Here is a 72,089-nt window from a genome sequence, read left to right on the forward strand (position 1 = left end):
ATACTCCACATTTTTAAATATGTCCAAATGCTCTCTAAATCCATCAAAATCTACAAAATCTACCAAATACTGTATAGTCTTGTTTTCCGGTCTTAAAATAAAAATCTGATTATGTAACGAAATTCTGATAACTTTACTGCTACATTCTAGCTAATCATAAATGGACATCGTTATTTGATTTGTTAGAAAATTGTCAACAAAATTTTCCAGGTTTAATCTTGATAAACACTATGTTTATAAACCCGGAAACATAGTTCTGTAAATTCATTTCTGTGGGACGCTAGTGTGGATAATAATAATAATAATAATAATAATAATAATAATAATAATAATAATAATAATAATAATAATAATAATAATAATAATAATAATAATAATAATTATTATTATTATTATTATTATTATTATTATTATTATTATTATTATTATTATTATTATTATTATTATTATTATTATTATTATTATTATTTATAGAGATTTCAGAGAATGGTCCCTGGAGAAGTCCCTCCCTGAGCTACGAAATTACTCCCGAACCATATCTCCCGTCGTGTTCAACATAAATTACAGGTAGTTTTGTAATACTTTTTTCACCTTTTCCATTGAAAATATGTCTAGTATTTCGAAATCTCCTTAAACCACCACTGACAATAAATATTTACGTTATTAATATTTTAATTATGCTACAAAGCTCTCTCGTGGCTATAGGACTAACGTACATGCCTTTGACATGAATGACCTGGGTCCTATTTCCGATAGAAGGTTATGGGACTCGGAAGGTTACGTTGTAAGTCAATATTTTGTATATCTTGGTGCCGAAGAGATTCTAAAGTCCAATCCAACGAACTAACCAACTAAGTTGTACTCCTACCAGAAATAAGATTTAGAAAACATATGGTGTAACGTCGGCTTTAATGCAGAGTCCATTTTAATAATTATTAATAATATATAATAATTATTATATATTATTAATAATATATAAACATAATATATAATAATAGTAATCGTGATAAAGGGAACAGTTGTTTTCTTTATCCGAAAAGGTGTTAGTCAAAGTACAAAATACGGCTTATTGTAACTTTCACTCGTCTAAGTATGCGTAAGAAGGAAATATAAATCTTCATTACAGTCTGAAACTGAAATACGGAGTTCATAGGTTGATGATCTATCGTGACGTTTAGCTCAACATTTCACTTGGTTAATTCCAATTCCAGACAATTTACGAGTGTACATCGTATAGTGTATATCGTACGAGTCTACATATAGTGTACATCGTACATACACTATATGTAGAACAAAGGTATAATAAGAAATTAGCCTTAGTCCTATTCTTAATTCGGAAATGTTAAATCTTTAAATCAACTGCGAGCAAAATATTTGCAAGGATTTGATAAAATAAAATTAAAATTCCTGGTCCATTCAATTAGGAATTGTTTTCTGGGTATTCGACATCTACTAACATTTAAGCATATGAGGAATGACGTCCTTTGCCGATCAGACTACCCAGGGAAGCGGGGAAGGAAAAAAGGAACGGGCAAGGAAGAAAGCAGTTTAGGACCTTTCTTAGGTACCATCTCAACATTTGCCTGGTGTAAATGAGGAAATCCAGGAAAAATCTCATTCAGGATTGCTGGTCCAAAAAAACATTCTGACCTAGTCCACACACAGAGAATCGAATTTAGGACCTCTCGTAGTCGAGTCAAGATTGTCCAACTTGTTAATCCTGAAAAATATTTCACTCAAAATAGAAATCGCTGCCGCAGTGGCTCAGTGGTAGAGCGTTCATGTCTGGTGCCTGGGGTCCTTGGTTCGATTCCAGCTCGTGTAAAATGAAATTTATGATTAACAAACACCCTGTACATGGGTTTTATGGTTCTCTAGTTTCTTCCCAGTTCCTTCATTCCACCATTTCATTCATTATTTCATCATCACCGTCTCCTTTAGCCTATCCGGCATAACCGTGGGACGTTAAATATTTCATTTTATTTCATTTTCAAAATAGAAATCAGAGATTGAGACATCAAAATATTATTTAAAATAAAAAGTGTATCACATTTTAAAATAATAACACTGAACTAAACTTGGTTATATTTTTATTTACAATATTTGTTAATCTTTGACAGCATAACTGACGATGATACAGAGAATCGAATATTGAGCAATTTATTATAAACAATGAGTATGACTCTCCTATAATATATTTTTTATTTACTTTTCACATGGATTTTTCGTTTTATTTTTTTATAAAAGGATTTCGTATGAATTCTCCAAAAATGACTTAGGATATGTGACGTAAGTTTCAGGCTCTAGTAAAAATATAATAATGTATGTTAATAAGTGAAGTATTTTAAATGTAATTTTATATAAACGTTACGACATTCATATATTCTAATACAAATTGTATGTGGAAAATTTTACAAATGATACGAAATATACACCGTGTATAAATTTTGTTATAATACTGTACAAATAAGTAACTAGCAAAGACATCAAGTAACAAGTAAAACTAATTAATTTCTTTTTAAGGAAAGCAAATTAATTTGTGAAGTTCTTTCTTACATACCAATTTTTCCATTATTTATACAATCCAACTGTAAAAATTCATTATCTGTATAGGAATGTAAAAATTAGCGTATGATATACATATTTTAAAACACATTTAAAGAACACTCTGTAGGCATTAGTAACTTTAAACTTCTAATGTCGTAAACCGTATTTCTTGCTATAAACTAAAAATGTGGTCTTCCGATTCATAAATATTTAGTAATTAGATTTCCACACATAATCGGAAAGTCAATTTTAAAATAATAGTCTGTGTAATAATAATAATAATAATAATAATAATAATAATAATAATAATAATAATAATAATAATAATAATAATAATAATAATAATAATAATAATAGTAATATAAATACTAGGAAAAATATATTCAGGACTTTTAAAACGAAATTTGGATTGGGAAAGGCAAAAGTTTGTGACCTCGTGATTTTCTTTCCATAAATATTGATTGTCAAGTTGAATTTGATTTTCTGCATTATGTGTTTCATTTTGTCTTTAAAGTTTTAAAAAGTGGTGGAAAAATGTTCCCAATAAACAGTGACGAAGGACAAATTGTCATCCTACCCCCAATTCTGGAGTCACCGAATGTGTTACTAACGAAAACTATATTTCAACAAGTAAAAGAAAAAAATTCCTTTTACTTAGCGGACAATTTATAAATCATTGTATAAACTGTCGTTAGACGATATAATGAATAAATTACTTTAATGCGTAATACATATTATCTTTTGTATTTTTTAATTACTGATAATAATTATATTTTGATTGGAAATCTATTTACTATTTATTTTGCATATTGTTCACAGTTTATGTTTGTTTGATTATTATTATTTATTTTCTCCATACCAAATTATTTAATTTATATATACTTTACTATTTCTTATACATTTCCAAAGAAACCACACTAGAACATACGGTAATGGCAACTTGAGACTCAAAGACATCAAAGAATAAAGATACAAAATGAATCCCTCAACAACACAAACATGCTACATAATACATGATTTTTTTCTTCATATATAGATAATACTTCATTATGAGATCAAAATAAGTAATTATTCCATTAAGATACACAACCAACTTTATTTTAGTACCTAAAAAATTAAACTTTATCTCTTCTTATAGTTTTCAATTTATTAACCTGCGCATATACGTAATACACAAACATATCTAGTTATTAATATATTTCATTCTGTAACACTTACACTCAAAAATACTTTTAAATCTATTCATACATGTTCACACATACGTATACATGACATCCATCAATTGAACAGTTTCTTACAAAATAGTTCATAAGGAATCCGGGTAGCTAGTTGTAACATAGAATTCAAAAGATGAATCACTGTAAATGATTTCTTTTTCTTTAAAGTTCAGTACAGGATAAAATCACAGTCCTGATCAAAAAGAAAATAATAGGTATTATATATTAAAGGACTATAATGAAGGATACCATCTGAGGTTATACGATGTTTTTTTTCTTCATACAAAAAAAGAAATGATCTATTTGTAAAGTAAAGATTTTGTAGAGTTAAAAGTTGCGTTTTGTACTTCGAAATGACAAAACAAGTAGAGGTTATGTATGATATAACCGTTGGGAGCCCATAAGAAGTGAATAGCCTGTCTTGGAATTTACTCAGTTGGTAGAGGTACTAAGCATTAGTAACAAGATGCCCTACAAACTCATGGAAAGTTTGAAGAATAACTGGACAAAATCCATCATGGAAGCAAAAAAGTAATATAGCTATGATAGATAACCATTAAGTGAATGGAATATCTGTACGAAGTCTTACATTAATATGTACCCGCCAAAAATAATTTGGTCTAAATTCTTAAACACGAATCCTTAATTGAAAGCTACTTAAATATTTGTAGATTAACTAACTACCCCCTTCTCCACATCTGATTGCATTTACATTCCTATAAAGTAATAAGTACAGTTATTTTTTCTTACATCCAACACTATCAATTTTAGTATGTAACATACTTTCTTATAAACATAACTCTTTGACTAATTTATGCACATTCGTACATTACATTCGCACACAAAACACACACTGCTTTCATAGAGATGTTCTCATAAACGATGCTTCATATACAACACATTTAATTCATACATAACAATATACACACAAGTACAAACCAATGTTGTGTGTAGTTAGTGTTATTCAAATATATAAATATCATCGCTATTATGTTGTTAAAACTTGATTTAACACCGTTTTTGTTACATACAGCATTTGCGTTGCAGATCTTGCAAAGTCATATTGTATCATTTGTATGATGACGATTATTTTAATCTAAAATGGTAAGCTCAGTAATTATTGTCAACACTACATTGTGGCAGGAATTTTGAAAATAAATATATCACACATTGGTTGTTCGATTTCTACTTTTCAAAGTAATGCTTTACACCACAGTATAAGTACAAATTAGACGTTTTTCAGAACATTTATAATTCTCTTCAAAATTATATTTTTCTCAAATGATAAATAGACTAATGATAGTACAGTATTCCTTATCTTAGAACAAATAACTTTTTCTTTATGTAACATTTCAAACCTCGAAGTAACATAAAGTAACTGTAACATGTTTGAACATGACACAGAAATAACCAAATTACAAGTTACCTTTAACAGTTACCCAGAAATGCGTGTTTGAGTTTAGTGTACTTGAATAAACATCAGCATTGAAGAATATCATGTTTCTATAGATGAGAAACTACAAAGTTTCTCAATAAGTATACTTGCAAATACAAAACTATGTTTTGTATAATGATATTATATTTTTATACTATATAAGCACTAAGGAAATATATGTATTGTACCTATAAACTGTGTTTTCCTTCACTAGGATTTTAGAAAAACGAAGTATGTCTTCCTTTATCGGTGTTACCTTACCGTCAGAAGGTACGTTATTTTAAAGACAAGTTATGTGGTGTTACATTTACATGATTAGGATAGATGTCAATGACACTAACCATCTTCTCTAGCGACAACCGTGAATATATTTTCATTTAAAAAGAATTAAAATAAAACAACAGACATATAAATGTTACATATGACTTCATACAAGCTCATATGAATATCAAGAACCTTTGGATATTAACGAACTTTGTCAACACAATATTTTTTTTCTAAATTATGATATATTTGGTTAAGGCTACAACGTTAATTGAATCTCGTTCACCCAAGTAGGCAATCACAAAATAGATTGGAACAATCATAGTGAACATGCTCCATCATATCCTGAAGGAGAATGGTAAATAAACGTGACAGAAATGGGTTTTAATGTCACTTGTGGATAACAAATGTCCAAAAGTATAATAACTTCAACGACAACACATCATTTCCCTCAATTTCGGATATATATTAATATTTGTTCAATGCTATGCGAAAATATTTTTCACATTCTAGAACCACACCAGCACCCACTTGGTGATAATTTTAAAATACTTTAGGTAGAACATAACATAGCTTTTCATGTTAAGGAAGTACTTAAGTTATATCCACATTTCTTTCAATGTACAATACCTCTGATAAAGGTATCAAAATTGTATAGCATTGTATTACCCCTGTTGATCGTTGGAAAATCTTTAGAGGACACTCCCTTTACAACTGAGCAGGCTATCAGGAAGACTGCCCACTGTCACTGTATGAGGAATCGAAACCATCTCCAAGTCTCATACTTCGCCCGAGTAATTGGCTTCACACGACAGGATCCAATCCCATATCCTCTTTGTCATTACTTTTTGGTCAATGGTTGTTTCCAGTCCATAGCTGCTGAGCAACTTCTTCAACTTCTTTTTGCTTTCATCCATTAGGTCTTCTTGGTTCAGGTACACCATGGAGTCCTTCCTTTCCATCGGGTACAGCCTCAACATATTTTTATCTAGCCATGAGTCCTTCATGTATTTGAAAACCTCAGTCACAGCAGGTCGCTTGTCGGGTTTTGGATCCAACAATCTTCGGAACATTCTCTGTAGCCTTTGGGTGAAATTCCTGAAAACAGGCGGCACTTTGGTCGTCTTCCGCTTCTGCCAACTGTTAAACTGAGAGTACGAAGGGTCAGAAATATCAGCCGACTGCCAAGGAGGACAACCAGTTAAGCACACGAAGATTATAATTCCAAGCTGCCAAACATCCGCGTACTTGTGACAATAATATCTCTCATTTCGAACGATTTCACACACTTCAGGAGGTAAGAATGGGTGCCACGTGGCCACTTTGCTCACCAAACAGCCTTCTTTGCGTGTTGACCCGAAATCACACAATTTAATTCGAGAAAAGTCTTCAGCAAACACAAGTATGTTCTCGAGTTTTAGGTCCCTATGCACGAGCTCTTTGCTATGCATGAACTCTAAGGCGGAAGCTAGTTGATTGGCTATTAATTTGACATCTTCCTCCAATAGTCCACCGGCTTTTACATTGCCTGCAAGATCGCCAAATGGCGCGTATTCTTGGGCAAAAACAAAACAGTCGTCGGCTTTGAAGGCCACTTCATAGGAAGAGAGAATATTGGGGTGGGGGCTCAGGTGGTAACTGTAATGGTACTCCCTATAAAAGTCTTTCAGAGACGTCACTTCGGTGTGAATACATTTTAGAACAACGGTTGTTGACGTCTTGCGATGTTCAGCTAGAAGGACCTTTGCGAAACATCCCTCACCTAGCGTCCTCAGGATATCATACTCGTCCTCTATTTCAATCTCTGACAGAGGAAATTCCTGAATTTTGTGGATCCCAGCCTCTTTTTTGTCTGACTTCATTTTAGAGCTGGGTCTCTGAAAAAATACAAAGGAAAAAATCGAATTTATTACTTTGATAAACCAAACAAAAATTATTTTCATAAGTTAACACTTTTCTTACTCATGAAATTAAATCAAAAATAAGATTTTGCTTCGTATCATAAGAAAAACTTAAGTACAAAGAAACGTATTTTTTGCTTCTAAAATATGCTTTTTTAAACTTAGTAAGACAAGTGTTGTGTACTAGTTGCATAAATGTAAAAATGTGAAGAAGAAAAGAATGCTAATCATATTTTTAAGTTCACTGCAGCCGGTATTCTTTCAGCTTAAGTGTCCTTTAATTCACCTCAATTTTAAATTCTACATAACAATCAACCTAACAGGGACACGAACACAGGAACTTCGAGTCTACTTAGAACTCCCTGCTTTTCAGAGGGGCTCGAATCCTCGATTGGTTGAGTTGAGTTGATTTTAATGTACTTTTCAGCAGCTAGGCTATATGAGACGTAATCTACTGATTAACGTGGAGTTGAGTTGAATTCAGTTTAGCGTCCCTTTCAGCAGCGAGGCTATATGAGACGTGGACCTACTGATTAACGTGGAGTCCGAACCACATGAGCTCCCGCCAGGAATAGAATCCGGGTCTCCCGCGCTAAAGGCGCGTACGCTAACCGCTGATTAACGTGAAATCCGAACCACATGAGCTCCCGCCAACAATCGAACTCGGGTCTCCCACGTCAAAGGCGCGTACGCTAACCGCTTAGCCACGAAGGAGGTCGAATCCTCGATTGGTCTCACTTTTTGATTATTGACCTAATGCCTCACACCGGTACCATTAGCTTACACCTGTCGATAAAGTCTCTTACTTGTAAATGTACGTACTTTCCTAATAATAGTACTTGTCTTGAGCAGGAAAAGAAGAGTTAACTCTAATATACGGTGGTGGAACGAAAGATATTACACCGTGAAAAAGAATGAAAAAGTTGTTAAACAAGACCTGCTTCTGAATTGATTTTCTCATAAATCTTGTGAGAGGGAAATAAAATGTTATAGTTTTGAATTCTCATTTTAAAAAAAAAAGTATCGCCATAAAAGAGGAACCCCATTTTAAAATGTCAGAGGGCAGCCTCTTGCATATTAAAGCCCAAAAAAGAAAGATATTTTATGAAAATGAAAGGGAAAAAAGGTAGGAGAGAAAGTCTCGTTACAATTATGATAGAACACATCTTGTATGAAGTTTACTTTTTAACAGCTCCCGGTATTAACCTTTGACCTTTCAAATGGTGGAAGTCCCTGATAGCCACGCCGCAAAGACAAGTCAATACAAGAGGAAGACGGAATAGGAGAATATTCTTCTGCTGAGAAAACGAAAATGAAGCGAGGAATATCGGATATTACATCTACGCTCGTTTCTCCTTTTTCTGTTAACGAGTTTCTTTCGTGTTACTACCACCAGTCCTATTACGCGGACTTATCTCGCCTGAGAAACGTGACTCAGTGAACAAAAGAGGAATCAGACAAAGGAAGTCAGCGACACCTGTTTGCGTTAATTGATTACACACTGTGAGACAACGAAAAGTCAAAAGTCAGAGCCAAAGGGAACTGGGAAATCAATGTGAATTTAGAAAGTAGCAAGTGTTACACGGATAACCTTAAGAATAATTATTACGGAATTTTCAAGTCTTAAAATGACAAAATCAATAGAATATGTAGTTTTAAATAAATATAAAATGTTTTTGGACGCCTAATCTTTCGGGATGTCTGGAGAAACTCCATGCTAATCAAAATGTAAGTATAAGGTATAACAAATAGAAAAAGCCACTTTCAAGAGCGTGCCCAATGGAGGGCTATATTAGGACAGTAGTCTTAATCCCTCTTCAAGTTTCCCAAATGGAAATGAAATGAAATCTTTAAGTTTCACGTCCCACGGTTATGTCGGCTAGGCTAAAGGAGGCGGCGATGATGAGAAATAAATGAAATGGTAGAATGGAGAAAGCGAGAAGAAACGAGAGAACTCCGAGGAAACCGACACAGACGGTGTTTGTCCATCACAAAGCTCATTTGGTGCGAGCTGAATCGAACCAAAGACCTCATGCGCCAGAAGCGAACGTTCTCCCACTGAGTCACCACGGCTCCACTTCGTTTCCCAACTAGCTTTTTTTTCATATACGTATAAGTAAAGGATATCCCCTTTGTGACAGGTCATGAAATGAAAGAAAATTAAATGTAGTTTGACGCCCCACTAGTATGTTTTTTTTTATTTAGACTAAAGAAGGTCGGTGATTTTAGACAGTTATAAAAGACTTGGTGGAATGAGAGTGTGGGAAAAATGGGAGATACTTAAGAAAAACTCAGCAGAAACCCTTTGCACCAAAGGTGAACGTTTTATTACTGAACCACCATACTCTCGGCAGGCCGTGAAGACCCAAGAGCTGTATGTAAAGAAAGGCTATAAATTTCCTGACTTGAGCACTTATTAAAGTAAAGTAGTGAGTACCCGCTCCGGCTTTCTTTTCTTGCCCAGGTTTCCCTTTAAGAGGCCTAATCACTGCGAAATTAAAATACCGCTAATTTTACAGTAATTATGTGATATCTTCAAATAGATAAAAGATAATCGAAAAGTGTAACAAGAGCTCCCTAGACAATATTATTTTGCATGAGGTACCGTTATCACCTAGTAGCTTTCAGTTTGCAGCCATTTAAAAACGCGAAAATAAATGCTGATTTTCCTAAATGGCCGGAAATCGAAAGCAGATAAGTGAGTCGTGATAACGGTATCTCATGTAAAATAATGTTTTCTAGCGAGCTCTTGTTCCACTTTTCGATTATCTTTTATCAATTTGAAGATATCACATAATTACTGTAAAATTAGCGGTATTTTAATTTCGTCGTGATGGGACCTCTTAAAGAGCCTGAGTGAACTTCAGCCGGAACGAGAGAAGAACGACAGGACTTCGCACAGTTGCCAGATAGATACTGCCGCGGCTTCATATGTCGTATTATTATTCCCAACATTTTCCTCTATTATTCCCAGCATGTTTTCGTTTGTTTTCTGTTTTACTTAGTCAATACTCTCCATTTTTCTCCACATTCACATTTCATCTCGAAGATGAAACTTTCCTTATTTCGCCGCTTTTTCGTAGTGTTCACGTTTCTATCCTAAGAGTAGAATACTCCACAAGAAACGTTTTATGAATCTCTTTTCTCTTTATTCAAAAACGTAAAAAAATAAATTCACAGATTTGAAGTATAGAGAATGTATTTGTGGAAAATTAATAAACCAAATTTCATTTGGAAGCTTTTAGCATAGAAATGTAAGGAAAAGCTAATCCTCCAACAAGCAATGCATTCTAATCAGTGAGAGTTGCAACCACGCCGCTGGTTATCTTCCTCTGCGAGAGACCTAAAATCAATGAAATGACGTCATCAACTAACGTCACATTTAACGAAGCACCGTCGGGTTTAATACAAAACGAGAATCACATGTAACAATGTCCCCGTAAAAATCCCATTTTCGCTCGCAATAAGGTTAAAAATAAATATACGATTTTAAAGGCTTCCATTTCACTGTCGGTCATTCCCAGTATAACCTCTGTTTCCAAACAAAGAAAGAGCGTTCTGAAACATTTTGTACCAAATAAAAATATGTTTGTTTTACTATGTTGCCTGCAATATTTTAAATAAATGACAGTCTAGTGTGACACAAAGGTTAAAGCTTTAAGTTGTGTCTCAGGTAGGTTATGATATAGCATTTCCTCCGGACTCCCAATGGATATGTTTGGGTTTCAATTTAGGCTTGCAACCCGGAAAGCGAGCCAGGAAAAAGTCATATAATTACGCTTCTCACCACTGTTTTGCAAATGAAATGAAATAAAATGTTTAAGTTTTAATTTCCATTGTTATGGCGTGTAGGCTAAAGGAGACGGTAATATTGAGAATGAATGAAATGATGGAATGAAGAAAGTAGGAGAAAACGGGAGAACCCCGAGAAAAAACATGCACTTGGTGTTTCTGCACCACAAAACCTACTTGGCACAAGCTGTGATCGAAGTAGAGACCCCACACACCAAAGGTGAACGTTCTACCAATAAGCCGCCGAGGCCTCATTACTGTTCTGCATAGTAAAGTTTAGGCTGTATTCTAATTGTGATAGTCTATAGAACCCAGAGAACTGAATCGAGGTAAGAGTGCACACTTTCTAACTTTTGGCACGTACACGAAGAGATCCTTTAAACTTTATTTTAATGTTCCATGATTATGTTCTCTGATTAACGAAGATGGTGATTGTCATTATGAGGAAGAAAATGGTGAAATGAAAGAAGTAAGAGAAAACGCAAGAAACTTGAGAAATCCCACAACCGGTGTTTATTCAGCACAAAGTCCGCTTGGCGCGAGCTGGGCTCGAACCAAGTACGCCAAACATCAGAGGTGAGGTACCGCGTTAGGCAGCATTAACCCTCTGGGTTTATATAGGTACTAATTTCACACAGATTGGGTCTCTCATTGGAACAAGAGTACAACGAGCAAATATTCCCACCAGAGATTGAACCCGTTGAGTTCATGAGCATACGCCTTACCGATCACGCTACTGAGGCTTATTTTCTGGATTTTTTATGCCAAAGTGAAAATTATCTAATTTGCCCACTAAAGATTGGCCAACTTAGGTAGTGGTCAGCTTACAGAAAATGGGACAAAATGAGTATTGTGAAATAGAAAAACAATTTCTACCTGTCTTGTTAAATAGATATAAAAGTTGCATTAATAATTTTCGCAGAAGGAGTGATTTCTTTGACATTTTGGGGCCGCGGTGGCTCAGTGGTAGAGCGTTTACCTCTGGTGCTTGGGGTCGCGGGTTCGATCCCAGCTCCCGCCAAGTGAACTTTGTGGTGAACAAACACCGTGTGCGTGGGTTTTCTCGGGGTTCTCCCGTTTCCTCCCACTTTCTTCATTCCACCATTTTCACTCATCTCTCATTATCACCGTCTCCTTTAGCCTCTTCGGTATAACCGTGGGACGTAAAACTCAAAGATTTCATTTCTTCGACATTTTCTAATTAGTTTTATTGGTCGATTTACCCCAATTTATATATAACCTTCCTAAATAGTAGCCAATTTTCATGAAACATGGGGTGAAATTTATTTTGAAGTTCGCCGCTGGAGTCTATTATTCTATACTCAAATCAGTTAAGAGTTAAGTTATAAAATATCCCAAGTAAAAAAAAAAAAAAAAAAAAAAAAAAATCAGTAGCTTCATGTTTACGAGGTACCATTAGCTTTCGACTATTTCAATTAGCCCTGCCTCCATTTTTCAGAGTATCTACTTTGATTTGCATTTATGAAGCTGTTTAGCAATATGGATGTCTTAAGTGATTCCTAGTTTTTCCTCATCTTCGTTCTAAGAATCGTTAGAGCATTGGCTGAGTTTTGTATGTTTCAAGACAAAGATGTTTATTGTGTTAACTCAAAGGAAAAGAAAAGTGTGTAACTCAGCGTTAAGAAGAAAAGCAAACAAGTGTCAAAGGAACATAAGAAGCAGCTGATCAAAAATAACATCACACAATAAATTCTCAGACTCAATTATTAAGGCCCAGTGACATCTTGGTTTACCTTTATTTTTAAGTAACTCCATTTCAGCTGTAAGATTAAATAAGAATTGTTTCAGATAAGCACCTAGAATGTGGTCACCTGCTCTTTAGGCTAAACGAAAAGATGGGAAGTGAGCTAATCACTGCGAAATTAAAACACCGTTAATTTTACAGTAATTATGCGATATCTTCAAATAGATTAAAGATAATCAAAATGTGGAACAAGAGCGCGCTAGACAATATTATTTTGCTTGAGGTACCGTTATCACGAGTCACCTAGTAGCTTTCCGTTTGGAGCCATTTAGAAAAACGAAAATAAATGCCGATTTTCTAAATGGCTGGAAATCGAAAACCGATAAGTGAGTCGTGATAACGGTATCACATGTAAAATAATATTGTCTAGCGAGCTCTTGTTCCACATTTCGATTAGCTTTTATCCATTTGAAAATATCACATAATTACTGTAAAATTAGTGGCATTTTAATTTAGCCGTGACGGGACCTTAAAATTGAGTGATGATAATGAAATGAACGCTCAAATGACTATTCCTACGCTGACCGGGATTCTAATCCTAGACCATTTAACCTGAACCCTAAGAGAGACCGATGCTTGAAGAAAGTGAATGATTATTAAAGAATTATCCGTCTTATTTGGAAGGAATAAGTTTATGAAGAAATGTGAATGAGAGAGGAAACGTAAGAACACGGAAGAACTCACGGATTTCCTCCACAAGCTCGCCTGGCCGGAGATCGAAGAGGAGACCCCTTGCATTAGAGATGAATGCTCTACCATTGAGCCACCGTGGCCCCTTAATCAAGAGAGAACGACCTCGGTGCTACAGAGATAGAAATTACAACAAAATAAGATAATGTGCTTACCATATATCAGCCAACTGAAAGTCATATGACCCGCCATAGGCTGAACTGAGAAAATAATTTGTGGCGTACACAAAAACGTAGGTTACATTTGTAAATCCTGTAGTGTTTGGACTTAACGTGCAGCAAACGTATAACTAAATAAGTATATTTTATAGTACTTTCCGTACAAGTGTTTCGAATAAACGTACTTTCAGTACGAACGAAAGAACAGTATATAGGTGGTCAGGATCTCTCATACAGATAGACGTATGTAACATATAGCTGACATATGTAACATACATATACATATGTAATATACGGAAGACATGCTGCAATGGCATGGTGCAATATCTCATCGGGAAAAATGGCAGTACGCATATAACACGTGGATAACGTATGCTTTGTACTGATTTCTGTAGCAAATATCAGGATTCCATATATTTGTAGAATATACCGCTGCCCGGATAACGGATTTTTCTCAGTGTAACGCAAATGAGAAATTGTTTAGTTTTAGTTGTTAAGCGAATGTAAATTAGCCCAACCTGTTTCTTTGTATGACTGTCTGCGTGCTCAACAATAAATTTTCGTAAAGTTTGTCAGATTTTAATGAAACTCCGATTGTGATTTCTTTTGGACATAGAAAGTAAGCTTACCTTGGGCAAGGACGTAAAATCAATCCCAAGTTAGAAGTTCGTACATATAAGTAGTGTAATAACAAACCAATCTAACACAATATATTTTGTCAAATTATTAGATTTTGATTTAATTGGATGATGGTATTTTCTTTAAATTTCTGATAAGACTCTCACTGTTTGCAATTGAAACTAATCAACGATGCGGAAGATTAAAGGAATAAATTGGGATCCAACTTTCCGCACATATACGTACAATATAATTAGTTGTGCCGTGTATTCTAGAAAGAACCGAAACGTTTTATTCGATCATGTATTCTAGAAGGAAGCGATTTCAAATTTTATGTAGATTGTTCAGTTCTAATTGAGTATTTTTAAAATGGCAGTTTTCTCTTTATTGCATTTTTAGTGGTACACTGAAAGTGTTGATTTTTTTTTAAAAAAAGTAAAGCTTTATATCCTATGAGTTATACATTTCAACATCACACATTTGTATACGGGGCTAGTATATGTCTCCGGCGTTTGTTTCACGGCCAAATGATAATGAAAAATGAAGGACAACAATTTCTTCAGTTAAAATGAATATTTACTGTTTAGAGTGTTTTGCAAATGAACACCATATATCACTGACATTATAATTAATTCTGTGTGTAATGTATCTGCTTATTACATACTGCATGCATGAAGAAAGAAAATACTGATCATACATGAATTAGAAAATTTAATCGGACGTAGGCACAAATCTTGCAAACGGTGTGAAATATTGAAAAAATAATCGAAAAAATCTCTCCTTTATGGTACTCTTTGCCGATTTTTATAAAGACGTCTTTTATCTGTGTCTGTAAAGGGAGTAAGGGATACGTACAGACGTTGTGAGTAATGACAAGGAGATTCATGCTTATATGTGAATGATACGCTGTGTAGAGAGTGCAGGTTCAGCTAGTATTCATTGATAATTTAAAGTTTGAAATACATTGGTACTTTATTCCCCGATATAAAGTTGTTCTTTCCGAATCCACTCCAAACTAACTTAATTATATGTTCGTTTCTTCTTGAATGTTGCCATTGACGAACATCATCTCTTCCAGACAGACGTAGGTATTCACATCCTTTAATGGAGTATTTTTGACGTTAAGCATTACATTTGCCTTTTTTATATTTATAGTTTTAAACACAATTATTTTTTTTGTTCTCTTCAGTGTAATTACATTAATGTGAGCGCAGTTCAATTTGAACTTTAACTGTTGTATGTTTCCAATTTTTAATTCGTTTGTTAGAGCAGTGTAATGTGTGCGTAGAATGGTTTCATTAATCATAGAAATCACTGGTAGCCATCACATCAACTGCTTTGCGCTCCCGAGGGAAATGATTGCTATCTGCTAATGGCAATCAATGCGAGCAAATAACTGTGTGAGAACTTCATCTGTGGTTTTCTCATCATGTAACCAATGCAAAGTTACTTTTAAAAGGTACAAACAGGCTTTTAAGGTGTATTAAAATGGAAGCCATGTTTAAAAAAAAGAACGTATATGGTAATTACGATATATCGATATTGTGCGAGAAAAATGGTCTCTGTTTATTCTACGTGGATCGAATGAAAAAAAAAAGTGCACAATCTCACTTCACTTGAGATTAAAACAGCGCATAGCCTCATTTAACGTGTAAATAAAATAACGTACAGTCTCATTTAAGTAAAAATAAAATAACATACAATAACATATAAAGCGAGAATAAAACAGAGCCAGTCTCGTGTGACATGAGAATAAATCTTTCAGTTTAACGTCCCACGGTTATGTCCCTTAGGCTAAGGGACAACATGAGGACAAAGAAAAGAAATGAAATGAAATCTTTTAGCTTTACGTCCCACGATTATGCCGCTAGATGGTGATGATGAGAAATGAATTAAGTTGGAGAAAACGGGAGAACCCCGAGAAAACTCACAAAACATGGTGTTTGTCCACCACAAAGTCCACTTGGCGCGAGGTGGCATCGAACCAGGGACCATATGCAACAGCAGTGAACGCTCAACTACTGAGCCACTACGGCCCCATATGAAAATAAAGCAACACACCTATAAATGAGAGTAATAGAGCGCAAATCTTAAGTATCGTTAGAATAAAAGAGTGATATCCATTGCCATAAATTATCTGAATAGTGGTATCATCTGGAGTTGAAAATACGTCAGATAGTGGGTTGACAACGGACAGGCGGCGTCTCCAAGCCCGAGATGTTGGTGCTTGTGTGTTAGGACAAACTCTGTACTACGTGAAAAGTAGTAGAACTATAAAGTGCAGTAAACTGAGCAGACTGTTATACTGTAAAATGGGTTACCTATCTGATTTTCAAATTGTTGGCGTTTGGTCATGTGGTGTGATCGTGGCGAAAGTGGCAAGTGTGTCGGGAAAGATAGTGTCCAATATGATGACAGCCTTTAAAACCTACGGCAAAACAATATCAGCGAAGAGGAACACTAGTTGCAAGAAACCACTTAGTGAGAGGTTTCGCCGAATGTTAAAGCGGATTGTCACTTAGAACCGTTGTGCGACTGCGTAATCATGCTGAAAAATTCTTAACCCTCTTTCTCTCCCGTAAAGACCTAATTTCACAACACTAAATTCTTCCGAGTAGTATGAAATACCAATTAAAAATATTTATATAAAGCTTTCGGAGATCTGATGATGGTTGAGAAATTTTTAACCTGCTCCTTTTTCCTTACATCTTGAACTTTCCAAAACCCAGTCTTAGTCACTGTAGGTTTCAAGGATACATATCTATGTACGAAATATCAAGTATCTAGACAGAATGGCTTTGGACATCTGATGATCAATAAATGAGTAGTTTAGTGTCGGTCAGAAATAGGTTTCTTGTTTCGTGGATTTTATTACTACTATTTCATTTAACGTATTACGCCCATTCTCTTTGAACTAAAGGAGGTGGAGGATTAATAACAGTAAATATTTATAAAATAATTGGTGGAACGGGAGTGTGGGAGGAATCGCAAGAACCCTAGAAGGACCCATGAACACGATGCTGTCCATCACAAACTGACATGGTCTCGGACCGAACCATGGCTCCTCGCACTAGAGGTGAGAGTTGTACCACTGGCGACCGTGTTGTCACTATTATTATTATTATTATTATTATTATTATTATTATTATTATTATTATTATTATTATTATTATTATTATTATTATTATTATTAGCTTTTTGATGAAAGTCAATTTAATACAAACAGTATGCTATCAATGGAGCTATCAATAACGACTAGACAAGAAGCATTAGTCCATTGATAGCATACTGTTTGTATTAAATTGACTTTCATCAAAAAGCTTATAATAATAATAATAATAATAATAATAATAATAATAATAATAATAATAATAATAATAATAATAATAATAATAATAATAATAATAATAATAATAATAATAGATAGCTGGAGTGTTTTAATATCACGGCTTTCTTATTCATTTAATTAATTTCTAGAAGCAAATTTATACTGGAATCATTAAAACCTGAATTGGAACAAAAAAATGGAAGGAATTCACATGTATCAATATATAAAGGTATCACTTCAACATTCGCCCGGCGAAACCAAGGAAAATTCATAAGAATGATAGCCGGTAACTTGATTCGAACCAAGACTTCTCGATTTAGAAACAAAGAGCATCAACTAATAGAATATAGTTGTGATAATCCTATCTACAAAACAATAAGAAGTGGTTTAGTGTTTTTATTTTGCTTCTCTGAAGAAGGTTTTTCGCAATTCAAAGAAGTGAATAAATCTACTTAGAACATTTCTGATTTATGTTCTAAACTTAACAAACCATGAACGAGTGAAATTTTAAGAAGAGGTCTGGTCTCGAGCACTCTCAGTCCACCAAGAAGAAATTATTTAAAACATATGTTCCGGGTTAACCACATGTTCTATTTGGTTGTTAATCTTTTATACGCGAAGGGAATTTTGTGTTTATTTTTTATTTATCAAGTATGTCTATCTATATTTCAAATAATATTAATGGATTCAAATAAATTCAAATAAAATTTTATCGGATTATTAGGGTTTAAGAGAAAATGTCTAAATATTACATATATAAATTTTTACATCGATAAACCTTATACAGATTAAATTTCTAATAGACTAGCGGTAGAAAATACTTTATACTATTAGATAATAAAAGCATTGACATTCTTCTTGCATATTTAGAGTTTAGCGCGCGCGCGCCTTCGGTGCATATGCTCCCGAGTTCGATTCCCACTACGAGAGCATTGAACGCATTACGGTGATTCAGATTCCATCTTAAAGTGTAGTCCTGTGTCTCGTTTAGCCTCCGTGTTGGAAAGGAACGCTAAACTTTGATAAACAACAAGTGTTTGCTATCAAGAAAGTAAAGACATTAAAGGAATTTGAACGTAGCTCTCGATTTCCTAAATAGAATAAAATGTTTTTTTTTTTCACATCATGTAAACGAATGATTTATCTAACAATGTATGAAAATAATTGAATTCTGCCTAATGAATCTAAAGTTAAATTGCAAAGTAGATTATGTCTGCACAATGCACAATTTTAATGACATGATTCTACAGTCAGCAACAAAGTCTAAATCAGGACATACAGTATTCTCCTCCGAGGCACGTATTCGAGCTAATTCACCTAACCTAATTAGGAGAGGTCATTAAAAGTCTTGACCAGGTATAGGATTACTAGTTTCTTTCCCATCAGATTCAGAAAACTATGTGTGGAAATTAGTGGATTTCATTTGGTTTTATTCAGAGTTTGGTGTCCCTTTCAGCAGCGAAGCTAAACATGAGAGATCGACCTATAGCTTAAGGTCGGATCCTAACCACATGAGCTCCCAGCAGGAAAAGTGGAAATTAGAAATTGTAATGCAAAAATGAAATCTTTAAGTTTTACGTCCCATGTTTATGCCAGCTAGGCTAAAGTAGAGGATGATGATGAGAAATTAATGAAATGGTGGAATGAAGAAAGTGCTAGGAAACGGAGGTACACCAAGAAAACCCACGAACACGTTGTTTGTCCACCACAAAACCTACTTGGCGCGAGAGAATTGTAATGAAAGAATAGATCAGAATTTAGAATTAGGAAGTCACGCTTATAGTACAAGAAATAAGTAATAATGCTACCTCTAACAAATATTCCATTCCACGCGTCAATTAATATTCCTCCAATCTGACTTGTCTTCCGTATTCTGTGTTAAGAAGCAAGATTTTTAAAATAATCTTATTGAATAACTTAAGGAGGCAATAATGAATACAAAAACAGAACTTAGAAAAAAGCCAAATATCCATGAAATGCTACAATAAAATAAACTAATTGCTGGTTTTAAGACTTTTCTTTTAATTGAATACCATTAATTCTAGCTTTGGAATTTCTTGTATGAAAAACAAATTCTGACCAAAGCGTATGTTATCTAATAAATAATAGAGCTACAGTTTCGGCAAAATATCTTTGCCTTCGTTAGACACATTACGAAGTACAATTTCTAAGATTACAGCTTATATATCTCAGAAAACAGGAGATAATTTTTCTCCTAGATATGATTCCTAGATATAATCTCCTTTCATTTTCTGAGATATATGTAGTCTTAGAAATTGTATTTCATAAAGAGCCTGATGAAGGCAAAGATACTTTGCCGAAACTGTAACGTTATTTTTATTAGATAATATATGGTTTGGTCAGAATTTATCTGCTATTTTCTTGTAAGTCGGAAATGTGGTTGAGCAGTCTATGACATCAACATTATCGAGACACTCAAATTTCAATAAGTATGAAACGACTAGACAAGAAGTATTAGTCCATTGATAGCATACTTATGTATTAAATTGACTTCCATCAAAAGTCTTCGTATGTCAGGCGGCGAATTTCTGTCTGAGCAGCTGCCCATTCTCCCATCTTCGGAGGAGATCCCGGATAGGAAAAGAAATTGTAATTTTTAGCGCTGAAGAAAGTAACGAATATTTTTAACTAGAAATATAAATTGTTGAGCAAACCAACGTTTATTTATAAAATATTAAATGTGTAACAGTTTCGCCAACTAACTGAACATATTGGCTTCCTCAGACACTGTAAAAAAAACAAGAGAGAGTTGCATCTAAATATAACAGAATCCCAGAAAATGGATCTGAACGCTCATTGGCTGATCAAAACAGATTCAGCCAATCATAACAAAAGTTGACAAAAATGAAACTAAATACGGCAGATCCATTTCCCTCCCTGGTCCATATTTAGATGCAACTCTCTCTTGTTTTCACAGAGTCTGATGAATCCAATATGTTCAGTTAGTTGGCGAAACAGTTACACAGTTATTATTTTATAAATAAACGTTGGTTTGCTCAACAATTTATATTTCTAGTTTAAGTTATTTAAGATAGCAATACTAGTATAAACCAGTTAGTTAAAGAGTATTATGATCTCCCATACTTCAGAACAAGCTTAATTTGTTCTCTGTGCTGTACATATAGTACAGTCAGAACTAATGCAGTGTATAGTTTGTACTGAGGTTATCCATTCCTTGACAGAGAAAAGAGTTCGTCACCTAACAATGTACTCTTGTATTTATAAAGTTATAATGTGTAAAAAGAATATTACAGTACTTATTTACGTATTTCTCTTGCTCCTCGAAATAAAAGCTACTTTTTTTGTTAAGTTCCCAAAAATTGAGCCCTGATTCTGTTAGTTGTGTAGAGGCTCTTGGTTTCTAAACTCGGTGCTGTATGATGATTTTGAATTACTTTCAGAAAAATAAAAGGTCCTACGAAATGGTTAGGGAGAACGTACGGAAAAATTATCAACACGATAAAACTTCAAGCGTTTTATGTATAGAATATTCATCTACATTTAAAACTTCGGTACACACTTACAAATAAGAATGAATTCAAGGATTGAGTAAAAAGAAAATGTGTGTTCCTATTCCAAACAAAACAGTTTATTGTCGCAAATAATATCGAAGAAATTAAACAATTGAAGTACGGGACAAAGATAAACGACGAAAAACGCTACTAAAACTAATAACGATTTTGGTCGTTTACTTTTGGTCTGTACTTATAAGAGCATGCTTCTTCTGTGTTAAATCGATGTGAAAGTTGGTCACTGGTGTTCAGAGAACAGAGACTAGAAGTTTTCTTTTTTTCTAAGTTTTGCGTCACACGATTATGTCGGCTAGGCTAAAGGAGACAGTGATGATGAGTAATGAAGGAAAATGATGAAATGAAGAGAGTTGGAGGAAACGGGATACCCGAGAAAACCCACGCATACAGTGTTTGTCCATTATAAAGTTCACATGGCGCTAGCTCGGATCAAACCAAGGAACTCATGCACCAGATGTGAATGCTCTACCACTGAGCCACCTCGGCCCATACTAGAAGTTTTCATGAAGAAAAAAATGTTTGGCGCGAAAAGTTATATAAACAATTGAATTTCGCAATGAGTACAGCTCAGTATTATCGTATGTCATACAGATAATAAAGCCGAGACATAAGATGAAAGGGATACCTTGCTTGTACGGGTAATAAGTGCTAGGTGAATATTGTTGTAGACGGAAATTCTACGGTAAAGAGACCTCTGCACAGACCAAGAAGAAGGTGGATAAATAATATAAAGCAACATATTACGGAGGTGGGAAAAAAACAATCCAAGTTGAGTTGACTTAGCATAATTGTTTCTGCAGTGTTGAGTCTTCAGACTATTCAAGTCGTTGTTAGTTAATATATTCTCTGGATGTAAATTCATTTAAAATTTGTTTCTGGTCTTCCTTTGACGCATTCATTGCAATACAGATACAATACTAAAGAACATAACATAAAAACTAGACGAACACAGAGATTATGACAACTTAATTTGCACAAAATAAAACTAACAGAAACACACATGAAAAGTGAGTTAAGAATAAAATTTGGTAATTACAAAAAGATGTTAAAGTGTACAGATTAAAAACCTTGGTGCCACCATATAATAACTACTTTTTTCTCGAAGGAGGGAAAATTTCTTTCCGGGAGCCCTCAGAAACTTAGATCTTCGTTCAATTTTGAATTTTGTTAACTTGCTTCTCTTACGTGTAGTGCAACAACAGTAACATATAAAAGTAATGATTGTTATAATCATTAAGTTAATTGGGCAAGAGCGATTTACTGTGTGTACTAGAATAAAAGATGAAGAGAAGAAAATATAGTTTATTTTAAGATTAATTACTTAAATGTCGATATTCTGAGAATAAAAAAGGGACAAGAGAAAAAATAAACGAATAATAGTACGGGGAAAAGTGCCTCGAAAGAGCAAAGTAAAATTAAATGAAATCTTGTAAGTTTTACGTCCCACGAATATGCCGGCAAGGATAAATGAGACGGTGATGCCGGCTAGGATAAAGGAGACGTTGATGCCGGCAAGGCTAAAAGAGACGGGGATGATGAGAAATGAATAAAATGGTGGAATGAATAAAGTAGAAGGAAACGGGAAAACCCCGAGAAAAGCCACGTACACGGTGTTTGTCCTCCACAATGCCTTGAAAGTGTGTTTCACACTTAAGCTTCTCTTTTCTTTATAGGAAGAGAAGAATTGGAAATGTCGATGTTGTAATTCTTGTACTGTTGACATATTAAATGCTGTTTCGAAAAACAATGATCATTTTCTAATATGTGTCCGTCATTACAACAGTATACATAAATATACAAGGGATAAATATTCAATAAAATTATTCAAATGATATACATTTTCAAATAATTACTTAATTTGTTACCGTCATATCATTCTGTTGTATACATACTGCCATATGCATAAAATCAATTCCAATCCTTGAGAAACTTCTATTCTATAATGAATTAACAATTTCCTATTTTCACCAGGTATATTGGTACCAAAGGAATTAGTTTCATTTCGCACTGAGAAATAGGGATTCTGAGATAGCAGAATCAAGAGAAGATAGGTAGGTAAGTAGGACGCCAAAAGCACTGGGTGGGCGCTATTTAAAGTCACTGTAACTTGAGAAAGTGCAACTAATGTGCTAAAGAGTTTATACTGTGCACAAGTGTTTCCCTTATGAAGAATTACTTGCTAATGAAGCTTACATGAACTATGTTACTTCAACCTTCATATATAAATTTCTTAGGTGTTAGTCTTTCTTACTAGATTAGTACTCTAAATTTTGCAAATATGGAACTAAGATTCTTAATCTATAGGTATTTAAGTATTGTAAAAAAATAAAGTATTAATAATTAAAGAAACAAAACAGTGCAATATACTCACTTTGTGTAGATGAAGCCGGATAGGAGTCTCCGTGTTTCTATTAACTGGACGAGTTTTCCAACACGAAAACAACTTTGATGATTATCTTATCACTTGGGCAGAGTCCCAAAAGCTAATTTTGTGAATAATAGTCTCTGTTGAAAACACTACGAAGCAAAATATTAATTCTTTGCCACTTCGCAATGAAATTCAGCCTTCTTTCTTCTCAATACAAATATCTTGATATGCTGTCACGGAAAATCTCACTCATCTTCCTTCCCGCCACAAGCCGTTATAGCAGACTGTTGCAAATACCGCGTAAACGGCCCAACTGAATCGGAGCGTCCCGACGGAGACGAATATAAACATCCCATTATTTTACGCAAGCAGCCAGCGCGCACGGGCTCACGCACATCAGCTACTGTGGCCAACTGCAAGGCTCTTTCGCTGAAATCTGCTCTGTTTATACGTAGAACGTCATGTAAATGTTTATGTAATGAAGCTCTTTCCCTGTTCACGATAATTTTCATGGTCAAACAGAATGCAGAGACTTGTGTATCCGGGTTCTACATATAACAGCAATGAAGTACACAGTTCCTCGTAGGTGAGACTAGCTATAAACAACAGCCGGATGATAGCCCACAGATGCCCTTTAACAATAATAATTATTATATAGCTCAATGTCTTATGGAAAGTAAATATTCAATGCTTTTCGAGTGAATCCGGCAGGATCAGAAAATATCAGGTAAAAGGAAATTTTTAATGCATACACCTGTTACAGTCTCAAATGACATATCAGGAGTTCCAACCTTTTATCCACTTGCAACACACTTATAGAACTCTCACGGCATTGCGACTCATTTATTTATTTCTTTTATTATATTAATAAAATATAATATATGATAATATAGTTTGTTTGTGTGTCTGTCTATGTGTCTGTGTGCGGCCTGGGGACCAGATGAGTGGACCGAGAGTTAGCAAATTTTTATCACGGATACCTTGGTCCAGGACCCAGACCAAGACGAAGTTTTTTTTTTAATTCGAACCAGGGGGATCTCAGGGGCGTTTACAGGGATATGTAAAAATAATAAAAAATGACCGATATTAGTGTCGAATTCATAGTTTTCGCGGTCGCTGAGATCAATGGTAAAACTCTGATCGCATTAACTTCCAAATTCACCTCATTCGGCTGCAGGCCGGGGATCACTGAGAGGGGGGGGATATCGAGACATGTAAAAATAATCCAAAATTATAGATATAAGTGTCAAATCCATAGTTTTCGAGGTCGCTGAGATGAATAGTGATATTCCCGCAGGCGTTGGCTTCCAAATAGAGCCCCCATGCGAAGAATGGATATTTCAGCTAGTACTACATAAATTACAATAGTACAAGATTATACATTGCTCTACAGTAGTATCTAAGAATCAGCGAGTGGAATTGAACATTGGTGATGGCGTTGACTGCTACAGCCTTTCTCAAAATTGATTTAAATTTATTCTTAAGGCTTAGAGCTAAAGAATAAAATTATTGTGTAGAGTCTAGACTTAATAGGCCTTGTGGATGACATAAATTTATTTTCAAATTCTAAAACTTAGCGACATACCCTATGAAGCTGTGCCACACATCAATCAGTCACGACACACTATTTGGAAAAGCCTGTGCTAGACTGATAGAAATTAAATTCAAACATTAACGACCTGCTCGAGAGAGTAATGCTCCCAGAAGTACGTTTATTCGCGAGCTACTCTAGCCAGTTGTTTTAAGTTGGTCACAAAATTTATATCATGGGGGTCAAGATGGAACAAAACGAGCCCTACGGGCTTCTAACCCGTTCCTACTACTACTACTACTACTACTACTTATTCTTCTTCTTCTTCTTCTTATCTGCACGAAGTAAGTAAATAATTTTTTGAGTATTATTTTCATCTTATATTAATAAAAAATATGGAAATTTAAAACTAAAGAATTTTCCTTGGGCCGGGTTTGAACCCACGCCATAAGCGATTTCCGTTCATAGCACGTAGCGCTAGTACGCTCGGCCAGTAAGTGTTTGATTTCTGTTATATCAATGCTACGTGGCAAGTCATGGATAATGCCAACCAATAAGAACCGTGTATTTCGTTCATACTTCCGGGAGCATTACTCTTCCGAGCTAGTCCTAAACATTATGATGTAAAACTTTGGTGAATGCCCGCTGGTCCAATGACTAGCACTCGTGTCTTTGGGCATGTGGTCGAAGGTTCGATTCCCGGTTAAAGATCATCAACACCTTCAATGAAATGTCAGAGTATAGAGCTCGTAATACCTTATTAATTCAACCGGACGGAGCCATAATCAAGGTCGGGCTTAGATATAAGTTTCTCATTTACCCTACTGCGAGTGGTAGCCGTTGCCGGTTCTTTCGAAAGCTTATTCAAGATAAGAAACTTATTTGGAATATATGTCATAAGATATTAGCATAATTACCTAATATCTAGTGCTGAAATAATGAATTTCTGTCTGGAAGCTGTTGAAAATTTTCTTGTTTTGGGTATTTCGCTGGCGAGCATAAATTAACACTTTGTACAAAAGTGTTTTACTTTCCTGTAATGATATACACATTAATTAAAATTATATTTTAAGGTATAGTCATTTATTTGATGCAATTTTGAAGAAATTTGCGTTCAATGATAACAATAATAAGCAGTTTCTGCACTTTTTTCCACATTGCATTCTTACTATGAATTATTTTTGATGTAAGTAAAAGACCATTTGTTTGATGCAATATTGTAACAGGGGTGCGCTCACCGAGAGTGTCCACTGGGTCCAGAACTCCCCCCAAAACTGCTTAACTCAACATACATTTGTACACTTTCTAAAACAAAAAAAAAATCTTGTTTAACAAGAAATAATTGATGTAGCATGAAAATTTGATCTTACAATTCATCTGTACTCCTTCTCTTATAAAAACAATCTAGTTCTATCATTATTTTTTAAAAATATAGATGGAAGTATAACCTATACTATAATACTATAATAAAGCTATACTTGTTTAACAGGGAAATGATTGATGTAGCATGAAAATTTGATCTTACACTTCATCTGTACTCTTTCTCTTATAAAAACAATCTAGTTCTATCATTATTTTTTAAAAATATAGATGGAAGTATAACCTATACTATAATACTATAATAAAACTATACTTGTTTAACAGGGAAATGATTGATGTAGCATGAAAATTTGATCTTACACTTCATCTGTACTCTTTCTCTTATAAAAACAATCTAGTTCTATCATTATTTTTTAAAAATATAGATGGAAGTATAACCTATACTATAATACTATAATAAAGCTATACTTGTTTAACAGGGAAATGATTGATGTAGCATGAAAATTTGATCTTACACTTCATCTGTACTCTTTCTCTTATAAAAACAATCTAGTTCTATCATTATTTTTTAAAAATATAGATGGAAGTATAACCTATACTATAATACTATAATAAAGCTATACTTGTTTAACAGGGAAATGATTGATGTAGCATGAAAATTTGATCTTACAATTCATCTGTACTCTTTCTCTTATAAAAACAATCTAGTTCTATCATTATTTTTTAAAAATATAGATGGAAGTATAACCTATACTATAATACTATAATAAAACTATACTTGTTTAACAGGGAAATGATTGATGTAGCATGAAAATTTGATCTTACACTTCATCTGTACTCTTTCTCTTATAAAAACAATCTAGTTCTATCATTATTTTTTAAAAATATAGATGGAAGTATAACCTATACTATAATACTATAATAAAGCTATACTTGTTTAACAGGGAAATGATTGATGTAGCATGAAAATTTGATCTTACACTTCATCTTTACTCTTTCTCTTATAAAAACAATCTAGTTCTATCATTATTTCCTAAAAATATAGATGGAAGTATAACCTATACTATAATACTATAATAAAACTATACTTGTTTAACAGGGAAATGATTGATGTAGCATGAAAATTTGATCTTACACTTCATCTGTACTCTTTCTCTTATAAAAACAATCTAGTTCTATCATTATTTCCTAAAAATATAGATGGAAGTATAACCTATACTATAATACTATAATAAAACTATACTTGTTTAACAGGGAAATGATTGATGTAGCATGAAAATTTGATCTTACACTTCATCTTTACTCTTTCTCTTATAAAAACAATCTAGTTCTATCATTATTTCCTAAAAATATAGATGGAAGTATAACCTATACTATAATACTATAATAAAACTATACTTGTTTAACAGGGAAATGATTGATGTAGCATGAAAATTTGATCTTACACTTCATCTGTACTCTTTCTCTTATAAAAACAATCTAGTTCTATCATTATTTCCTAAAAATATAGATGGAAGTATAACCTATACTATAATACTATAATAAAACTATACTTGTTTAACAGGGAAATGATTGATGTAGCATGAAAATTTGATCTTACACTTCATCTTTACTCTTTCTCTTATAAAAACAATCTAGTTCTATCATTATTTCCTAAAAATATAGATGGAAGTATAACCTATACTATAATACTATAATAAAACTATACTTGTTTAACAGGGAAATGATTGATGTAGCATGAAAATTTGATCTTACAATTCATCTGTACTCCTTCTCTTATAAAAACAATCTAGTTCCATCATTTTTTTCCCCTGAAAATTTAGGTGAAAGTATTAAATACTTACCTATCGTCTTTTCGGGTGCAGAAAAATACCTGTTCAATACTGCATAGACGTAGTGCCTTGTAGCATTGGACTTGCCTCAAAGCTTGGACCCCCCCCCCAAAAAAAAATCTGGGTGCGCTCCTGTATTATAGCAATGACACAACCAATCATACCAAATAACGTTGCACTCATCTTTAAATGGAATATTTTGACATTTACATATTTAATATATGTCATGATTTTCTTATGTGTATATATTTTTTTTATTACCGGATATTCATATATTAAAGGAAAATTTCCAAACTGTCGACTATATAAGTCCAGAAGCGAGAGTGTCAAGGTGCTTCAGGTTTCACTTTTAAACTGTAGAGCCACATCTCGTGTAGCATCGGTGTTGGAAAGGGACACTAAACTGTAATAAACAAATAAAATTTCTTTAAGTCACGCAATATGGAACGCCAAATTTAATGACAGTAGTAAAATATGTCAAATGACGGTTTTAACCAGGGTTAAAAGTGAGGGGATACGACGTCCCCGCACTTCCAGAAAATATCTGTGGTGTCCCCGCAGTTTCTAGAAAAATTACAATGGTCAAAGATAGGCACGGGGGACGCCGTAACGTTATGCGTCCCCCTATCTTGTCAGATCCACTTTTACCTTTGGTTTTAAGAGCATAAATTCTAGTCCGCCCTCTTTTAATGGCAATCAACGTTTCTTTTTAGCATCAAATGATAAGAAAAAAATGAAATATTTCATTTTTATGTCTTACAATTACGCTCTCTAGGCTAAACAAGACACATGACTAACGAAAGTAAAACATGATGGAAGAATCGATGAAATGAAACCAGAAAACTCACAAATAATATAGGCCCTACTATCCACTACAAACTCATATGGTTTGGAATCGAACCAAATATCTCCTGGACTGGAAGTGACAGCTCTACCACTAAGCACTCTGGTAGAGCACAAAAGGAGTGTTAGAACAGAAGAAGAATCGCGATAAGAAATGTAATTAAAAGGATTGTTCAACTGAAGTATTAACTGTTTAGTATATCACGAGCTGAATAAAAATCACTAGATCTTTAGAAGTCCCACTTCTAAGGAATTTTGGTATTATTATTATTATTATTATTATTATTATTATTATTATTATTATTATTATTATTATTATTATTATTTATAATAATAATAATAATAGACGAAATCAAAAAGTTATAGAAATGTCAGAAAGTTACAATAAGATCAATCATTATCTCGGGTACAGCAATTGTCCCTAAAAGTACTGTGACACACCTTGAACAAACAAACTCAAAATATCTCCTAACAAACCTACAAAAAATCAGTAATACTAGACACCTGTCATATTGTCAAAAAGTTCTTTGGAGAAGAAAAACTCTTCAAATAAGCTGCACTTGCCAGAGATGGCCATTAGATTATTAAGCTGGAACCGGTTTAAACCAAGATACAGCAATAATAATAATAACATCTGTTCTATACATGAGGTAAATTATCTAACTGTATGGAAAATAGGAAGAAGAAAAACGTATTTTCTTGGTCTTTGAGTAAATAGTTACGAAAAAACTCATCGACTACTTGTTGTTGAACAAATAATACAAAGCAATAACGTGAACATCAGGAAAAGTTACAAAAAGTGACTAAAGGAATTTAACACGTACTGTTTGTATGAAGAAGAAACCTTTAAAGAATTTTGAGGTAATTTTATGTAGTTAGATATAACCAATAAATGTTCGATAACTCAACTGTTAGGTATAGCTTAGAAATTTAGAAAGAAACCAGTTGAGAATGCTCCAAGAGCATTGCCAGAACAAACTGAAAAAGAATGGAGACATGGAATGGGAAGGATAACTGTCATTGTTCCTAGATGTAAAAGTAAATAGTTTTACATTCTTAGATAGTTTTTGATGCTGTACCGAATGCAGGGTTCAAAATTGAAAAAATAAATTGCAAATAACAGACACACAGACATAGAGAATTCAGTAACGACTTTCTAAGTTAGTTGAATATGGGATATTCAGAGCAAAAGTTGTAGGAAGAAGAGACAACGTTGTTACGCTCTCCTTAAATAAATTGAAAAGTGAACACTATTTACATTTAAGAAGTATTTACAATGTCTGTACATCAATCTTATAATTACTACAAGGAGCTTCAGATAAAAATATTAAATTTAAAATATATCCAAAATGATTAAAATTTGACTTGTACCTTTTGTATAATGGACGTCTTTCATAATTAAGTGATAAATATTCTGAAATATTCGAATAAAGCATTAAGTAGCTGATGTCATTCGTTACTATAAGATTGAGTGAAATAAAAATAATATTCTTGGTTTCAAGTAAAAGTCAATACATGAGGTTTGAGGACTATGCCGAAGATAGCAGAAGGCTAATTTTATCAATATTGCCTGAATTTTTAATGTTATGCAACATGCTTGAGAGCGTGTCATTACAAGTTGCCTAAGAGGAAGGCGTACTGAGTCTAGATTGGAATGTAGCTCTCTCTAATCTTTCTATTTGAAGTGTGCCCCTTCTGGCGCTGTTGTAGATGTGTGTTTTCCCGTACCTCCGTCAAAGATGAGAAATAAGCTGCTTTGGCCGAGGTCCTTCAATACTTGGATGCGGACAAGATTGCACATTGAAACATTCTGAATTATTTCATGGGCTTCGCTGTGTATAGCCATTCTAAGTAGCATATGATACTCCTTCCGACCACGAAAACCGGATCACTGCTCCTTGTTCCTCTTTGATGCAAACTTCTAATGGAGCGGCCTTGTTCTGTCTGGAACAAAAGGAAGACAAATGGAGGAATTAGGATCATACTTTCATAACATAACCATAATAACATAACAATAAAATAAGTGAGGACAGATGTAGTATAAACAACGTAAAAAGAGTTATGTCAAAATTGAGGGTAATTCGTTTACTTACCCTCGCCTCGGTATTTGTTTACAGTGGTGTGGATTGTTAAAGATATGACAGTTTTGGAATGCTCCAAAGAAATAACAATTGATGGAAATTTCAGGATGGACAATCTCTGAGTATTGTTGGAGTTCAAGGCTTCAAAGATGGATAAACGGTTGTATAGATCTAGTGCAGTACGATTTTTAGTAGTAGGTATACATTTTTTAAAAATTATTATTTATTCATCTAATCCTTCTATAATTATATCGTAGAACATAGATAACTTTTAATATGAAAATGAAGAACATTATCCTCTATAATGAAAACTTATCTTTAAACAAGGATAACTTAATTCTGCAAAAGAAGAGAGAAGAAGAATCTTCTATACTTCGAAAAATGTTTTAACGAATTTATGGGTAATGACCTTATCAACTACTAATTCTAACATAGGATAACGTAAACAATTATTAACGAGTATATCAAGAATTTAGTTATAATTTTAACACTGGAGAAGTTTTTTTAAATCTTGTTTGGAAATGGCTGTTAGATTCTACAATAATCTTATGGAATGCAAAACATTGTACAAGTTACAATTGATCAAATTTTAATCCTTGTACACTAGTGGGAGAATCAGATAATTTGTTAACAATATATTTCTTAAGAATACATTTGCTGCCATAAAAATGTAATACATCATAATCTGACACAATGAAAACAATTAGCTAGTAGAAATGTATTATTATGCGCTTGACTTGTTGAGTTGATTTAGAGTTTAACGTCCCTTTCAGCAGCGACGCTATATGAGATTGAACCAACTGATTAACGTGGAATTCGAACAAGATAAGCTCCCACCGGGAATCGAGCCCAGGTCTCCCACGCCAAAGACGCATACGCTAACCGTTTAGCCACTCAGGAGCTCATCGACTTTAATATAGTAACACCTTATTAGTGTTAAATGAAACGGAAATGGTAACTTGGATCCCTGTTACGTGATGAGTGTTATATGGAAGTGAGTAATAAAATTATGTTATCTGCTTGAGTACTTGTTTTATATAATTTAACCAAGTATAATACAGTTATTTTGAAGTATATTATAAGCAGCTGGAGATATTTATAAATTATGAGGTGACATGCTTGAGATCAAGATATTTCATGGTAGATTCGAGGTAAAAAGTTTATACAAGATGCGTGCAGATTTATCTTACGTTACTCTCACATGACTTTTATCCTGTTATCCATTTCCATTTTAAAGCTTACTTCTGCGGTTAAACTGAGGTTTTCGTTTCAACTCGTTTTGTAATCAATCACTCAAATCAACGCCACTTCCTTATAAATTTCCTCCATATGAACCTTGAACGATAAATTTATCTAATTTCAACAAATTCCGTTGAAAGCGTCCAACACTTCACGTCATATCTGTTCTTCCAAAGATTTGAAACTAGATGAGTTGGATACACTGGAGAGGAAGGTTGGTTTCTTGCATTGCGCATAGAATTGCATCTCTTCGCCCCTCCTCTTCTTAGCAAAACTTTTTTCTACCTCCCTAGTAGTATTCACAGACATTAAATGACAAAATCCCTGTTTCCCGCCCATTCCATCATCCGTACAAAGTAAAACACAAATTGACTTTTAAACGTTTGACGTCGCTTATTCCCCGCTGATCACATGCATGTTAACGGCGCTCCCCCACGCAAAACAGTTTACGCATAAAAAGTATCATAAAAGTTGACGTAGGGAAACGAGTTTCCTTATCACAAGAACAACACCTGTTTCGAAGAAAATAACCTGGTTTTTCTGTTCTAAACATTCTAATATAAACACCTACGTCGAAAAGTGAGAAAGATAATAATCTTATGAAAGAAAGATGATAGACAAGTGACTATAGGTCGGTTCTTTTGCTCAAGGAAGTCAAATTTTCCTCGAAATGTGAGAACTTTCCTTCCAAAAGATTTATTTACTAAATCTCTTGGATGGTTCTTACCTGTCAGCTGCATCTGTTACTAAATAATATAGCACACGTTTTCTTCGAAAGAGGAAACACAAAATTATTTCTGATAGGTGGGTTTTTATTATTCTTATTGAAGCGAACGTAGCGAAGCTTCTACCATTCCACTCGATCGCCATTTGTGTGTCTGTCCGTCTGTTTTACGATAACTCTCATAAAACTTATCCGATTTTAATGAAACTTGGTATACATCTTTCTTCAACTTAAAGAAATTATATTACTGTTTGAGGTTCCAGTTCATCAAGAATAAGGTGGTTACTAAATAATATTACATACGTTTTCTATGAAGGAGGAAACATAAACTTATTGTTAGTATGCAAATTTTTGTATATGAATATGAATATATGCCAAGTATTAACGTAAAGATAGAGCAAAAAGTGGAAATTGTCTATGGAAAAGGACGAATTGGTAGCGCGACCGTAATGAAAAATAGTCTTTACCGTAGAACAGGGTCAGTTCACGTAAGGAAACAAATAGCTCAGTTAGTTAAAGCAACTAGTCTGTCTGCCGAAGGTAGCGGGTTCGAATCCAGTTGTCATTTTTATTATTATGGTTATTTTATTTTTTATGTGGAAAAGAATCAAATTGTAACATATGTGTAAAATTCTATGAAGGAGGAAACATAAACTCATTGTTAGTATGTGAATTTTTATTACTCTTATTTACACATACATGATAATATAAATCACGCAAAAATTATTCGATTATGACAAAACTTAATGTATTGTTTTCTATATGGCATTGTGAATATCCTTACGGCTTGAGTTAAAATATGCCAAGATTGGAAGGACGAATTTACCCCTTCCTCCCTCAATTTAAAAATATATTCCACAATAGTTTCTGTTAAAGAGTTCGAGTTTGGTGTAATATGTCGTATATTTTATTTGAGACTTCTCAGTGATTTTTTCTGAATGCAGTTAATATCAGTAAGGAATATAGTAATGACATAACACCTTCTTCCCCCACACATTTTTTTTAGAGATTCCCGATAACTTTTATAAAATTCATTCGGTTTTAATACAATATTATGAACATTTTTCTTTGACTCTTTTGCAGAATCCGCTAGTGCTTGTGACTAAAACAGTCAAGAATGAGCAGTGTATTTAGCCCTAATGTGGTACGAATTACTCCCCCTTTTCGCCTAAAAAATATGATACAAGATATCTTCGTAAAAGTATAAGATTTTAAAGAAACATGCGTATATTTTTGATGTTTCACATTAATTCCCAGTTTTTGAATTTGAAAACAATCGAAAACGAGAGAATGAATCTAACTTCCTCCACTCTCTTCCCCTCTAGGATTTATTAACACCCTATATATATATATATATATATACAGGGTCTTAATGAATTATACTGACAAACTGTAAGAGGTGATTCCTTACATCAAGATAAGAGAAAAAGTTCATATGGACCTGTTGGGAAAAGTGCATAGTTTCAGAGCTAGGGCTGTACAAAATCGCGAAAAAGCCATATTTCCAAAGGCCCTAGTTCGAATTCGAAAAATTATGGACAGTGGTCCTTATCAGAGTAAAGGAAGGCACGCATGCCCAATTCAAAAATGCATATTTCATTAATGTTTAATGGGTGTACAGAGTATTCTCTGCAGGGTGAAATTCCCAGACATGCTATCTACCGAATTTTGAAATATGCTCTGACTTTATGATTAGTTCAAAGTAGTCAAATAATAAGCCTTGACAGCAATGAGCACGGAATTCTTTGGCGGGATGTCGGAAGTGTTAAGGATTGTCAGCAGAACGGTCCCTCGTACTCGGGAAAACGCATGCTGCGATTGTTTCTTTCACGCTTATTATTGAAGAAAACGTGAAATACACCGTGACGAAATACATGGCAATACACGTTATTCCGAATACGAAAATACATTGAGACGACGGTCCTAACACTTCCGACTTCCCTCCGAAGAATCGGGTGTCCATTGTTGTTAAGGCTTACCTCCTGCCTACTTTGGACCCTCCTTGAAACCAGGCTATACATGAAAACTCTATTAAGGGTATAGCTGAAAATTACATCCTGTGAGGAATACCCTATATACCTATTGAAAATGGATGAAATATACAGTTTTGGTTAGTGTATGCGTGACTTCCTTTACGCTGATAAGAACCACCATCCACAGCTTCTGGAATTCGAAGTAGGGCCACTGGAAATTTGGCGTTTTCGTAAGCTTGGACAGCCCTAGCTCTGAAACTATGCACTTTTCGCTTTGGTGTGAGGAATCACCTCCTACAGTTTGTCGGTACAGTTCATTAACACCCTGTATATATATTATAACTTTCGTAAATATTATTCGGACTTTGGCACAATATGATATGATATATATACAGCGAGAGAGAGAGAGAGGTTTTCGCATCATCTCAACTGCTTGGAGTTGAAGCCAATCAAATATGAGGACTCACTTACTCCCTCACCTCAATGCCTAGATTTAACAGATCTCTGATAACTCTCGTAGATAATACAATTTGCTCGAATCATAGATGACGTGGGTCAATGGAAACTTGACCCGCCGTGACTCACTCTGACCCACCAAAACCCATCGTTATGAACTCTCACCCATGAACCACGCTCTCCTCTCCTCTGAGTAAATAGTTTACACTAGTTATAAAACAAGGCTGTGAAATTATCACTAATAGGAGTTTGAATTTTTACGTTCAATCGCTCAAGCACCGCTCTGTTACAATAACGGTAGATCTGTCCTTTACGATATAAAATGGTAAAGTTTTTGTTGTGAGCCAAATTATGATCAATTTCAATTTAGTTATCATATATACTTATTTTCTTGTTGAATTACAGATACTTTTCAGTGGAAAATAGGATGAAATTTGAAAGTCTTGAATGAAATTAAAGGAGGTCAACGTAAAGAGAAAAACGCAGTGTAAAATATGACTGTCTCTCGAAGCCAAATAGAAAGTCCTATTGCTAATATTAAAATTACACTCAGATCTCAGGTAAGTAAATAGAAACTAATGTCAAAGAAAATGAAAATGAAATTTTTGAGTTTTACGTCCCACAGTTATGCCGGTTAGGCTAAAGGAGAAGGTGATGATGGGTGAAATGGTGGAATGAAGAAAGTGGGAGGAAACGGGAGAACCCCGAGAAAACCCACGCACACGGTGTTTGTCCACCACAAAGTTCCCTTGGCGGGAGCAGGGTTTGAACCCGAGACCTTTAGCACCAGAGGTGAACGCTCTACCACTGAGCCTCTGCGGCCCTACTAATGAAAAAGAAAAATGGAGGCCTTGAAATTAAAACGAAGTTTTCAGAAGATGCTATATACAATGCACTGATCAGAGTGGATTGGTGGGTTATGGTGGGTCGGTGGGTCAGAGTGTGTTGCACTGGGTCACGTCTTGTTGACTCACGACCCACTGACAGACTCAAATGTTGACCCAATTGACCCACTGACTCATTCCATCAATGGCTCGAATATGACATAATTGTTTCTGAGAATATCTTTCTTTTTTTCTATTTTTCTTTTTTATGTATAATAAATTCACATGAATGTCCTTTTCATTTTGAGTGTAATATAAAATGTGCACAATATATCTTTCGATGTATATATAAACTTAATCGATATATTGAATCTTCTTTCAATGTTTAGAATATCACTTAGTTTTACTGGAAATTCAATATATTTTACTTTTTCTTCCAAGTTTATAAAAACATGCTTGTATTTTGATGGTCTTTGTGAATCTTTTTCCATGGAATGTAGTGCAGAGGCAATTAAATAAAAGATACATTTTTCATCTTTGTTCTTTACATTAATAACTCCTTATTTCTTTCTAATTTTATCTGGTACTTCCATGTATGATGATCCTCTATATGGTACAAATTTATTAATTGTAAATAGTAAATAGTTGTAATTAGTTAATATTTAATATATAATATTTAATTGTAAATAGTTAATATTTATAAGAGCCCAACTAGAACCTCTTGCTTGAAACTCATCCACTCTTGTTCTTAGTATTTCTTTAACATTAGTCATGAGTTCTTTTTAGATAGGTTGATTGGTACACCTCTTTGTTATTAGTGTTAAAGTATAAGTTCTGAATTTCTTTTCCTTTCTTATATCGACAGTTTATTAAAATATTAACTTTTAACGAGTCATGTTTCTTTAAGCTAATGTACAGTCTGTTTATTAAAGCTTTTGATGTTGAAGTAATAAATTGTTCTAGAGGATCAGGTTCTTTATCATCTGATTCAAATCTCCATGTTTCTAATCTTGATTAAGTGCTGAATCTTTGAGTTTTACATCAATTGGTAGTGATTCAGGTTTTACTTTTGGATCTTCAAACATTTCTTTTCAAAATACAAAAAGTTTTAAAGCTTTCTTCCTATTTAATCTTTAAGGTTTCGGTTCTTCAAGGATCTCTTCTTTAAATGGGAATATGTTTTTCAGTTGTGATGTGTTTTATTCATTTTCATGTTCTTTAATAAGGTTAATCAGTTCTGCTTTTCTTACAAGGAAAGAGAGGGAGATTATATATCGAAGTGGAAGATGGTTTATATACCAATCAAAACCACTAGTGACGCCTATTACGAAACTTTAATATTTTTTTTCTGAATGCATATACTGTGCGAGTTATATGAATATATAGAGTGTCCAGGAAATCCGTTGCCACCCCTAGAAGTCGCAAACGGTGAGATAGATGCCAAAACAGGAAAACACGCGTCTAAGCATTTGAAAAGTACAACGTATCAAAGCAAAAAGTCTTTTCTTAGGGCCATCCGCAGGGTCCCAGGAGGGGTTCAACTCAAAAATTTGGAAATAATAAGGGGGGTCAAGTAGCATATCGTTGGAAAGCTGTTGGAAAATGCAAGAAGATGGAACAAGTCTCGAAGCTCTAAAGTTACCTTGTGCAAAATGTCGGCCGATCAAAATGTCAGCAAAACGTCACTATAAAATCCATGGCCACCGCTATAAATCTGAAACGGTGAGACAGATGTCAAACCAGGAAAATACGAGTGTCATAATTTCAAAACTACAATGATTAAAAGTCAAAATATTTGTCCCAGGGTCCTTCGCAGGGTCCCAGACGGGGTCCTACTGAACATTTTCAAACGGTAAGGGAATCAAATAGCATATCGTTTGAAAGATGTTGTTAAATGAAAACAAACGGAACAAGTCTCGGCGCTCTACGATAACACTGTGGACACATCTTGCGTTATAGTTCTTCTTTCAGTAGTCGGGTTTTCGTTTGTTTTCACTTTAATCCATGCACACAACGTAAAGAAAGGAAATGTCCCTACTGTGAATTCCGGCCAATCGAAATTCAAAATAAAAATAGCCGTGCAGCACAATTTTCTTTGTAGATCCGTGCGGGTTGCATAACAGCAGCTATAAAAAATTTTAAGTCCTGTGAGGCAAAGGAAGGGGTTGACCGAAAAAGTTCAAAGTTTTTGTATTGACTACCACTAACACGAGGCAACTTTTCCGCAACTCGGCCGATCGAAATTCCAAAAAGTTTTTTCCGGTCCTCCCTAGTAATTATTTATGTTTCTCTAGTACTTTTAAAACATCTTGCATTGATATTTAAATCTACTAATATCATTACTGGAAAATAATATATAATATTCATCTCTATACATACCAAGGAATTATCTCATCAAATTTTCCTAGATTGTTTCTATGCTTTAGACCTAAATCTTCAACAAATACATAATACATTTTATGCTGAAGTTAGTCATCACCATTTTTCTCATAAAATTTTTAAATCATATTGTGTACATCTTCCATGATTACAGAAACGTTTATGGAATTATTCATAAAAGCTATTAAACACATATTTTAATTCATTTTTATCATATATATTACATTGCTAAATGAATAACCTTGTTTTAAAAGATTTAAAACCTTAACACAAAGATGTCCACGAATAACTTAATTAAAATTTTGTATTCGTTCGTCATTATAAAAAAGTTATCATCTCCAAGATATTGAATTAATGGTTTTGATGGAACTCCTCCATAAGAATCAAACAAGTACTTAACATCTTTATCTTTCCAATAACATATCCATTGTGGATCAATATTTTCCGATTTATCTAACTTAACAACACCACACTCATTTTTATGAGTTTTTATGTAATTCATCACTCATTAACACTTCTCGAACGTCTTTAACTTTTTCAGCAACCTCTCTATGTCGAAGTTGGTTAATGGTTTTAGTTTTTTGACTTATTTCGTCTACCTGCACCTTGTTTTGCTTCCATTGCTAAATTATGTCGTCTTTGTTCTAATTCTTGTTTACTTTTTGCTTGAAATACAGCTTTTGTGATACCTGCTGCTCCTCCTACTAAAAAACCCTAAAGCTCTAATTGCTGCAAGAATAGCTGGTACTCTAAAAGTAAAATCACCAATATGTTCTTTTAGAAATTTTTAATCTTTTACATTTGTACTGCAGTTAAAGTTAAATTCAAGCCTTTATCTTCTTTGATATTCTTAGGTTTATCACTTATTTGTTTCTTTGTTAATATATTATCAGTTTTTAAATTTGGAGCTCATTATGAGGAATAGTAAACGTTCAAACCTTAATTGAACACATTCTTTCTATTTATTTAAGAGAAAATCTTTGTAAGAGTATTGTTGTTGTGACTCCAGCAAAATCAATTAAGGTATCATTCTCATCTGTTATTCTTATTTCAAATTCGTCAATCTTGTCTCTTGTTATGGGAAAAAAATAAAAGATAACAGATTTATATATTGTAAAATTTCTTGTGTAGAGCAATAAAATGTACTCGGGATTTGGACTTTTCCTTCACCTTTTTATTATAAAAAGTCTCCTTCTATACACAAATTATAATAAGTATTCCTCTAATATCTACTTAGGTAAGATTAAGATAGGAGCCCGGTGACCAAGCGTCGTGGGCTTTGAGGTGAGGTACTCTCGGTGACCGTGCGTCGTGAGAAAGAGTAAAGGAACCCGGTGCCCAAGCGTCGTGGGTGTAAGGATGGGTACCTCTCGGTGACCAAGCGTCGTGAGAGTGGTTTTAGGTCCCCTTCATTCGCATCCACTGAGTGGAAACACTGAGTTGCGCCACTGCTTATGAAAAGACGAGCAACTGACAGCAGGTACCAAGACTTCTTGTTATTTTCTATTTCCCCACCCCTTTTATTGCCCATGTTATGAATGGTGTTGCCAGGACACACAGAAATACATCGAACACGCAGAAGCGCACATATAGCTATTCATGGTTCGAGATTTCAGTGTCCATTCGGCGACTATCCGGTTCATATAGTTCGTAGAAGCATTTCCACTGTCTCAAGTTATTCCACTTTGAGAAATAGCTGTTAATAGTAAGCAAGCACTTCTTCTTATTTTGCTGCTCAAAAAGAAGAAACGTAGAGGAAAAAAACGAATGTCCGTGCATCCTATGCTATTAACGAGATTGCAAACTGGCCTGTATCATGCTTTGTATCGTGATCTCTGTGCAGACAAAATGAAGTTCTTTAACTACTTCCGTATGTTGAAAATTTTTAGATATTTAGAACTAAATCCTTTTCATTGAGTGAGTTCCCTGGGTTTTGAAGATGCTGACATGAAGGGGAATATTTTAGATTCCCCGGATGACAGTTGGCCTGAACTAGCTTGAATGAGGTTCCTGAGAATTCACAGGACGGCTCTCTTTCTGCTAAGAGATTTGCCTTAGAGGAGGATTTGCATGAGAGCAATCCTGTCATTAGGACTATATACATATGCATATTATTACCATACTTTTTTTTTTGGGTGTTGCAGCTCCAAAGTCAACATAAACTTTGTAATTAATTTCTCAATTTATATTCTTTTGTTAGACGCAGGTAATACTCTTCCACTTACCTATATTTTTGTTTATATATTTTTATTACTTACTCCGGTGCTTGTGGTCCCTAGTTCGATCCCAGCTCGCGCCATGTGGACTTTGTGCTGGACAAACACCGTGCTCGTGGGTTTTCTCGGGGTTTCCCGTTTCCTCCCACTTTCTTCATTCCATCATTTCATTCATTTCTCATCATCACCGTCTCCTTTAGCCTAACCGGCATATCCGTGGGACGTAAAAATTCATTTCATTTTTCATTTTTATTACTTAGAGTTCAACTTCATTTCAACACGTACGCTACTAGGCTACATGGGACGTAGATCTACAAACCACAGTACCTGCCACCGGAAATCGAACCCGACTCCTGCAAGGGTGCAAGTTCTAAGCATTTAGCCACAAAGAATCCCATAAATATATATTTGGTTTTGTCAACAACATATTTCCGTCCTTTACTTCTTTCCTTAATGATTTATTATTATTATTATTATTATTATTATTATTATTATTATTATTATTATTATTATTATTATTATTATTATTATTAATAATAATAATAATAATAATAATAATAATAATAATAATAATAATACATAATTCTGTAAAGACAATAAAGTGGAGCGTGCCAATATTTTTTTCAAATTAGTCTGGAAACCAAAAATGGTACATGTGTACCAGGTTTGGTTTTAGTAAACAGATTAGAGTCGAGATGGAATATTATTCTTGGGACACAATTGATTACAGAAAACCGTTTCTCCCTACCTATTACTGTTTTTACCTTATAGTAATCAACGTTTAAACCGGAAGTAGTTGATTTATGCCATTTCTGATTTAAATAGAAGGCTAAGAGGGGAGATAGTACATTTGAAATGCTAAATTGATTACAAAAACACTTTTCGATATCTATTATCGTTTTTATTCTATGGCGATCAACACTGAAAGCGGAAATGGTTGATTTCTGCCACTACCGATTTGAATAAAGTGTTAAAAGAGAAAATGCGAACTATTCTTAGAACGCTAAGTCGATTCCAAGGAAACTGAACTTGTTCTCTTATCGGTTTTCTTTATATAGATTAATATTGAAACCGGAAGTCGTACTGGATTTCTACCACTTCCGGTTTTAATACAGTATTAAGGATGGACATGGAAGATATTCTTGGAACACTTAATCGGTTTGAGAAAAACCCCTTCTCGCTATCTATTATGGCTTTCGCTCTATAATGGCAACGTTAAAACCGGAAATGGTTGATTTTTTTTACCACGTTCGGTTGATTAATCGTCTCCATTAACGAACTCGGACGAGATACCATAATCGCTCCACATATCTATTGCAAAAACAGAATATAACAATTTGGCATTTGTTCAAGAGTTATCGTAGGAGTAACGGACGGACGGACTAAGAATACAATATTATAAGTCCCGTTACGTGATAATAATAATAGTTATAAACGTATCCGGAAATGATTCATTTGGCATAAGGGGTGGCTGCTAATCTGGTGATGAATGACTAATACCCAAAGAACAAAACATAATAAACGACTAGGCAGAGTTGGATTTACCACTAGGCCCGGGGCGCAACGTTTTGAGGGGAGCACTTTGAATAAAAACTTAATTAGCAAGACGAAGAAAAGTGCAAAAATATAATAATATTAATAATAATAATAATAATAATAATAATAATAATAATAATAGAAGTCAAACAGTTTCCAAATAATAATTGATTTAGGAAGTCTATTGGCGTTAATCATTGGTCGTCGAAGCTAAATAGAATTTTAACATTCTACTTGCAGTAGACAGTAGCGAAGAGGCGGGTAATTATGGTGTACTGCACTTCCCTCGCAACCCTCTGTGCATGAGCTCCTCAACACCTTGTCACAATATAAATCTAGATAACGTTCAACAATCCGACAAGAGCGCCCATGTTGTGGTTTACAAGGGGGGCAGTATAAGCGACGTTTCAAAAATAGTTTCAAATTTTGCTGTAACTAATGTAAAAATTCTATTGGATTTTCGATATTCTGAAGTACAATTTCCTGTAGGGGGGCGATTGCCCCACCTTGCCCCTCCTGATGGGCGCCCTTGCAATCCGATTATTTTATTTCCTTTAATGAAATTCTTAGTGTTGGAATATTCAAATTATTACGGGCGAAAATTTAAAACGAATTTATTTCATTATTGCGCCAACGCATATCGTAAAACTCATCATTCTCTGTAACTATTTCAAACAACAAGATAAGATCGTGAATTTATAGTAATTAAAGTCTTTCTTCACAACATATGTAAAATGAAAATTCATTAAAATTTCTACTAAAACGAAATACGTGGGTTCCTGTCACCACGGCATGGCGCGTCCTCAGGTTGCGGATCGAGGAGAAGGCCTCTAGATATAGAGGTTAGCTGCGAATATACTGAATAAGCAGTCGCGGACAGACGACTAGGAGTGGTCCTCCAGCTTGGGGGTTTGGGTAAGGCTAACACCCTCATCCTGTAAAAAAAGGTACTTGTTCAGAAACATTCACAAAAGCCTCGGACAAGGACTGATAACTTAGCACGACATCAGCAAAAGAAAATGGACATGAGATTTGGAACATGGAATATTAGAAGTCTTTATAGGGCAGGCGCGTTAAAATTTGTAACGAGTGAGTTAGAGAAATACAGGATGGACTTAGTAGGAGTTCAGGAAGTTAGGTGGGAAGGAAATGGATCTGAGAATTCCGGAAATTTTACGTTCTTTTACGGGGAAGGAAATAAAAATCACCAGTTAGGAACAGGGTTTTTCGTTCACAAACGAATATTACCAGCAATTAAACGGGTTGAATTTGTTACTGACAGACTTTCTTTTATTACTCTTAAGGGACGGTGGTGTGATATTATTGTTTTAAATGTACATGCCCCAACTGAAGATAAGGGTGACGATATAAAAGATAGTTTTTACGAAGAAGTGGAACGGATATTTGACCAACTCCCGCGATACCATATGAAGATTCTATTAGGGGATTTCAATGCGAAGGTAGGACGAGAGGATATTTTCAAACCGATTATAGAGAACGAAAGTTTGCATAAGGAAAGTAATGACAACGGTGTTAGACTCGTGAACTTTGCAACATCCAAAAACCTAATCGTGAAGAGTACAAAATTCTCACATCGCGACGTTCATAAATACACTTGGACATCACCAGACGGAAAGACACATAATCAAATTGATCACGTTTTAGTAGATAGAAGAAGACAATCTAGCATAATTGACGTCCGGTCGTTTAGAGGGGCTGATTGTGACACTGATCACTACCTGGTAGCAGCGATAATACGGGAGAGATTATCGTTGAATAAAGGTAATATTCAATGTCCGAAAACGGAGAGATTTAATTTAAAGAAATTAGAAGAGAGCCAGGTAAGAGAGGAATACCAGATTGAAGTTTCGAATAGATTCGCGGTTTTAGAAGACTCGGAGTGCACTAGTGTTGAGGATACTTGGATTGAAATTAGAGATAGCATTAAAAGTTCAGCAATAGAAAAATTGGGACACGCGGAAATACGTAGGAACAAACCATCGTTCGACCAAGAATGCATTAAACTAGCAGAGAAGAGAAAACAGGCAAAATTACGGTGGCTACAAAATCCGAATGAAACAACTACACAAAATTTCGCAGATATCAGGCGGGAAACTTCCAAAACTTTTAGAACAAAGAAACGGGATTTTTTGAAAGCTAAAATTAACGAACTTGAAGATAATAGTAAAAATAAAAATATTCGGGACATGTATAAGGGGATCAGCGAATTTAAGAAAGGCTATCAACCTCGTGCTTATATATTAAAGAAATCTAACGGAACAGTTCTCACCGATACGGATAGCCTTTTAAATAGATGGAAAGATTTCTTTGACGATTTGCTGAACACGCAACCAAGAACTAATGTGCGTGGAGAAAAGGAGATACACACCGCAGAACCGTATATTCCAGAACCCAATCGAATAGAAGTGGAAGCCGCTATAAAGAAATTGAAGAAACACAAATCTCCAGGTGTAGATGAAATTCCGGCTGAGTTAATTTTAGCTGGAGGCGAAAAATTGTGGAACAAGATACACAAACTCATTCTCCTTATCTGGAACAAGGAAGACTTGCCACAAGAGTGGAAAGAATCAATCATTGTTCCAATTCACAAGAAAGGCGACAAAACTGACTGTAATAATTATCGAGGCATTTCTCTTCTGTCAACATCCTATAAAATCCTTTCAAATATTCTGTTAGCAAGATTGACCCCATACGCAGATGAAATTATTGGAGATTATCAGTGCGGATTTAGATGAAATCGATCAACTATCGACCAAATATTTACCATTCGCCAAATACTCGAAAAGAAGTGGGAATACAATACCCCGGTACATCAACTATTTATTGATTTTAGAAAGGCTTACGACTCGGTTAGGAGAGAAACATTATACAACGTTCTTACAGAACTTGGAATACCGAGAAAGCTAATTAGATTAATTAAGATATGTTTAAGTGAATCCCAAAGTAAAGTCCGGGTAGGAAAATTTTTGTCCACGAGCTTCCACGTCGAAAATGGCCTGAAACAAGGAGATGCGTTGTCGCCATTATTATTTAACTTTGTGCTGGAATACGCCATAAGGAAAATCAAAGATAGCAACCAGGGCCTAGAGTTGAACGGCATTCACCAGGTTATGGCATATGCTGATGATGTAAATTTAATAGGGGATGATAGGAGAACAGTAGAAATAAACGCAGAGATCTTATTAAACGCTTGCAGAGACATGGGTTTAGAAGTAAATGCAGAGAAAACTAAATACATGGAAGTGCGTCGGGACCGTAATACGGCAAATTGTGGAGGCGTTAAAATATTAAATAATGCTTTTGATAAAGTGGATACTTTCAAATATTTAGGATCAATATTAACAGACGAAAATCATATTCACGAAGAAATTAAATGTCGACTAAAAGCAGGAAATTCGTGTTACTATTCGGTTCAAAATCTCTTGTCGTCGCGAATTCTGTCGAGGAATTTGAAGCTTAAAATATATAAAACGATAATCATGCCTGTTGTTCTGTATGGTTGTGAAACATGGTCGCTTACTCTGAAGGAAGAACATAGACTGAAAGTATTTGAGAACAGGATCCTGAGAAGAATATTCGGACCCAAAAGGAACGAGAATGGGGAATGGCGGAAGCTTCATAACGAGGAACTACATAGTTTATACGGTTTACCCAACATTGTTAGGGTCGTCAAGTGTAGGAGGCTTAGGTGGGCAGGTCATGTAGCTAGAATGGAAGAAAGTAGAAACGCTTTCAAAGTCTTGACTGGTAGACCCATAGGAAAACGACCATTAGGAAGACCTAGGCGCAGATGGGAGGACAATATTAAGATGGATCTCGCAGAGATAGGAATACAAAGTAGAAACTGGATGCAATTAGCTAAGGATAGAAGTCAGTGGAGAGCTTTTGTGAACGCGGCACTGAACCTCCGGGTTCCATAGGCCATAGAGTTAGTTAGTTAGTTAGTTATAAAATAAGTTTTTCATTATTATTTTCTATTGTGTTAAAAATTTCCCCCATCGGGGAGGGGTAGTAAACCTGCGACTAGGGCAGGCACGGAAAGATCAAGTGTGCATGTTTCGTCTGATCAGCACTTTTTCTTCTTTTCTTTCTTCCTTTTTTTTTAAACAACATATACATACATTGGCATCGAGATACACTGGCAACCTTGTGCGGTGACCGCCACTTCAGTGTCCCCGTACGAAGGCTACAATTTAAAGCAATGCTTTTCCTCGAGTGGAAGACACTGAGAGTTGCTCGAGACAGTTGCGCGAGAGCGGTCGGTGGCGGCAACCGTTTTAGTGGAAGCAACTGCAGTGGAAGCAAACGAAGGCAGCAATTTAAAGCAATGCTTCACAAGCAGTTGCTCCACCGAGTTGCGCCACTGCAGTGGATAAATATGAAGAGGGACTTAAGTGTTTCGATCAATCCACGAAGATTGATGTTGGTCGAGGCGTGCAGTTTCCTTTTATCCTGTATTGTCGGCTTCCTTCGTTGATTCTCGTCATTCCGACTGTTGGCGATGGTGAGCGAATCCTCTTCGGGACTGTCGTCTGTTTGTTTTTATTTACTATTAACACATGTAGTTGACACGTGGTTATTGCATGACGTGTAGACATGCGGAACCTTACACCGCCGGGCCGTAGAAAAAAGCCACAGGGTTATTTTTTTATTGGTTTTTGGGTGCCAGTAGGGAATCTGTGAATTGGTCACAGTATATACTGCACTAGAACACTTAGTGGAAATACACTAAAACATGCATAATGCTACGTTTAAACTCTGCCTTTGTTTAAAATGTTGCTATTAATCCTGTTTCTTTTGAGTATAATCACTACCTTTAACAAAGATACCATCAGCTACATTACAATGAACATTAATTGTATCAAAAGGATGAAACTTCGGTAATTTTCTTCCAATAGATGTTTTGTTCCTTACTAATACTGATAAATACTCAAATCCAAGAACACTATTTAAATTTCCTATTATAAAACCACTATCGCTTGTTTCTATTTTTACTTTATTTGTTATCTGATCTTCTATAAATGTTATGTTTAAACAAGGTGGTTACAATTAAAGTGTCGCTATTCAAAGCAGTCCAGCGTGGGCTGTAATTAATATATTGCACTGAAATTTGGTAAGTATGCTGAGACACGCGGAAGCCAGTTACACTGAAAAAAAAATATTATTTCCAATTTCAGCCACCAGAGGAAAATATGGCGCAGTACAGGTAATACGCACGTGGAAATACTCCTGAATGTATGTGTAAGACGATTATCTAGGTACAAGAATTCAAACATGTGATATAATTGTAATTCAAACAAGGTGAAGGGCAGATAATTGTAACAATTGGCGCAAAGGAAACAACTTTAGGAACAAAGTAAGAGTAACAAAAGGTTAAACTTTATTTTCATTTAATGGTAACAAAAAGGCGATAGAAATAACTTTATTATCATTTTCGCTTACAGTGACCAATTTATATAACATGCTCCATATGGTCACCAGACACATCGACGACTTGTTGCATCCGCAAAATAACGTGCGCAACAGTTGCTCGCAGTAATTCCATGGAATTGTTGCAACATTTCGTCTTATGCTGTCCTTAAGATCCGACAGTAACTAGACTTTCCCTGGTAGACCCGAGCTTTCAGATATCCATACAGCCAAAAATCACACGGATTTTGATCGGGGGATATTTCTGGTCATGCATCTGGAAAACCTCGGAAGATGATACAGATCAGGCAATACGAGAACATGTTGATGAAGAAGATAAGAATAATCACGAAATTTAAAGACCCCTCAATTTGACGGGTCTGACCTATAACGAAAAGAAAACAATATTTATGAATGAATCTGGTCTTTACAGTTTAATATCAACTTCTAAGAATCCGAAAGCGAAATAATTTAAACATGGGTAACATCAGAAGTTCTTCCATCGATTAGAAAAACAGGAAAATATCAGCAAGCTAAACTCAGTGAAATATTGCAGCTGATTACACATTTACAAAACCAACTCACGGTTTAAACAAAGAGAATCTCTTTCGGACTGGAATAAAACACATTAAAGCAGTCTAACAGAACATAAGAACCCCATTGTTTCCATAGAGCCTAGAATAGTCCCAGATACAGATAAACTATCAACCTGGATCCGAAAATAATTTCGACCTTATTTACCCTTATTATGTTGTTAGAATTCAAGAACAAATCCAAGAACAAAGATTTGCATATTTAAGGGAACTGTATCCGAAAGTGTCTATATTATTGCGATTCGACAACCCCAACTTCATCAACCTGTTTAATCGAATTAAAGAACGTCTTTATCTACAAGTTCAAACTAAACCGATGCATTTACAGACATTTGGAAGTGACACATTTAATACTTAACGTAATGAAATCACACAGAAACAAAATTACCACCAATGATTAAAACAATTTGTCACCACTTATGGAGATGACTAAAACCCTTTTATGATATGTTTCATCAAAGAATATTAAAATTTGTTATCTAATAAATGAATAGGATCAAGAAAACTATTAATTGTGACGTACGAGAGATGATTAAAGAAAAAAACAACTAAGGAAAGAAATGGGAAACTTATACCTCATGATATACGTGTCTTATTGTAGGTCCATCTTGTTGTGTTAAAATATTTATTTAACTTTTTACCACAACCAAGTTAGTTAAATAATAATTACAATTACATTTTTATTCTATAAGCATGAATCGACCAAACTATCAACAATTACAAGAAAGATTTAAAGAAGTAGAATTAAAATTTAAGAAACAAGTTGCAACATTTTTAAGTAGTAATGACTTTATTGTTCCTAGGAAGGCATACGCATTTAGGTTATTTCTATCTTGCACAATCATATACCAAAGTATCTAAACAGCTAGTAAGAGATAATGCTAACTTCTGATGCAAATTTCGTCAATATGATACTAATCAATATGATACTGTTCTACTTCCTCCAAAGATGATTACGATTTTATAGTTATCGATATAACAACGAAAGTATATGATTACAAGTATACAAATAAGATAAAACATTTTATAACCATGTAGCAAGACTTTCAATTAACATAAATGTCCAATGTTCAAACGTCAACATCAACGCCTAACGTTTAATATTCAACGTTTAATGCTCATACGTAAACGTTAACGTCCAACGTTCAAGAATCTAATGTTCAAATATTTTCTTTATAATAAGTGAATGAGAAAGAAATTGAGAGAACCTTAAGTTAAAAGAGTTTCTTGTTAAAGGTTTTAAAAAATTGAAAAAAAAACAAAAATAGGAATATATGGCAAATATAAAAGGCAAGGACAACAAAACTCTAATAACAGAACTTGTTCTAGTTGTTAAGGAGGATTTGAATTACCCAAAAAACACAGTCAGAAACGTCCTTCGACCAAATGCTGTTTAAAGAATACCGAACAAAAATAACGATTCCAGAAGTAGAACGGATAGCTCCAATTTTTTAAGAAATACGAAATTTAAAATCTACACTTACTGATTTTGAAAAAAAAATTTAAATACTTGCATCGGCCAAAAGACATGCGTGATCATACATTTGGTTTAAGAGAGGTTCCACAAAAATTGGCTATTATAAAATTGGAGATAAATATTCGTGAATAGAGGGTGATAATATATTTGTTGATGAGTCATTTAAAGCTACGGTTTAATGTTATCATTAACAATCAAGATGTAACATACTAATCGTGATGAGCTTAAAATCGTTACACAAGAACCTAAAGAAAACTATAAACACACAATATTACTCATTAATGATATGTATCAAGACTTATCCATCTAAAAAAATGTTAAATCGAGTTTTGGACTTAAATATTAAATGTATCAAAGTTTTTGAGGATGAGATAAAAGAGAAATCCCCTCAATCTAGTAATGGAATTAAACAATATACAGAACGTCCTAAAGAATATGTATGGATAGATGATGTTCAAAAGTTAGTAGATAGATTAATTACTGTAGATAGAGAAGAAAAACCTGGAAATAACAATTTTTATAATAAAAAAACACAATGGATATGATTAAAAACATAGCCACCAAAATTTTGGAATAATAAAAAATATGGAAAAGGTTTAGTAAATGATTTGATTAATAAACTTAACTTTGAATTACATATTCCAAGAGTTTTGTACTGGGCTCCAAGAGTTTTGAGCCGCCGTAATGTTTTAAACGAGCATGGCAATACATACCTTGTTGCGAGAAAGTACTTAGACCTTAACATACCACCTATATTAGGAAACTTTTAGGAGGAACTCGGGTAATGACCGAAGGCAATGGTAATAACGGTTGGGATTGGATAATCCGCAGATAAGCTGTTAGCAAAAATTAAATATAAAGGGTCAGTCTAACATGGAGCCGTTATAGAGACTGAAAGGGTGTAGTAGTGAGGAGCTGACCTACTCCAATGATCCATTAAGATACAGTTCGGCCTCTAGGAAAAGGATTAACTGCCAGGTACAAAGCTACAAGATATATTAGAAAGAGAAGATAATGGTATAAATTCATTAGATGAGGCTTGTAAAAGACATATGTACTACATAGATACGGTCTCAAAACATATTGCAGACAAAGAACTAGAAAATCAAGCTCGGGAAAGAGTATTAGTAAAGACGCATAAATTGAGGAAAGACTCGCAGCTTTTGAAGTTGGTACTGCTATGAATACTAAAGTTAAGTTAGGATGGAGATTGTAATTGTTTGGTGTAAGTTTTAGTGCGTCTTTTCATGCTTCTCTATGCCATAAAAGGATATCTCTTCTACATTTTCTTTATAATAAATATTTTGGAGAGTATTGAGAGTTATGAGTTGCAAAGTTTTACACCAAATAAGAGATCATATAATAATTTAAATGCACCTATTAAATTTGACTTTGATGTGGGAGAAGGATTTATTCCAGGTAATAACATCTATAGCTATCGGAACTTAAAAGATTTTTAAATTACAATCTGAGCACTTTGTAGTGTACGCAGATTCGCAAATTCATTTTGTTGCTTTATTTTTTCTTTTTTTTGCATTTTTTAAACTGCAACAGAATTCGTATTTCGTTTACTTCTTTTAAAATACAAATTCGTGTTGTGTTGTTCTCTTCCTTTAGTTCGAACGAAAGACTTTTCGTTCTTCCCGTTTGAGCATCCGAGTTCCCCCCTGCTTGACCTCCGGGGTCAACCATCTGGTAGATTATAACATCCCCTCTGAACAGGGTGATGCCTGGCTCTGTGTCTGACATACATGTAGGCTTGTATTAGTTATATTATTATTATTATTATTATTATTATTATTAGTGGTAGAAGACTTTTAACGAAGTCCATATAATCTGTATGTTTAAAAATCTTTTCATTTTTGCTTCTAAAAAGAAGATTATTTTTCTGTCCTCAAACTGCAGATGTTTATATATGTTATCTTAGAATGATCTAAAGATAAGTTACAGTAAGAAGATCCTTCGTTCAAACATATATAAAATCTTTGTTCTTTTGTATTTAAAACCATTCATGTTTTATATTTTAAGTGATTCAATGTATGAATATTGTATATCTCGATGTATACCACTCTTCCAGAGTTTGGGGATAACACTTCCAAGAACACGGAGTACATATACACGCATGCGCACCAAGATAATCTCTTCTCATTTAGCGCCGCCCAGGCACCCTATTGCAAACCAATCTTGCTGTGAAGAGCATGACGTGTTCAATTGCTTTTCTCTCCACCCCTCGGAGAACCACTTTTGTCAGCTGACTTTGCCTAGCACACCAAACAGCTTTCTTTTCAGGCTGCTGGCTACTCTTGGGTTCCTCCCAGGGGAACTTTCGGACTACCACGCATGTCCAACCTCTGACATCACGGTCCGAGTGCAATGTCTGCACACGTTACAACGTTGCACACGAAACGTAAATTGGTGCCGTGTGCAAAGAGATCGAACCCCTTAAAAACTCGTGTTTTTGGCTCGATCGACGGACAACGTCCCTTTCCTCAGGCCCCTCAGAGTCGTGCTATCTAGACGGAGTCCGCAATGTCTTAGGCACGATTCAGTCCAGGATTTCCGAGTAAGTTCCTAGTTGTCCTAGCCGTCATTATGCCCCTTACTCTCTCGGCTTCTCCGGAGGCCTCCCTACACTCTTGGTTCCATCCATACCTTATCCTAGTGGCTAACTTGGCACTCTGTTTCTGAAAACTTGACGACAGCCAGGGGTCTGCCCATAATTGCTGGTCGGCTTAGGAAACTGACGGTCAAAGTTACCTCCTTCGAACTTGGCACTCTACTTCTGAAAGTTAGCTCCAGCCGGGACCTGTGCGCCCAGAAACTGCTGGCGAGCTTAGGAAGTTGACGGTCGAAGTTCTGTCACTCCCCTATTTGATGTGTGTTTTGACAGACTCTAGGTTCATTGCCTAGCTGGCCTAAACATACGAATAAAATCAAATAGTTACACCTTAGCACCTAACCTTCTACTAGGACTGACTCGTGCCCTCCCAGTCTAGTGAAGTTTTATTTTATTTGTGAGTGTTTCTCTGTGCAGTTGATTATCGATTGGAACCTGTCACGTAAGTCAAAACTCTTTACCACACATATAGTCACACTTAGCACCCCAAGCTCGTGGACTTGTAATAACATTAGGAACAATAAACTGCAGGCTTACTGCAAGGAACTTTATTTCTGAGTTTTGCTTTCAAGTGATATCCCAAAGGGTTGGTAACTATCAAGTTTCGTCGAGATTACGATTCCACCGTTCTCTAGTTAGAAGTTAAGTCTTGGCCGAGGCCATCGCTATCTTGTAAAAGCTAAGATCTTCAGATTGGTTGCTAGCTGAGTTCCTGTTCCAGTATAACTTTGCCGCTTGAGTTATAATTGGTGAATTTGCAGAAACTTTGTTGACCAATTAGGAGTATTTTGGTTAATTACTAAACTCTCTTGTGTTGGTGCCGGTCTACACAAACGCATACCGCCGGCCCGCCACAACTTAAAACAAGCAGATTTTGAAACAGTGATATAATTAACTTACGAAAGAATTTTAGTTTTATATCCGCTAAGATTAATTCCAGGCTTTTAAGTGATTTAAAGAGGTTATGTGGAAGGTAGATTGGGAATAATATTTTTAATAACTGGCCATAATAATGTTTTATGTAAGTGGACAGATACAGGAGCAGACGCAACATCGCCTCATGATGGTAAAATAATAATAAAGAGTATGCAGATAAGAATGCCTATTGTTCTGTATGAATCAAATTACGAAAGTAAGATAAAGTTAAATATTTAAGAAGAACCTAGAATCATGTTTCTATTTCACACTTATCAATGTGTACAAAAGAATGTAGAAGGTTCTTTCTTGAAATTTGATGTAACTCCTCAAGTTAATTCTTGATAATTTGATATGCCTAATTTTGAAATTGTATCTCCTAATTGTGGACAGTTGAAATCTAAATAAATAGACCTCAGTCGACATAAAGGTTGAGATTACGTAGAATTAATTAACTTTTTGTTTACGTCTAGACCCGCCGCCATTTTGTACAGGGTTGTCGTAGAGAGTCGAGACTTGCTCTATTTTCTTTCATTTCACAACAGCTTTTAAACGATGTGCTACTAAATGACCCTTGCCATTTGAAAATTTTGAGTTGGACCCCGTCTGGGACCCTGCGGGGGACCCTGGGACAAAGTTTTCAACCCCATAGTGTTCTTGAAAATGATGGGATACGTATTCGCCGAGCTTCCCCTTTACCTCACCGTTTCCGAGCAAATGACCCAGTTCTAACTATTCTGCCAGCTTTGTAGCTTTTATATTAGAAAATATGTTGTAACTCACGACATTCCACCCGGTGGTACGTATAACTTTAGGATGCGTCCAGTTATAATATACCAAATGCAGGCATAATTGTCTCATTCGAATCTCAGTGGAGCCACTTCATGGCTCTCCGTGGTTAGTAGAGTCAAAAATAATGAAGCAACTTCTGTTCAAGGCTGCCGAGGAACAAAAAAAAACTCATCCTTGGAAGTAAAGACCTCCTAAATGATTGCATTAGAAACATTCGAAACTGTAAGGGTATTGCAAAAATATTTACACGTATTAGAAACTGCACAAGACGTTACGAAGAATCGAGATTGTACAGAGTTATATCAAGCCATTTATTCTTCTTGTGGACAAAATTTAAACACTTACAATATTGGTAAATTGTATTTATCTACTGTGGCTAATTCTTCCCTGCCTAATTTCCATCAACAGTCAACTCATCGAGTGTATAACATACACCCTATTTGGCAACAGCGCAAACCGCCGTCTCCTCCTCAAACAGTTCTTTCCGCGCTCCTGCTACAGGGCGCTTCTCAAAATCAAACCGCGTGAGCAATCTATTGCGTCACAACCCCTCCCTGCCAGACAACTCAAGCCGAACTACTTCAAACCGTGCAAGAGAAATTACCAGGGGTGTCAATCAAATGGCGGAACTATGTTAGTGCTTAAAATGCAATGAAGGGCTCGTAATTTAGAAGAAACATAGGTGGCCGAAGTAGCTCACAAAGAAGAGGCAACAACAGGCGAAAACAAAACAATGGGACATACATGGCAGGATATGCAATTAATGAGTCAAAATGAAACATGATCCCAAACGCCATATTTACTGTATTGTATGTTTGTTCTATAATTATAAAAATATGATACAAAATCTTAGTTGCAGGTCTTTATAATCCGAGAGTAGAATATTTATTAGAAGTTTACGGTGATTCCCTTTTTCTACGCTCTTCGCAAACAATCTAATACCTCCAAGTTTGGGGCAAAGGAGCCTGCAGTAAGACTTTATTTGTCATATATTAAATCTCTATATCAGAATTTAATGTAACAAATATACCTTGATGTACTAGACCAAAGTAAATATCTGTCATATTAAACATTGATATAGATAAAACAAACATACTATAGATTGAACCATAGTGTTTGGAAGCGTAATCCATTTGCACATCTGTTCACTAATTCCATTGACTTTCATTTCGTAAAAACTCTACGGTAAAAATAGATTTTAAAACGCAATATCTTTTTTTATAGCGCGGATAACCTTTAGCCAATTATAAAACGTCAAATATGGATGCAAGATGCAAAACCTTTGATCCAGAAGGGAAGGGAAGTTTATTTATGCAACGTGTGTGAAGGATCAAAAGAGTATCTATACAACGTGTGCTACTGATATAATTGTGCCCACACGTCCAAATTCTCATTTGGTACACTGGTTAGGTCTTCACATCACAAGAGTGCCGGAAAGTATTTTCGTTTCCGAAATTTACTTAATTCTGATAATCTCGTTAAAATCGCAACTATTAGGTTTTAATAAAGTATACCTGAAGCTATAGTGTAAATGCTTAGTACAAATTGTTTTATTCATAATTCGATATTTTAGTTGTGACAGGAACCCCATTACATGGTAGGAAATACAATTAATGAGTCAAAATGAAACATGCTCCCAAACGCCAAATTTACTGTATTGTATGTTTGTTCTATAATTATAAAAATATGATACAAAATCTTAGTTGCAGGTCTTTATAATCCGAGAGTAGAATATTTATTAGAAGTTTAAGGTGGTTCCCTTTTTCTACGCTCTTCTCAAACAATCTAATACCTCCAAGTTTGGGGCAAAGGAGCCTACAGTAAGATTTTATTTGTCATATATTAAATCTCTATATCAGAATTTAAGGTAACACATATACCTTGATGTACTAGACCAAAGTAAATATCTGTCATGTTAAACATTGATATAGATAAAACAAACATACGATACATTGAACCGTGGTGTTTGGAAGCGTACTCCATTTGCACATCTGTTCACTAATTCCATTGACTTTCATTTCGTAAAAACTCTAAGGTAAAAATAGATTTTAAAACGCAATATATTTTTATCGCGTGGATTACCTGTAGCCAATTATAAAACGTCAAATCTGGATGCCATGCAACGTGTGTGAAACATCAAAAGAGTATCTATACAACGTGTGGTACTGATATAATTCTGTCCACTCTTCCAAATTCTCATTTGATAAACTGGTTAGGTCTTCACATCACAAGAGTGTCGGTTAATATTTTCGTTTTCGAAATTTACTTAATTCTGATAATCTTGTTAAAATCGCAACTATTAGGTTTTAATAAAGTATACCTGAAGCTATAGTGTAAATGCTTAGTACAAATTGTTTTATTCATAATTCGACATTTTAGTTGTGACAGGAACCCCATTACATGGTCGGAAATGCAATTAATGAGTCAAAATGAAACATGCTCCCAAACGCCATATTTACTGTATTGTATGTTTGTTCTATAATTATAAAAATATGATACAATATCTTAGTTGCAGGTCTTTATAATCCGAGAGTAGAATATTTATTAGAAGTTTAAGGTGGTTCCCTTTTTCTACGCTCTTCGCAAACAATCTAATACCTCCAAGTTTGGGGCAAAGGAGCCTGCAGTAAGATTTTATTTGTCATATATGAAATCTATATATATCAGAATTTAATGTAACAAATATACCTTGATGTATTAGACCAAAGTAAATATCTGTCATATTAAATACTGATATTGATAAAACAAACATATTATACATTGAATCATGATATTTGGGAGCGTGCTTCATTTGCACATCTGTTCACTAATTCCGTTGCCATTACTTTTTTCTAAAAAGTATAAAATCAAGATTGATTACTGAAGTGGATGATTTGTATGTAGACACGTTTTCTAAAAGTGACATTACTTTGTTATAGAGCAGAGGATAAAAAAAAGTGAAGACATTGCTGAAGGAATCTCTCTTGGGAATGAGTTTACAAATTAAGGAAAGGCAATCTAAACCTTGTTGCTTAGCAATGCATTCTATTGTTGTTTGAAGAGAATATTATTGTAATGCATGTGGCCAAAATAACAATATATTGATTGTTGCGACAATAGGATTCATTGCAAAAGAACTATTTTTAGACTGTCTTTCCTCAAATTGTAATAACTTGAATTCTCAAGAGGGATGAACATATCGACATCGTAGAGTCCAATGATGAGTATTCATCCACTGGAATATCAAAGGAAAAATTGATGGGAAACTAGTTACATGTACATTTACATTGAGGGAACAATATAAATTCTTCTATTCATTATCCATATTTGGTTTTTGCAGTTGTTATAGACCTGTAATCGGTTTGAGTAATCTGGAATTTTCTAAGCTTAAAAATGTTTAATAAATGACGCAATAGACCATATTATTAAAAAATTGTATGAAAATGTTTTTTAAAATGAAAAGTACTACTCTGAAGCGCAGGTCCCAGACGGTTGCCTGTTTGTCTTATGTAAAGACCATGTCTGGTGTGGGCAACTAAGCACCTTTGATACATGAACAAACTGTAACTATTTATTTAAGAAAGAAAGAGTTTGATAGAACCTTGAAATCCTTAATGGAAAACTTCCCTTTATATTATTATGTATGATGACAATGTTTTCCGCTGAACGACTAACACGAGAACGCTCCGAGGGTTTAATGTCCATAACCTACCAGTTTTTCTCAAATTTAGCAATCAGTCTCATCAGAGTCGACTTACTCGGTGCATTACGTTGACCAAACATTCCGCGGAGTTTGCGAATAGTCTCTGCACAATATTCACATTATTTGTAATAAGTTTTCACTATAACAACACGCCGTTCCTCTTGAAGCTTTCGATTCCTACCCGTACTTGAAACAGATGGCAATCATGCGCTATTCCGCGCTCCGTGACCAATAACCAGAAAGACGACAGATGAAAATCGTGTAACATTCTGTGGTGCCAACTTAAAAAACAGAAATTATAGACATTTCAAAAATTGCGTTGTTTATGGGACACCGAATGATAGTATAGCTAATTACCATACAACAGATATCAATTCTTTCGACTGTGGCCTTAGATAGAAATCCCAGCTTTCTGACACTTCAGTGCATTTTAAAAAGATAGCAATAGTATTACTGGGTGGAGTCCCTACAACATTGGAGAACTAAACCTGAGCTTCGACTGTTTCCATTCGTAATTTACACCGAGGTTGCTCGAGCCTATAATTGAAAAAGGACGTTTTTAATTTTTACATAAAGTTTCTCTATTTTACTCTACAAATCTTTTTATAGCATATCAAACATGTATAATTTATTTTACATAATCTATTATATTTTAATATATAATGTAATTATAATGTCCCTTTGTTTGCAAAGTGACGTATCTCAGTTTTCCTCATTTTTCAGGAGAACGATTTAAATTTTGCACTTTGCAAACAAACTTTTCTATTGCGCTCGTGGTTACCAACAAATATTTACCAATTTTTGACACAGTGTAGCGAAAAGTACATTCAGTAATACCTCATTTTCAAATTATATAATATTTAACCATAAAAATAAGTTATTTGAAATTACGTCACTTTGCAAGAAGAAATGTTTGTTTTAAGAATGAGTTAGTCACTGCGTAGTTCTTGGGATATAAGAATAACGCCAAATTGAAGTTGGAAAATTGTAAATTTGTCCATGTGTATGTATGTAAATCGCTGTATTTATTTTTGATGTGAGTAAGTTATAAAAATAGTAAACAAACAATAGAACCAAAATTCCTATTTCTATCATTAATTAATTAAACATGTTTATGAAATTAATAGTAAAAGAACAAACTAATAAGGCTTATGATCTTTCAGCTAAAAAGGAAACAATGCAATATGAAATTACTACAAATTAACACTTTTAAGTAAATATGAAACAGTATGAAAGAAGAATAAAATTCAGTACAGCGTCTAAATAATTAAAAATAATTTATGGTTACTAAGCTAGAGTCTAATAGTATTCTTTTAACTAAACATAAGTATAACTAAATGAGTACAATTAATAGCACCTCCATACAATACTGAAAAATTACTGAACCATATCCATAAAGTAATTGGCAAAAAACAGTCACAAACTTAACAAAACTACAAAAAGAAAGAAACTGGTTTTTGTTTGAACCGTCCTAATGGTCGAAGTGCAAGTAATATTTCTGGTTTTCAGACATTCGTATGATAGAGATAGGTCCGTTGCACAGAGATATTATGTCTTCGTATATGTCTTGGGCGAGTTTGTTTTCCGATCTTACAATCTTCTATGTTTCTCTTCATGCGCTTAAATTGGATTTCCTTGTAGTCTAACTGTAGACTGTTTTGTAAGAAAATAGTTGTCAACAGTGACGTAACTAAGGGGGAGGGGCAAATGGGGCTTGTGCCACGGACGCCGGACTGCGGGGCGCAAAACGGGGCCAATATTTATTTTCACTATAATGCAAGTTAATAGTGATGAGCGCAAGTGTCTTGGTCTTGCAGTTTTTGCAAGAGTCTTGCGTGCAAGACCTACCAAGACCAAGACCACAAATCCCAATGCAAGACCAAGACCAAGACTCTTGCGCAAGAGTCTTGCACATGTACCGGTTAGTGGTCGAGCGTTCACCCCTGGTGCTGTGGTCCTTGGTTCTATCCCAGTTTGCTCCATTTGAGCTTTTTTGGTGGATAGATACCATGAGTGTTGGTTTTCTAGGGATTTTCACCTTTCCTCCTACTTCCTTCATTCCACCATTTCATTCATTTCTCATCATCACCATCTCCCTTAGACTCGGTGTACGCAAAACTAGATATTACATAATTTCAAAATATATTAGTGGTTTCCTTCTTCGAAAACTAAAGACAAATAAGGTATTGAATATCGGTAATTTCGTACACCATAGATGCCGGCTACATGGGTATGGCCTTGGTTCCAATGATTAAGCATCCGTTAGAAATTTTTAATGTATGATCAAAAAATTAATATCGAAATAACATTTTCATGATATTGACACAAACTTATTGTATGTGACCGGAAGTTTGATTTCATGGGCGGGTGCTTGTACGTTGAATAATTGTTTATCAATATAACTTTTAGCCTTCTCAGGTATATGACACCCGATGATTGAGCGATATAACATTACACAACAATAAATAATCCATATTCACAATTGAGAGTGATTTTGTACCGATATTTCAAATAACTTGGAGTTTGATACTGTGTTTTAGTATTTCTAATGTAGGTAAAAAGTATTTGTATAAATTGAGTTTACACAAAAGGCATGGACAGTTGAGTCGTTTTCAGTTTCCACTCATATTATTCTAAAATATTGAGAGGTTTGATTATAATCGTTATTATTTTATTTTCTCTCTCTCTTTTTGGCCAATATTGCTAACATATCATCATCATCATAGTTGGGCTGGCATTATTGGCAGGTGACTTGTTGCAATTCAGAAGCTTCGATATACGGTGGTCCTCAGCTAGGCTCTTCGTCATGACGTAGCAATTTTTTGTTTTAATACTTTCCTTCAACTACAATCTCCTTTGCCCCTCCCTCTCTTTCCTTCTACCATACCCTATTTTACGTCCCTCATAATAAAGTTCCTCCTCAGCCAATGTCCCAACCAGTTCTTTTTCCTCCTCTTAATTACATCGAAAATTCTCCTTTTTCCCCTACTGCTACTAACAGCTTCCCATTCGTTTTCCGTTCAACCCAGCTAATTCTCACCTTTTTTCGAAAGCCTCCAATATATTTTTCATCGCTTTTGCGTAATCTCCATGTTTCTGTTCCATAGAGTGCTTACTGGAATCGGTAAAACAAAATCTCAATATTTAATTGGAAGTTCGTTCATTATAAAGATTAGCTAATTTTGGTTTGAAATAAAAAAATATCTGACGCCTTTAGTGTGTAAAAAAATTAGCAATTCATGGTATTTCAGTTGTCTGTACCATGAATTGCTTTTATGTCTTGATTTTCTTTCATGCGTCTCAGGGATAGCCTCCCCAATGTTTGGGAACCAAGAGAGTAATGGATCTGTTAAAAATATAAAAATATTTAAAACGTTGTAATTTATCTTATAAGTAGTGAAGCGCGAGCACCCATTGAAAAAGATTATCGCCAATGTTGTACACTTCATCATACTTAAACGAAGGTAAACTATCAGTGGTCGAAGTGAGACGGTATGTGGTGGTATACCATGCCACCTCCGGTTTTTCAGTAATGAAGACATGCCGTCTCTGGTTTTTCAGTGATCAAGACCATATTTAAATAGCCGGTATGTTGAGTCAAAATCATAATAAAATATACTGCTTTTTCCCACTTCGTACACTGTAAAGTATATTACATTTAGAAACATACATTGTATTTTCGTTACTATTGGAGTATTGTAGAATCTTTCCAGAGTAAAATTTACCTTGAAAAGCATAAGATTTCTTAAAAGCAAGACTTGCAAGACTCTTGCAGCAAGACCAAGACCAAGACCAAGGTTCCAGTGCAAGACCAAGACCAAGACTGGATGTGCAAGACCGAGACCCCTTGCATTTGCTCATCACTACAAGGGAAGGAGTTTTAGCAAACAAAAGATCATTATAAATACGTATCTCAGAAACTTAATAGGACAAAAACGAGTCACCAACATTAGGATCATATTCATAGAGCCTATGTTAGCTTCAAAACTATTTCTGAGGACATTGTAAAAATGTCTGCAGCCAAAAGAGCAAGAAAATTTAAATTTTAGTTCCAGCTTTTCGTGTTTTCATTTAACTTACATTAATTTAAGTGGTTTGCAATACGTCCGAGTATAATACTTGAGACAACAGATTGACTGTTTGTTATAATTAAATATTTTATTCTAAAGAAACAGACTGTTGATTCATTATACACATATGTGCATCCCGATCTAATTCTAATTTCTAATTCCCGAGAAACATTGTGGTTTGCAGTTACTATGATAAGACTATAAGAATGCGTCAAACATGCTACTCTCAGATCATTTGGCAATCAAATATTAATTATTTTGGTGTTTCATCTTGTACCAACAATTAAATTATGTACACTCATGTCCAAAATTATTGTCGCATGTCTATAAATTTGTTGTGATAGGTATATAATTTGATAACGAAATAGCCCGGTATTTCTTATAATGTTAGTATGTGTACAAACGTCAAAGACGTGTATGTGGCAAATTTCATGTCAAACGAGCAGTAAATAAGAACAATAAAACGAAAATAAAACTTTCTTGTTGATTTAGCAACATTTTGTTTTACTCATTCTAATTTTCGTATTTATAATTATTTTCCTATGAAATTTACCACAAATATACATTTCTCAATTATACACATAGTATCAGTATTAAAAGTGCCTTGCAACATCATTATCAAATTATATTCTTAAAAGAAGACAATTATAGATATGCGATAATCATTTGGGACATGAGTTTACTTCAATTTTGAAATCAAGCTTAACCACTTGAAGAAAATATGGAATAGAAGAATTTGCGTGTGATGCTAATATCATGTGTTGTTGAGGATCGTTTTGGTTTGGTTGGTGAGACGGGGGCGATGTATCAAGTTCTTGCCCCGGGTAATAATTAGCCTGGTTGCGTTGCTGGTTGTCGGTGACCTCTTCAAAACTCTTCATGTTCTTCCAGTTTACATCTTTTGCATTACATCCATCTAATTCTTGAATTTGTAGAATCCTAATTTCTTTGGAGAGCTGCTTGAAGTTGAAGAAGTCACTATGCTGTAGTTCCACTACCTTAAAAGCCTGCTTTCTACAAGTCAGCTTGATCATAGGGACCAATTGTAGAGGTACATACATATTTCCTGCTTGCTTGAACAATATATTAAAACAAATCACAAATTAAAGTGAACACACACACACACACACACACATACACAAATAGAAAGTAATTTGAGATACGGCTCTGTGTGAACAATAGAAACTTATCTTAATTTTTTCTTACAAATTGTCGTATCTTGAGTTACGGAAATTTGAGAGAAATTTAATTCGCTACAATTGAGACACGACAAACATCAAATTGCCTATTCCACTGTTAGATTTACTAATTTAGATACGGTTATTAAAGAGAATTATAGAGCTCCTAAAGGGGAATTCGGGGCTGGTCTTAAATCAAAAATGGAATTTTTTGAGATACGACACTTTGCAAACAAAGGGACGAAATATTGAAGTTACCTTTAGAATGCCGATAACGAAAATATTCTCTTTCTTCATTCGAGCTTACAGCTAGATTCGCTATATTAACAATTAGCTTTTACTTGAAGCAGTTGTCCATACTCAAAAGAGAGGACATTTCCTCATTTACCTAGAAACCAGCGAGGACCATTTTAGAGACTGAAAGACAGGACATAGCTAAGTAAACGAGAACATCTGGCAACTCTTAGCTGTAGCGTCATTGTCAAAATAGTACAATCCTGTGTGAAACGATTGAATTAAAATGGAGTGGGCGAGTTGAAAAACGTACACATTCCTCGAAGAAGGAAATAACACATGTTTCATATTTGCCCAGAGTTTTAGCTATAAAGCGTACAGTTTCAACAGGAACATACGCAGAGATTTGGTCCTGGGGGCCGGACCACTACTACTCCCCCAATGCTTTTAATCTTAATTCTATTTCTTTATTTTACTCCACTAAAATGTATTTTCTTCTTTTTTAAGTGCATTTTATAAAAGCATTGTTTATATGTTTAACTCTTCAGAAGTCGCGTCACGGTCTTAAAGAATGTGCTAAAGAATTATGTTGCATAGATTACAAGTCACTGGACCCACCTATCTTTCCTCCTCTATACCTTCATGTGAACTCTATACCTTTAGTGGTATTTCTCGTACTTGTGAATGAACATAATACTTGAGTAAATAAGCTGTTCAAGTAAAAAAGAGATCTGGTTTTCTGTAAGTTATAGAAAGTGGGGCCTATTCCAAGGATATTATTATTATTATTATTATTATTATTATTATTATTATTATTATTATTATTATTATTATTATTATTATTATTATTATTATTATTATTATTATTATTATTATTCAAATGATCTGCCTGAAATATAACTCAACCCTACGTTGGATTCTGAGGATGAAGAAGACATTGTAGACAATACAAATATTGCAATAGATTATCCAAGTTTATCTGTTCCAGTATATGAAGAAAAACATGCCTAGATGTTATGGAATGTCCGCTGTCCCACCCTGACCGATAGGACGAGCAGATATAATTTTCATGTCGTTTGTCTGTAGTGAAACAGAAACTACAGCAAAATACACTATTTGAGGCATGGACTCTATATCTTACTAACTCTATGCTGTGTGATATATTTCCATATACTAACCAAAGGATTTATAAAATAGTGTTGCTGTTATCTACCGAGAACATGGACTACAATCACAACAGAGAAAACATTTTGTGTTTACATTTTATAATTCTACTCAGGGAGGAGTAGACACTGTGAACGAGATCAAAAAACGTTATTCAGTGATTAGAACATCGAAACGATGGCAAATACTATATTTTTCAGCCTACCATTGCTGGACTGAATATTTTTATTGTGCTAGGACAGAATAGTGAACTGGAATATAAATAGTTTCTGAAAAAAGCTTGAAAAAATCTTTCCGGTGAATATTTGTGAGGGCATCTAAACAAAATACATCATCTGAAAACAAGACTTAAGATACACAAAATAACAGAGAATTCAGACATTAACACTGCTCCACCATCCACCAATGAGATAAATGCTCCGGGAAAGTGGTAGCGTTTTGACTGGAAGAAAAGCGGGAAATGGAAGACAAATTGACATCAGTGTAAGAACTATATCTGTAGACATCACACAACCTCCACGTGCAATTGCAATTTCAAAATATTTACCCAGGTGGTGACTCTGAATAAACGAGGAATGAAAATAACACTACAAAAGTACTGAAAACCTACTTTCAACCCGATTGTAAAATATTTTGGGTAAATTTCACTGCTCCTGAGGATTTTTAAACGCCATGCCAACAGCTGAAATCATAACTCCCAACAAGTATAAAGTCTGAAAATCTTGATTCTGAAGTTGAAACTGACAATTGGTGAAATAAAACCAAATTCGAGATGTTAAGTTGTGATCAAAATGTAGCCTGTAATATCCACTGCTATTAACTGTTCTTTGACTCACTTATCACTTTCCATTATTTATTTACTTATTTTTCTGAGTTTAACATGTTACAATTATGCACAGAGACTATAATCTGTTTCATGTAACCTGATAGTGAAGAGAAGAAGTTCCCACCACCACCACCATGCTCAAGTACAGGTAAATGTTGGTGTTCCGTCTTCCACCATCAGCCCCCGCACACGGAGGTACAGAGTGTATCTAAATATGTCTAAATAATAAATTACAACTTTCATAATAACACTACGTACTTTAAAACACTTTTACTGTTGTTTTGATATAACAATATAAAACAATAAAATATACGGATACAAAACAATAAAAAACAACTAGATGGTGTGTATAGCAATAGTTTGCGCATGTGTCAAGGTTCATACGCCATTGCTTGTAATGGCCTATTGCTTGTTGCATTAGTGCACTATGTTCCCATTACATACAAACAACATGGCAGCAGTGCTACTCATGTAAATGTTGTCAGACAATTCGTAGGCTTACAAAACTATTCTCGTGATCGATTACAGAAAAACATAACACGTCATTCGTTAATTGACATAAATACCAAATATGCTACGTAAAGCCTTGGTCATGGCATATAATAATAATAAAAAAACAATGAAAATTCTTCCTGTAAGTTAGTAGTTAGTTCTGATATGCTCGGAAGGCAATGCCCTTCGTGTTAAAATAACATATAAATGATCTGCTATAGGGGTAGTTATTTTGTGTGGTTTATAACTCTTTAGTTTTTGTTGTATGATTTGCAATTTTTAAATGGGAAGGTATCTCATTTCACATATCATTAAAACACATGAACAAGTAAAAAAGAAAAAAAAACTTAACAATTTATCCAGAAAAACTATCGTAAAAAGTTGACGTAGAGAAGCGGTTTTCCGTATTACTAGAATACCTCTTTCTGAGAAAATAACTAATCTTATGTTTTGTATATTAAACATTCTAATACGAACATCTGCGTCTAAAAATATGGAGATAATAATCTTATGAGCAAAAGGTGATAAACAATAGAGCATCACTCGGTTCTTTTGCTGAAATATGTGAAATTTTCCTCAGTTATTTAAAATTATTATTTTTTCACTACAAATTCTCTTCGATGTATTACTGGGTGTTTGCAGTAATCATACCATCTTTGTGGTCCCGTGTAGCGTAATTGCTAACGGTCTCGCCTTTGGTATGAGCAGTCCCGGGTTCAATTTCCGGTGGGGATGCTTGGTTGAAAAAGTGTAAAAACTTTCTTCAGGCCAGCCAACTTCAGTGTGATTTTCCTGGGTTTTCTTTATTAACTTCATGCAAATACCGGTATGATACCTAATGTGGCCATAGATGCCAAAAGCCCCGAAATCTTATTCCTAATCCTAATCCTAATGTATGCCATCTTTGGGTTTTAATCACTTGGTTTATATATCTTCTTTTTCTTTCAAATAAACATTGATTTCAATTGTTTCAGTGTATTAATTCCTTCCATAAATTTAGCCAAACATCCGTTCCTTTGTAAAAAATTAAATGCTGTGATGTATATAGGGTTTTCCAGGAGGAAAACGACAAACTTTGCACTCTTGTTTCTCACATCATGACAAGAGAAAATTTTATTTGACATTTTGCTGAGAAGTGGCTAGTTTCGCAGACAGAGGAAGTTGTAGGAAATTTAGTGATAATGATGCTAGGTTGGCAACACTGAGACCATCAAACAAACAAATTCAGTCAACGTGTTTGTTATATCGAAACAACAGAAAATTTTACTTTCTTCTTTGCTGTGAGGTACCTAGTTTTTGGAGATTTGGCAGCTTTAGGTAATTTAGTGCTTGTGATGCCAAATTGGCTACACTTCCACTTCAATAAACAATCACAGTAAATGTGTTACTTACATCGAAACAAGAGAACAACTAATCTTGCACTTTGCAAATTTTAAATGGGAAGGCAAAGGTTAAATGGTAACAGTCAGATAAATGCTTATAAATCATAAACGACTGAAGATAAAAAAGATAAATCAACAATGAGATATGGAAATATCATAGGGCACATTGAATGGGGAGTATTGCTTATGTCACAGGGGCTCCTATCATGGGGTACGAGCAGAGTCGGATTTAGGTTAGGTGGGGTCCTAAGCTATTGAAAGTAATGGGGCCCTTGAAGTATCAAGATGAACGTAGCCACCTAACAGAAATGAAGAAACTAGTGATATTTTAAGAAGCAGGCTAGCAAAAGGGGCCCCATTACTTACAGACGTGTTTAAATTATTAGGCTCAACATTCAGTTTCTGAATATTTTACTGTTGTTACAATATTACTTGAGAAAATACGTTCGAACTTAGTCCAAATTACTACTTTGTAACTATGTCCTAATTTCTAGTGGGTGTAGCGTATGCTTTTCAATATCAATAAAACAAATGCGTACGTAACATTCAAATATAATTAGTATAAAGTGTGTATATCCAAATTGGACACAAAAAATGAAATGGAATAATTGGAAGAAAATTATCTCTCATGCAAAGATTAATATTTCTTAGGAAATCCCTTATTATTTATTAAGTCTATTATCCTTTGTGGCATCCTATGTACGAGTTTAGCACATTTTGCCTTCAATTCAGCATCGTGATACCACAAATTGTTGATCTCCTTGATCAATTGAACTTTGGTTCTAATGTACTTCTTCTCTAGCTTTTCTTTCATGAAGCTGCAAAAGTTTTCTATCGGTTCATATCAGGACTAGTGCCTGGCCACGAAAGTACACTAATTTCATTATCCTCGAAGAATTTTGTCACAGCTTTGGTCCAGTGGCAAGGGCTGTAGCATGCATAAAGATGAATTGTACGTCATCAAACCAGAGTGCAGTCTGGCTCTGGGAAAGCAGTTCTTCTTCAAGAACATGTAGGTATTGGTCGTGCTTCATTGTCCTCTCTACTATATACAGTCTTCCAGGCGCGAAGACAGAGATCACACCCCAGACCATGACTGAAGTATGATGCTTCACGGTTTATTAAACACATTCCAACATATTGTGAACATTCATCAGACACATATACATGATTCATCACTGAAACACACTATTCTCCAATCGTCAGCAGTCCAATATTTTAGGCCTCGTGCCCATTCGAGGCACTTCTTTGCCATGATAGGGGTAGACTCTAATTTTCTTTCTTGACAGTGTGCTTTTATTCCCTCGGCACAAAGAATCCTTCGAACATTTTCAGGCCAAATGTTTGCGCCATACTCAGCCATTATTATGCTTAAGTCTATTAGAAGTTGAACTTCTGTTTCCCAGAGCCAATCTTTTTAGTTTTCTGATACCTCTTAGCGATAGCTTTGGTTTTCGCATACACTTCCCAATCCTATTTTGGCTTTTGTTCATTTCAACAGAGATTCTACTCACAGATTTTTGTTCTATTCCAACTCTACTATTAATGTATTGCCGTGTATATCTTATTTCAACCAGAAGTACTTTGTTAACTTCCATTTTACACGGAGAAAGGTCTTTTGCTTTTCCCATTATGCTGCAATTACAGGACTACACAAAATAAAAGACTGCTACACAAAACACGTCACGATCATATTAAACTGGCCCATTAGAACTGTTGAACGCTTTGGGTGTCGTTAACTTCTTACGAAAGCAACAACAACATTTCAGACTGTAACTTGTTGATAGGAACCACAATAGCTTTCTACAACTTTAACACCACTTTAGAATTCCTCCCCCCTCACTAAAAGCATCTGCTGTACAACGGTGATATCACCACTTCAACTATACAGTAAACAAATGAAGGATCCAATATTGGTGGTTTAACCATTAAATTAAGTGATCTAGAACTCTGAAATTAGAACTCAATTTTCCATTTTTCGAGCGTGAGTATAATAATTTGAACACGTATGTACATCATATGAGTCTACACAATATGAAGCACTGTTACTATACGTAGATTTTATTTTATTTATTACTTCTGTTATATTTTGGAAATGTACAACCAGTTGTTTTCTTTAATTTTGGGGGCTCCTAAGAGAGTGGGATCCTAAGATATAGCTTGTTTAGCTTATACGTAAATCCGACATTGCGTACGAGGGATGGCTCGAAATTTAAAATAGGAAATTAATTGCTTTGACACATGATTTACAGAAACAACATGATAAACCAAAGAATGTTTTCTTATTGACAATTGTTCCTGTAGGGCACTGTTTATGCAAACCACGGAGATCCAACGATTGAGGTTGTCAACATTTGGGCGAGTTATTTTAGACGAGTTTGGGCAAGTTTTGTTTCAAAGTGAAGGTGCTACTATCAAGCCTCATAATTTGCTTCCTTAATTAGAATGGACAAGAGAAAGAAACGACAAAAAGACAGAATATTCCGATTTCGACGGAGCCTATACGATGTTATGTATGAAGTAAATGGCTAGTGGGAACATTTGTGTGCCTTCTTGTCAGCACACTCTTGCTTTTGCACTTGTATTACTCTACAATGTATGAACTTATGGTACTTTCGATGCTTTACAATACGTTATACGACCTAATTTGTATTTCACTTTTACAAAATCCATTTTTACACCCAACACTCTTGCCCGATCGTCAGAATTTTCTAATGTTATATACTTTGGTTTTGCAGTCTTTTTCTCTGTATTATGTTGTATTAATAGGTAGTGTGCGGGTTTATATTTGAAAGCTGAACCACATGAAAAAAATCCTACGAAATTGTTATTTTTCATGATACGTTCAGTGATATATCAAATGGCATCTTACGGTTTAACATTTCGATTGACCGTCATCCACTGCTCTGTGTTAGAAGGCCCTGTGGGAGAAACAGTACTCTCTTATCAATGTACCTTAACACATTTTTATATCTCAGTCTTTCTTCAATCATTTTGTGGATTATAAGCATTTGATGTTTTATCTGTCTATGCAAGAACTCATATTTAAATGCCGACAATTTCGTACACGGCAAAGGTAGTCAGAAGTAGTCAATACTCTTAATATACTAGCAACAACCGGGTGTGTGCCTTTAGCTAATGTTTTCTACAACATATGTTAAGTGTCTTATAGAACTGCTTGACTTGGATCTATTAAGGAACAAAGGAAATATTTTACGATTTGTAGCTGACAAGAGAAGATATGTAATCTACAGAATTCACACACAGCAAACGGAATAAAACTAACACAAAATATGTAAGCAACACGGTGTTTATTTATTAAAATCCCGATGTGTAACAGTTTATTTAAGTAACTAAACCTTTGGTTTCATCAAACAGATAAGTTGGCGAAACTCTTACACATCGATATTTTAACAAACATTGTGTTACGCTCAGAAGCTTTGTGTTATTTCTATTTTGAATTTCTAAAGCAGACTTAACATGAAACAAATATTAAGCACATGTATGGTTTCATATAGTTACGTACAGCAGTTTTAATTGACAGTTGGGCTATTTAAAAGTAATTGCAACGGATAAGACAGAGTTAAGTATATTACAATTCCTGGTGAAATTAATGTGGTCCAGATCCTACATTTAGCTGTAGGTCCCCATCTTATATAACTTTGGTGGTGAGAGAGATGCTAAATTAAATTTTGTTCCTTTTTAATTGCATTTTAATGAGTTGAGTTGATTTTGAGTTTTACGTCCCGTTCAGCAGCGAGGCTATATGAGACGTGGACCTACTGATTAACGTGGAATCCGAACCACATGAGCTCCCGCCTGGAATCGAACCCGGGCCTCCCACTCCTGCATTTTAATGAATATTTTGTATTTCTTAACAGTCTTACATCCTTTTTTATACGTTCAAGAAATTCTATCAAGACATATCGGAATCCACAACCACTTGCAGTTTTACTTTTATTTATTCATGGTGGCTTCTGTTCCTGATGTCAATATATCGCAACCAATCAACATTTCGATATTATGGAGACGATATGGACAGATGAAGGATAAGATGCTAGAAGAATATTATTGCCTAACATAAGGTTGTGGTATCACTTAAAGAAGATATAAAAACGCAACCTCTTTCAATTTCCCTCTGAATACTATAGTAGGATTAAGTTGTGCATAGTATGTGAGAAATCAGATCCTCTAGTTAAAGAATAATATTTCATTAACTTATAAAAATATTTTAAAAGTGTCCAGGACTATTGAAAAACGGAAGAAATTGTTTTATGGAGGGAAATAGAAAGTACCGTATAACTTAAACGGTGCCAGAAAAACGTGAAACTTACGAGAAAATGGGGTCCCTGCTGTAATACCAATGTAACTCAGAGGCGCATCTAAGGGAAATACATGCCTCAAATTTCAAGTAAATAAAATAGTAGTTATAGCACTTGATCGTATTTTCCAATTTAGAAAATTACATGGATAGATGTACTTACTTCGATACTACTTTCTGTCCATTTCATTTATCTTTGTAAAATATCACAAGACCAATATTACTCGTTTATCGAACGCCATCTACAAAACTCATACGACTTGTTTAGCTTGGTATATATATATTCGAGTTTCGTACCTTCCTCGTAGACTAGTGGTGGGCACAAAAC

At 34.6% G+C, this 72,089-nt stretch overlaps 1 protein-coding gene across 1 annotated transcript; it reads right to left on the reverse strand.

The window, feature by feature from the left end:
• Positions 1-2,082: 2,082 nt before the first annotated feature.
• meng (serine/threonine-protein kinase meng-po) lies at positions 2,083-23,944 on the reverse strand. The gene is made up of 2 exons (XM_081753967.1): positions 23,638-23,944; positions 2,083-7,340 (listed from the first exon to the last, which is right to left on the reverse strand). Exon 2 carries the CDS (start codon positions 7,323-7,325, stop codon positions 6,243-6,245), a length of 1,083 nt encoding a protein of 360 aa, XP_081610093.1. The 5' UTR covers positions 7,326-7,340; positions 23,638-23,944; the 3' UTR covers positions 2,083-6,242.
• Between the last annotated feature and the right edge of the window lie 48,145 nt (positions 23,945-72,089).

Source organism: Thermobia domestica, chromosome 3, assembly GCF_964235325.1.
Source record: "Thermobia domestica chromosome 3, izTheDome1.hap1.1, whole genome shotgun sequence".
Lineage (NCBI taxonomy): Eukaryota > Metazoa > Arthropoda > Insecta > Zygentoma > Lepismatidae > Thermobia > Thermobia domestica.

Bases quoted from the DNA above. Each gene is read 5' to 3' on its own strand.
- meng (XM_081753967.1), bottom strand. From the start codon at position 7,325: ATGAAGTCAGACAAAAAAGAGGCTGGGATCCACAAAATTCAGGAATTT.